This window comes from Eutrigla gurnardus (assembly GCF_963514095.1).
Source record: "Eutrigla gurnardus genome assembly, chromosome: 12".
NCBI lineage: Eukaryota > Metazoa > Chordata > Actinopteri > Perciformes > Triglidae > Eutrigla > Eutrigla gurnardus.
In genome coordinates this window covers 26,288,541-26,357,095 of record NC_139926.1, presented here as the reverse complement: position 1 = coordinate 26,357,095, position 68,555 = coordinate 26,288,541, and the positions used below count along the sequence as shown (strand labels likewise).

At 44.2% G+C, this 68,555-nt stretch overlaps 9 protein-coding genes and 1 long non-coding RNA gene across 18 annotated transcripts in view; all 10 read right to left on the bottom strand.

The window, feature by feature from the left end:
- LOC311022014 (cyclic AMP receptor 1) overlaps positions 1–2,282 on the bottom strand; it is a gene marked incomplete at its 3' end in the record, with an annotated part of 26,262 nt that extends 23,980 nt beyond the window's left edge. For both annotated transcript variants that reach the window (XM_084023003.1, XM_084023004.1), the window contains exon 1: positions 2,118–2,282. In XM_084023003.1, the coding sequence (XP_083879129.1) occupies positions 2,118–2,192 (75 nt within the window). In that variant the 5' untranslated portion in view covers positions 2,193–2,282. The remainder of the gene's footprint in view (positions 1–2,117) is intronic.
- A 2,657-nt stretch (positions 2,283–4,939) lies between these two features.
- On the bottom strand, positions 4,940–6,947 carry LOC311022016 (mid1-interacting protein 1A-like). Its single transcript, XM_084023007.1, has 2 exons — positions 6,812–6,947; positions 4,940–6,642 (listed from the first exon to the last, which is right to left on the bottom strand). Exon 2 carries the CDS (start codon positions 6,307–6,309, stop codon positions 5,791–5,793), a length of 519 nt encoding a protein of 172 aa, XP_083879133.1. The 5' UTR covers positions 6,310–6,642; positions 6,812–6,947; the 3' UTR covers positions 4,940–5,790.
- A 7,006-nt stretch (positions 6,948–13,953) lies between these two features.
- On the bottom strand, positions 13,954–14,953 carry LOC311022020. The gene is made up of 2 exons (XR_014598083.1): positions 14,320–14,953; positions 13,954–14,203 (listed from the first exon to the last, which is right to left on the bottom strand). It is a non-coding gene; the product is annotated as an uncharacterized lncRNA (long non-coding RNA).
- A 342-nt stretch (positions 14,954–15,295) lies between these two features.
- Positions 15,296–25,388, bottom strand: tspan7 (tetraspanin 7). Its single transcript, XM_084023002.1, has 8 exons — positions 25,217–25,388; positions 19,993–20,181; positions 19,594–19,668; positions 18,535–18,630; positions 17,486–17,641; positions 17,257–17,340; positions 16,685–16,770; positions 15,296–16,537 (listed from the first exon to the last, which is right to left on the bottom strand). The coding sequence occupies exons 1-7, from the start codon at positions 25,280–25,282 to the stop codon at positions 16,702–16,704; spliced, it is 735 nt and encodes a 244-aa protein (XP_083879128.1). The 5' UTR covers positions 25,283–25,388; the 3' UTR covers positions 15,296–16,537; positions 16,685–16,701.
- A 767-nt stretch (positions 25,389–26,155) lies between these two features.
- Positions 26,156–32,963, bottom strand: katnal1 (katanin p60 subunit A-like 1). 2 transcript variants are annotated; one of them, XM_084022974.1, is made up of 11 exons: positions 32,912–32,963; positions 32,298–32,498; positions 31,357–31,520; positions 30,654–30,828; positions 30,458–30,576; positions 29,466–29,571; positions 29,070–29,228; positions 28,873–28,999; positions 28,557–28,691; positions 28,241–28,367; positions 26,156–28,151 (listed from the first exon to the last, which is right to left on the bottom strand). In XM_084022974.1, exons 2-11 carry the CDS (start codon positions 32,457–32,459, stop codon positions 27,953–27,955), a joined length of 1,473 nt encoding a protein of 490 aa, XP_083879100.1. In that variant the 5' UTR covers positions 32,460–32,498; positions 32,912–32,963; the 3' UTR covers positions 26,156–27,952. The 2 variants fall into 2 exon arrangements, with proteins under 2 accessions (XP_083879100.1, XP_083879099.1); XM_084022973.1 differs by having other exon boundaries at positions 32,298–32,957.
- A 649-nt stretch (positions 32,964–33,612) lies between these two features.
- Positions 33,613–36,945, bottom strand: LOC311022015 (ras-related protein Rab-33B). Of its 2 annotated transcripts, none has more exons than XM_084023006.1 (2): positions 36,638–36,945; positions 33,613–34,803 (listed from the first exon to the last, which is right to left on the bottom strand). In XM_084023006.1, exons 1-2 carry the CDS (start codon positions 36,893–36,895, stop codon positions 34,363–34,365), a joined length of 699 nt encoding a protein of 232 aa, XP_083879132.1. In that variant the 5' UTR covers positions 36,896–36,945; the 3' UTR covers positions 33,613–34,362. The 2 variants fall into 2 exon arrangements, with proteins under 2 accessions (XP_083879132.1, XP_083879131.1); XM_084023005.1 differs by having other exon boundaries at positions 33,613–34,809; positions 36,638–36,942.
- Positions 36,946–37,060: 115 nt separating this feature from the next.
- On the bottom strand, positions 37,061–40,912 carry kbtbd7 (kelch repeat and BTB (POZ) domain containing 7). The gene has a single exon (XM_084022971.1). The coding sequence runs from the start codon at positions 40,637–40,639 to the stop codon at positions 38,765–38,767; it is 1,875 nt and encodes a 624-aa protein (XP_083879097.1). The 5' UTR covers positions 40,640–40,912; the 3' UTR covers positions 37,061–38,764.
- Positions 40,913–41,458: 546 nt separating this feature from the next.
- Positions 41,459–43,092, bottom strand: LOC311022017 (uncharacterized protein). Its single transcript, XM_084023008.1, has 4 exons — positions 42,905–43,092; positions 42,730–42,801; positions 42,474–42,637; positions 41,459–41,796 (listed from the first exon to the last, which is right to left on the bottom strand). The coding sequence occupies exons 2-4, from the start codon at positions 42,748–42,750 to the stop codon at positions 41,562–41,564; spliced, it is 420 nt and encodes a 139-aa protein (XP_083879134.1). The 5' UTR covers positions 42,751–42,801; positions 42,905–43,092; the 3' UTR covers positions 41,459–41,561.
- A 347-nt stretch (positions 43,093–43,439) lies between these two features.
- slain1a (SLAIN motif family, member 1a) lies at positions 43,440–54,451 on the bottom strand. Its single transcript, XM_084022962.1, has 9 exons — positions 53,854–54,451; positions 51,836–51,972; positions 48,109–48,228; positions 47,305–47,391; positions 46,872–47,021; positions 46,368–46,706; positions 45,642–45,839; positions 44,842–45,175; positions 43,440–44,315 (listed from the first exon to the last, which is right to left on the bottom strand). The coding sequence occupies exons 1-9, from the start codon at positions 54,342–54,344 to the stop codon at positions 44,240–44,242; spliced, it is 1,932 nt and encodes a 643-aa protein (XP_083879088.1). The 5' UTR covers positions 54,345–54,451; the 3' UTR covers positions 43,440–44,239.
- Positions 54,452–55,274: 823 nt separating this feature from the next.
- On the bottom strand, positions 55,275–65,501 carry scel (sciellin). 6 transcript variants are annotated; one of them, XM_084022982.1, is made up of 26 exons: positions 65,333–65,501; positions 64,444–64,476; positions 63,833–63,902; positions 63,696–63,752; positions 63,536–63,607; positions 63,262–63,294; positions 62,874–62,912; positions 62,770–62,796; positions 62,634–62,672; positions 62,398–62,472; positions 62,241–62,306; positions 61,887–61,961; positions 61,493–61,561; positions 61,365–61,418; positions 60,502–60,573; positions 60,375–60,410; positions 60,222–60,296; positions 60,091–60,141; positions 59,964–60,011; positions 58,357–58,428; positions 58,226–58,270; positions 58,074–58,133; positions 57,923–57,994; positions 56,895–57,003; positions 56,054–56,156; positions 55,275–55,649 (listed from the first exon to the last, which is right to left on the bottom strand). In XM_084022982.1, exons 2-26 carry the CDS (start codon positions 64,460–64,462, stop codon positions 55,633–55,635), a joined length of 1,455 nt encoding a protein of 484 aa, XP_083879108.1. In that variant the 5' UTR covers positions 64,463–64,476; positions 65,333–65,501; the 3' UTR covers positions 55,275–55,632. The 6 variants fall into 6 exon arrangements, with proteins under 6 accessions (XP_083879108.1, XP_083879105.1, XP_083879107.1 ...); XM_084022979.1 differs by having other exon boundaries at positions 60,375–60,413; positions 65,333–65,500; XM_084022981.1 differs by having other exon boundaries at positions 58,357–58,425; positions 60,375–60,413; positions 65,333–65,500.
- Between the last annotated feature and the right edge of the window lie 3,054 nt (positions 65,502–68,555).

Sequence of the window (68,555 nt, the reverse complement as noted above, 5' to 3'; positions counted from 1 at the left end):
CACTGGAACACGACTGACGTGGGCGAGGGTGGAGAATGTGGGACTGTTAGAATGCTGCTGCACGAGCAAACCCCAGCTGTGAGGATGTGGGGGCCGATGGAGGCCTCCGATCCAAAATAACCAACTTCTAGCTCGGTGCTCCAACGTACGCAAACAGAAACTGCTGTCACAACTAGAGACTGGCGAGGTTGCTACGGCGATGGGAGGAGTCAGGACTCGAGACGCTCGGTTACAAGATGAACAGCATGAGCGTAAGCAGCAGGATCCTCATGGAGACGGAGGCCAAGAATATAAATGTACTATAAATGAAAAAAAGACACTATATAAACATACGCAGCCATATATCCATATATACACCGTTATAATAATATACGTGTATACGTGTGTGTGTGTATTTAGATCATTAACTTAAGCTAGCTCAAACTATTCTACTTAAGTAAAGATATGGAAGTATTATCAGAACAATATACTTAAAAGCACCAAAAGTAAACGGCTCCTTTTATATTATGAGGTTATTGGATCATTATTGTTCATGCATTAACATGTTAGCAATACATTAAATATTGTACAAGGCAGGTAATAATATAAAAAAAATTACATTTTCGTCAAATGTGTGATAAACTAAAATAAAACAGCATACAGTAAAGCTGTAAATACTGACTTCAGTAAAAAACATGACCTTTCTAACCCTGATTGTTGTTGTGCTAAACCTGTTCTTGTGTTGCTCTACTTCACATTTCACTAACTCACCCAACTGGTTATTTAAAAGATAATAAACTGTTTATCTTTACTCATGTAATCCACCCTCTGTCCGCCCCGCACGTCCCAATGCTCAAATCTGTTTATTTTATCTTCTGGGTCAGAAAGTTTGGCTCTTAACTCCTTCAACATTTTTCAACATATTTAACCCATTCAAACTGAATATTCATCACAATTGGGAATCGACCGCATTCTTCTAATTGATATGATTCATAATTTCAGAGACATTTGACGTTTTTCTGCATTTTTTTCCTGTTCAAGCAGATTACAATCTCCAAAAATCCTCCAGCAAAATGAGGAAAAAAGAAAAAACATAAAGACAAATCGGCTTTACAGAAATGCTTCTTTCTAATTCTTTTCTACAGGCGATGATGCTATAATCCTAAAACTTTATACATAAACTTTCATCAGTATGACATTATTCTGAAAATAAAGACTAGAATGAAAAAAAAAATCAAATAAAAAGTAAATAAAAAGATGAATTATTTCCGGGGGTTGGGAACAATTTTGGGTAGCTCCAGCCCCCTTAAAATAGGCCTAACAACGTCACTGTCTATGTATAGGCGCAATACACCCGCTCCAGTCATTTCGATGGCGTGGGTTCGAATCCCACCGCTGCCACCAATGTAACCGACCAATGCAACTATAATAAAATAAAGAATATACGGAGAAACTCCAATCACTGAACTTCACTTCATTCACACGATCCAGCTCCTTGAACAACCTAGAACACATTCAAACCACACACACACTTCCGTTCTGTCCCTTCAACATAAAAGTCCTCGACAGGAAACTGCCTTACACCTACTATTATTTCACAGTTTTTATATATATTCATATATTCTGGTCATTATTCAACGTTTTCAAAATGCTTTCAATCCGCATTTGGCTTCAGCTTGTCAACAGGGAGCATTCACAACCGTAAGTGCTCTTCAGAAGTCTGTAGTTTCTTTAAGTAAAGGCTAAAAGACACGAAGCTAGTATGTGGAGTTAGCTTAAGTTAGCCTGTCAGACACAACAGAGTCGTGTTAGCTCTCTATTTACAGCAGGTGAGCCAGTGAAGCTAGGCTAGCAGGCTAGTTTAATTAGCTGCGTTATCGCGTTGTTAGTCAACAGGCTAATTATGCAGCTAGTTAGCATGCTAGTTGACAGCTGTACCGTTAACAGTGGAGCATTTAGATCAGGTGTCAGGCGTTCATACGACAACTAATCAATCAATACATCAATCATGTCGAGCAAATAAGTATCGTTGACCGCGCGTATTACGCTAACAGACACGTTGTGTCGCTAACTGACGCTAGCTAATTAGCTAACAAACATTAAAACAAGCTAAATTGACAGTTACATCAGATACTTACGCATTCATAGTCTTCTGAGTCTGTGTTAAAGAATACGCAGCGTGAATCGTTACTCTTTGGGTTTTGAATGTCCATGTTTTTGAGACACGGTTATTGTGTTTTAATGTATAATATCGCTTCAACTTGTTTATATTTTTAGCTGCTGCTTGTTCTACTACTTCCTGTTTCTACGGTGCGCGCGAAGGGACAAAAAGGAGCTCTACTGACCGTTCTGCGTGTCCTCGAAGGGCCGAAGTTCTTTGAGTGTCAGAGGTTTATCAAGACTTTGGTTTGTGTGTTAAAAATTCAGCCTTATTATTATTTTTATTTTATTTTCACATTTTTACTTATATTTATTTTTTTTAAATAAAAGAAAATGTTGTATCTGTGTTGTGCTGTATAATGTACTCCAATTTCGATTTAAATAAACATTTGAATGAAAAAAAAGCAAAAATGAGGTCTAAAAAACATAAAATAAAAAGATGTTACTATTGAAAATTAATAAATAAATAAAAAACTCAGCCTTGTAACGTGTTTTATTTGTTTTAAATCACGATGCGTATCTGTTCACCTTCACTTCAATAAAAACAAGTTACTTAAAGTTGTTGGGAAATCCCTTCTCAGATTTGTTCTGTGTTTTTATGGGGCTTTCAACAGTCAGTAGTGAAAGTAAATACACTTACTGAAGCCTGCTGTGCCTTTTTTATTACTTTTTTTGAGTAATTCCATTCCATTTTTAACACTTCTACTCCTCTGCATCTCAGAGAGATGAATATCTTGTTTTTACATAAAAACTGCAAAAATCCCTCCAACTTAACTAGGTTCTCATGATGAGAAACAACAACAGAAGTTTTCCGTGTCCTCCTCGCATCACTGCTCTTCAGAGATTAACATCAGGCATTCAGGTTGAGGTTAATGATAAGCTTGTTTTCTTGCATACTTAGAAACCAACAATGGCATTCAGTCAATGGTGCACCACGTTACCTTTGTCCAGAATGTGGACGGCAGCGGCTGCATTTAAGAAGAAAGAATGTTCACAGGTGTGTCTCTTTAAAAGACGGATTACTTACAGAGATACACAGTACCATTTTAAAATACATTAATTATATTTTAGATTTTTTTTGGGGGGGGGGGGGGGGGGTTGACTGAAAGAATTCAGGGAAAAAAACTAGATTTTCAGCACATAGCAGGTATTTGAAGAAGTCGTAACAATACAGTTCTAGCCCACAAATATTGGAATGTTGGAGTTTAAAATCTAATGTTTAATATTAAAGTTAGTTTTTTAGTTCCTCTGTGACTGTCTTTCCACTCAACAGAGGCAATTGTTGAGAAGACATACTTGCATATGCTTACTGTGTGTGTGTGTGTGTGTGTGTGTGTGTGTGTGTGTGTGTGTGTGTGTGAGGCGAGTGGGTGATGTTACACCCTATTGACCTGTTGTGACACTGAAACTCCAGCCGCCTCCAAAGGTCGTCACTGCAACAACAACAATAAGAGAGCTCCTGTTTGTGTCTCCTGAGTATCACACTTATCTTCAAAATATATAAAACATTTGTAAAGTCTAAAGCAAATTTAACTGATTCCAGTGCATATATTCATGTTTTTACTGTTCTATTCCACAATGCAGCTACCGCACATGCATTCTGGGAAATATTCACTGAACAAAACCAAATAAAAAAAAAAAGAAGCTTTTGGATGCATTCATTGGATGTTGCTTCATTGAACAAACCGCCGCCGTTCCTCGGGAGCTTTTATTTGAGGGTTCAGGTGGTTCAAGGTGTCGCCACTCGAAGTCTGAGTGACGGACGACGTCGCTCCGTCTGCAGCTGATCGTGAACCCCGTTTCTTACTGATGTGGTTATTGTTCATCAGGGTGATGCTACACAAAAAACTGCAGTGTCATCATTGATAATCAGGTTCCTTGTTTTAGATGCTGTAATTAGACGTCAAAATTAAACAAAAAAAAGTCAGACTCACTGCCAACATACATGTGCACTATTTGATAATCACCTGTTTGCTAAGCTGAGAGAAGCGAAGACACTCCCCAAAGAGGAGTTTCTGTCCCCATTCTTTTAAGTTTTCCGTGTTTAGTTTAAATTGTATAATTCATAAGTCCATTCAAATTTCTGAATTCAGCAATTAAAGTAGAATGTCCTTGGTCCTGCAGAAAGAAAAAATCATTTTGTATTTTCTGTGCTTTATATTCTATTCAGATGTTTTTTTATTTCATACAAAGATGTATAAAATGTGTCCTTTGACACAACACTGACCTGTGACAGGCTGCTCAATGAGGGACCCTGATGGTCTACGTCGGCTTGGAGACTATTTATCAGAAGGTCTGAATGGGACAAATTCGTTTTTTTGTGCTGTGACATTTTTTTAACTGCATTAATGGAGCATGGCTCTTATATGTATTATGTTGTCTGTAGCACCTCAGTCTGAGAAACTCTGTCTATGCAGGCGGACACACTGCTGGAGCTTCATTTCTAAGACCTTGCTCTGGTTTTCCTTCTTAGCTGTGTAACGATAATGTTGTGAGCTTCTACTGTCCCGCGTGTTCGCACTGAGAAAAAGGGGGTTTTAAATACGCTGCACCCTTTGACTGGATCTCCCGCCAGAAGGACTTAAAACTGCCAGACTTGATCCCCAAAATGACTTTGAAGGACATTTTTCATGTGTATTTGATCTCTTGTCTTGCTGTTTGCATGTTTTTGACTGGTTCTGACTTGTGCTGTTGCCTTCTTGGCCAGGTCACCCTTGTTGGAAGAGATCCTCAATCTCAATGGGCTTTTTTTAAACCTGGTTAAATAAAGGTTAAATCAAATGAAACCAAAACACAAGAATTGAAGTTTGAATTTCATTCATATAAAAGTTTTATTTTCTAGAAACAAATACTATCAGTACAAAAAAAATGGTGCAGAAGGTAAACTTTGCTTATTCTGACAGATGGACACGTCCAATAACAAAAAAAGGACAACAACGACCTTCATTGTTCTCTGTTTTTTTGCAGAAGCGTTATCAGTTGTGGTTCAGTGGCCATGTAGGGCACGTCGGGAGATCACAGGCAAGCTTCCACGGCAGCATCTGCCTCCTTCCACGCCGGCTCAGTTCAAAGACACACACACACCGATGTGAACTCATCACACACACACGGGACACGAATCGGTCTGGACACACCGACATCATCAGCAACACGAGCAGGAAGCCAAATCTTTTGTCAGTATCCCTCCTCCCCTTTAGAAGAGGTGGTGGTCCAGACCACGAGGTCCCCGCGGTTCATTCAGTCCACTAACTTAACGTCTCACACTCTCACTTAAACAGCCGTGAGGTAATAAATTACAGGTTTAAATAAACAGGTTTTAAATATGTTTCATCTGGTTTCTCACGTGAGGCCGGGAAGGCGTGGACGCGTACAAGAACACTTTTTTTGGAGTGCAAAACATGAGTTTGGTGTTTTGTACACGCACGCTTCCCCCCCATCGGGATCAACACATCCACAGTCAATAATACCACAAAGGAGCATAAAAAAGAGAGAAAGAAGCTGCCCCCCCTTTTTTCTCTGCCATTCAAATGTCCATTTCAGATTTCAGCAGCAGCAGCAAACGGGGCCCCATGAGAGAAGTCAGTTCAGGCAGTCCAGTTAAAAAGAAAATGCTGGACTTTCAGTTTCTGTGGAGGGAGGGGGAGGGGGGGCTCACTGGCCCCATCCCCCGATGCCCACCTCCTGCTTGTAGCGCTTGGTCAGGGAGATGGCCTGCACCGTGAGCTTGGACAGAACCCCTTGGAGCCCGGTCAGGTGGTACTGGACCTGCTTCTGCAAATCCTCGTCCTCTTCCTCGTCCTCCTCGGAGGACATGGACGCGGAGGAGGAGAAGGAGGATGAGGAGGATGATGAGGAGGAGGAGGCTGAGGAGTTCATGCGGCTGAACTTCATGCTCTCCTTGCGCCTCTCGTCCGCGGCTGCGCACTTGACCCCCCACTCGATGTCCCTGCGGATGGACTTGAGCAGCTGGTAGTAGCTGTACATGTCGCCCTCCTCCTCGTCCGACTTCAGGGAGCTCATCTCCCGGTCCTCCTCCAGCGGGACGTCCCGCAGCATGCTGGGCACCATGACGGTCTGGTCCATGTTGTTGACGGCGCCGATGAAGCGGTCCATGGCGTTGAACAGGGAGTTTTTCTGGGAGCGGGGTTCTGTGAGCTGCATCATCATCATGGTGACGAGGTTGTTTGGGTTTTCTTCTCCTCGGACAGAAATGAAAAGCTCCGGGTTTCTTGTGCGTTTCTCCTCTGCGGAGCGTCCTGCTTTAATTCCGGGTTGATCGGATTAGAGGAGCGGCTGCTGGTCTGCGGAGGGGATTGGCTGTCCTGGATCAGGCGACTTCCCCCTTTGATGTGTGTGTTTGAGTCCTTAGTTTCTAGTGAGCGTGGAGAAGAGTGCGCGTTTATATAGGGCGAGGCGCGCAGGTGTTTGTGTGCTCCAGAGGCGGACCCTCCACAAACCTGTTCGTCGAGTCCGTCCACTGAGAGGTAACCAGACCCGGATGACCTGGAATAGCACACAAGCACAGGGGTTTGGCACAGTTTCACTCCCAAGAGGAGTGGCTTCAAAGTGTCATCCAACTCTACAGATTAAAAGAATGACAAAAAGACGCTCTTTCGCGCGTAATTACGCACGACAGCCGTCGTTTATCCAACAACACGTCCCTCTAACTTACCGTGCGGAGTGTCTCTGGTCCTGCGTGACTGTGTGCCGTGGTGTGTGTCTTCCGGTTGAAAGAGGTAGTGAGTTACATCACCACACAACCCACATTCTGGAGCGATGACACGCAGGGTGAGGCCCGGCCGAGCCGAGCCGCGACACCGCGCATCGGAATATTCATCAGCCGAGCCATCGGCCCACCGCTCGGGCCTCCGCCACAGCCAATCACGTGGCCGCGTCGAGTGTCCCGGGAGGCGGGACAAGCCGGTCTCGGACCAATGACGAGCTCACAACTGAGTCATTTGAATATAGAAAACAGAGGCAACACGTGGTCGAGCATGAAGAAGGCTTCGGAATAATTATTGGTTTCGTTCAACAGAGGGACGTTGAAGTGTGTCAGCAACACAATACTCCACAGCAAGTACAACTAGTACAAGTACACAAAAAGTATCAGCAACAAATACATACACAAAGTTTCAAAAGTCAGAGAAAATAGTCCCTGATATAGATCAAGTGTCAGATAAGGGCACAATAATGACATATAATATTATTTATACAAGTCATATTCTTGCTTCAGTGCGTCTGCTCTGTTTGTTGAAAATAAATAATTAAATAAAAGGCAAACTATTGGGGGGGGGGGTAGCTCCAGCCCCCTACAATCATAGGCCTAACAATGTCACAGACTTGCATTATTGAATAATATATTATTAGACTGTTGATGAATCCGTTTTTCAGCAGCATGTTTACTGGCGGAGCCGGTTCAGGTGGAAATAAACCTGGAAAACTTTTGTTCTCTCTAAGCTGCACCTGTAAGCAGCGATGGCAGTTTGGGCGGGGGAAACATATCACAACCATATATCCATATTATCTGAGATTGACGATATCGTAATCTTCCATAAGTGTTGAAAAATGCCTTCTCTGAGACATTGTTCACCTATTTAACAATAAAAATATAGATCTAAAAAAAATATGCATTTTTTTCTTCCTGGAAAACAAATATCCATTCTTACATAACACCAACCAATAAAACACATATATCTTAATTAATAATCTCATAATCATCCTTCTGTCAGTTGATCTGCATTCATTACAGGGAAGTTATGTGATTTTCTGGACTTTTCTGAACTATTATTTCAATTATTTCCCTTTAACCACTTAGTCATTAAATGCTGATGACTGTCCTCATCATGTCAACAGTCAACTATGTCGTCTCAATGTCATTATCCAGGTATTTTACCACTTCCTGTGGTGCACCATGGGAAAATATTAACTTAAGTCAACAACGAGAGACAAAATCTTCTTTTTTAATCCCGCTTGAATTGCGACATAAATTATGTTTGTTTAGGTTAGAATATAAATAAGTCGCACTTCTGCGGTCTAACTGTGAAAGAGACGATAGTTAGAGTGGCTTTCTGTGTGTGTGTGTGTGTGTGTGTGTGTGTGTGTGTGTGTGTGTGTGTGTGTGTGTGTGTGTGTGTGTGTTTCGGTACCAGGATGTTAAAACACATCAACTATAACGTTCGTGTTGGCGACGTAGCTAGCTAACTAGCAAGACGAGCTAAAGATATTCATTTGTGACTTATTTACATAAATATTCTGAAACCAGCACCCATGGGGGCCACAGGAAGGGGCGGGCCTTCACCTGTGAAAAGGCTCATCCCCATTATGAACCATCATTCACCGATAGAAGGCGTTCATTTAAATAAGTTGTTCTACGTTAATACTTAACGTAAACGTAGAACTTATTATTAGTTATTTTGCACTAAATCTGGTTTATTTCCTCAGTCATGGGACTGATCCGCTGATATTCAACACAAAGACTGGAAGAAAAAAAATAGCAAGACTACGATGCTAAAAATAGAAGCGACACACTTGAAGCAAATTGGAGCCTGATCAACGGACACGCCCCCCAAAATCACAACCTTGTTGCAATTGTCCAATTATAAGACAATTACAGCGGAAAGGTGGGAATGCTGCGTGGAGGTGTACAGACATCACCGAGGACCACATCCAGCAGTCCTTACAGGGATATTACAGGCCTGGTTATCTGGCCTCAGGGTGGGGGGGGGGCTTCAGTCTGAGCCAGTTACAGTTCTGACAAGCTTTTCAGATTACACCCAAAAACCAAACTGTTGCAGCAGCCGGTTTCCAGCAGCGACGGAGGACGGCTCATTTCCCTCCATCCTCTTAACTGCTGGTAAACAGAGAGGAGGGGGAGGGGGGCATCCTTTGAGAACAGCTAGGGTAAACAGGGGGGGGGGGGGGGCATCCTCTTAGAACAGCTAGGGTAAACAGGGGGGGGCATCCTCTTAGAACAGCTAGGGTAAACAGGGGGGGTTCTCCCACAAAGCCCCTGCACCAGAAATAGCCGAGCGTCAGGCCTTCATACAGTACGCACACTGAAACCGGAGCATTGGTCAACACAGACCGGATCTGTACAACAACATGTTTTCTGTGCTGTAAATAAATCCACCTGCTCCGGTTGTCACGTCTGACCGATGAAGAGAAACCAGATTAAAATAGATGTGCGGGACTCTGAGGGAGAGGCTCACAGGAATGATGCTGAGGAGGGAGGAGGAGGAGGTGGAAGACCCGGTTGGTGCTCCGTGAGATCAGGCACAGATTGTTCCAGATCTCCCCGAGAGTCTCAGCAAATGAATCAGTCGTTGCTCAGCAGGAATGGAGAGAATGTGAAACACGAATGGTTGAAACTGGCCGAGTGAGTTTGTGTTTCCACCCTCCTTTTTCTTTTATTCTCCCGCAGGCCAGCAGGGGAAGAAACATTCATGTCATTCAGTCAAACTAGTCAAACCACAAAGTGAGAAGGCTTGGGACGTTACGAAGGAGTGAAAACACGAAAGAATCTGTCAAATACACCAAGTCCAGTAAAAAACCTCCTTCTGTACACGTAGCAGGGTTAAAGTGTAAAGTAGCATCACATTTAAATGCTCCAGAGGGGTAGAAGTACCTCAGAATTCTATATAAGTGCAGTACTTACATGTACTTAGTTACAGTGGTGGAAGAAGTATTCAAATAATTTACTTAAGTTGTTAAAAATGTGTTAAAATACAACAACTTTAAGTCAGTCTTTAAGTACAAGTAATACAGATACTCAAGTAGAAGTAGTACAGATATTCAAGAAGATGTACAGATACTCAAGTAGAAGTAGTACAGATATTCAAGAAGAAGTACAGATACTCAAGTAGAAGTAGTACAGATATTCAAGGAGAAGTACAGATACTCAAGTAGAAGTAGTACAGATACTCAAGTAGAAGTAAAGGTAGTCAAGAATACAGTCGTCAAATAAACCTTAATGTTTTACGTATAAATACTCAGGTAAGGTACTAGTACCTTGGAGTTGGTACATAAATACCACAGGAGCAAGAATGTAATTATGAAATCCACCCACATTCCCCCCCCCCCCGAAGATAAACTGATCCCAGATCCAGTTCAAGAGAGAGAGAGAGAGAGAGAGAGAGAGAGAGAGAGAGAGAGAGAGAGAGAGAGAGAGAGAGAGAGAGAGAGAAAGCATGTCACCAGAGCAAACATGCAGCTGCTGATCAGATAGGAGCTGGGCTGTCAATCAAAGAAGCCCCGCCTCGGCGACTCCTCTTCCTCTCTCTCTCTCCCGTGAACGGCCACCTGTCAGAGGAACGCGTTGCACCTGAACGCAGCATAACAAAGAGACCCTGGATCAGTTTGGGAGGAAAAAAGGCCCTTCTATCCATTCGTGTGCCACGTCACAAGCTGAGCATCCAGCGATTACGGCGGGTGTCATCATCATCATCATCATCACCACCATCATCATCATCATCATCCCACAAGGCTTCAAAGGGAGGAAGTGGAGGAGGGAGGGAGGGAGGGAGGGGGGGAGGGGTGCACTATGGGAAAAGGCAGCTTGAGTGGGAACTCTACGTGTCATCATGTCTGCATGTTACCGGAACGTGTGAAGCTGCAACTGTTATTATAGCAACAGGTTAGCTCTCACACAGACGGGTGGAGCAGGACGACGGGCTCCACAACAGTAATAACACATACAGAGGTCATTAACGTGTAATTACACATACAGAGGCTATAACTGTGGATTACAAGTTCTGTGTGAGAAAGACTAAGGTCAGCACGAGGTTTATTTTGCTGGTCCAGGAGACAACCTCCGGTTCTGAAAGGTGAAGCGACTCCTCTCTGGTTGTATAGAAGTCTATGAGAAAATGGTCCTACTTCTCTCTGCTGGCCACCAGGGGGCGACTCCTCTCTGGTTGTATAGAAGTCTATGAGAAAATGGTCCTACTTCTCTCTGCTGGCCACCAGGGGGCGACTCCTCTCTGGTTGTATAGAAGTCTATGAGAAAATGGTCCTACTTCTCTCTGCTGGCCACCAGGGGGCGACTCCTCTCTGGTTGTATAGAAGTCTATGAGAAAATGGTCCTACTTCTCTCTGCTGGCCACCAGGGGGCGACTCCTCTCTGGTTGTATAGAAGTCTATGAGAAAATGGTCCTACTTCTCTCTGCTGGCCACCAGGGGGCGACTCCTCTCTGGTTGTATAGAAGTCTATGAGAAAATGGTCCTACTTCTCTCTGCTGGCCACCAGGGGGCACCTCCAACAGACCAGAAAGCAGGGGATGGTTAGGGGGCGGGGCTTACCTGCTGAGTGACAGGTCGCTACCACGCTACCAATGCTAGTTAGCTACTAAGATGACTTTAATACTTAGCTGTAGAGTTGACCTTGAATTATGAAGCTAACTTTGTTAGCAGCTTCACCACCAGAGTCCAGATGGATCCAGATCCAGTAAGGGTGCCGCTCGGGTTCGCCAGATCCACCCGTTCCACCCGTTGTTCCTCCACAGTCCAAATATGGTCACTTCCTTCTACTGGTTGCAAAAGAATATCCAATATGGTGACAGACAAAATTCAGAACTGGAGGCTTCAAAAGTGGAGTCCACAAGCCAACGAGTGACGTCACCATGACGACGTCCACTTCTTATACTCAGTGTCGTCCTGATAGCGTTCTCTCTGACGTCTCCTGTTTGGCATCTTAGATATTTATATTTATACACTTTATAGATTTATAGTCTAGACTGTCAGCGGTCAAGTTGCATCATGGGTAATGTAGGCGCCGGGTTTTGACAAGGAAGAGGATTGTGTGAAATTAAAGAGTTTGATCCTGTTCTTGTTGTTTCTAACCATCGATTGTGACATTATTAATTCATCTGGAGTTATTTTTAAATGAGTGAGATACAGAAATGACACTTTTAGCTTTCAGCCTACAGAAGTTTGACTTTTAACTACGAGTTTAACAAGAAGACGTGAAAAGGCAAAACAACCTTGAGTTGTAATTGGATTTCTAGATATTTATACCTTTTTACAGTGAAGATCATTAATCGCAGACCTCGACGCCGGGAATCAAATTCTAAAAAATAACATTGTGGAAGTAAAAATATATTAAACATGAGAAATAATAAAAATGTTTCCTATCAGAGTAAAAAGTCTTTTTTTATTCACATTTGAGTTTTTCTTTTTAGGCATTTTGCTTCAAAAACACAGAGATTCAGTTACATTTAGTATTTTTCCTTTTTAACACCGTGTGTTGGTTCATTGTGAGGCCGGCTCGTGCGCTCCGGGTCCGGGTTTGTGTGTCTGTGTGAGTAATAGCGCTTCCCCGGTGGATGCCTCCCTCTAGCCTATAACCCATTAATAAGAGGGGGGAGGGGGAGTCGGGGGGGGCGGAAGCCAGCGGCACGCACGCTCCATTAGCGGACCCACCGCCGCGCCGCTCCGCCGGTAATTTGCGTAACAAGCCTGGTTAGCGCGCGGTCTCCCCGAGTAACAGCCTCTCTTCGCCCGCCTTCCCGCCGCCGTTGTCTCGGCTGCAGCCCCGCAGCGGGAGCAGGACGGAGGGTGCGTGGTGAAGGTGCCCGCTCTACCCCCCCCCACCTCTCCCAACAGCTCCCGTTTTCTGATGATACCCACGCGCCATCATGTGGACGAGCACGGTATAGCGCGCGCAGTGATGTCATCCTAAACCAAGCCGGGATGTTCGCATTTTATTTTCCTGCTTAAATTATAATTATTATATCATAATGAAAAGAAAATAACTCTTACAAACAAATAATTTAAAATAAATAAATAGACATGCCCAATGTAATAAAAATCACAGAAGACAAAAGAATATGATAATAATAATAATAATAATAATAATAATTTGACATTTTCTCATAGCAATGAAGCCCCTCTGCTTCTAATGCAAAGGCAGTTTATTCCCAAATAAATAGATTAATAAACTGTGTTACATTTTCTGGATTTTGTATCTTTTTGATTGGTTATAAATAAGAACTTGAATAAGTTCTGCAGTGTGAGGACGGGTCTGTCGTTGGCAGGACTGACGGTCAGTTGTTTTGTCTCAGGTTTCTTAGGTTTCTCACGGTGACCAAGATAATCTACCGCAGCATATTGTCCATCCTGGAGGAGGGACTCCACCCTCCAGGGTTTTTTTACTGTTTACTGCAGCGTCCATTGTTTGTTACTGTTGACTTTGTGAACGCTCGTCCCTCACCAGGTTGTTTATTCAGTTTAACTGACTTGTGTAATTGTAGTTTGGTAAAAGGAGATAATCTTCAACGTCTGCAGTTCGACTTTTCAGTCTAATTAAAGGAGGACAACTACGGCAACAACTCAAGGTCAAATCGGATGACTTGTTTTAAAAAGTGAATCTCCGGCTACTCGTTTATTTTCGCTGAGCTGAAGGAAACAGCTTCACGTTGACGAGTCGTGTGCGTGGGAACAGTTAGCAAGTCATTCCTTGATCTACGAGTCCACACCCGACTGATAAATACGCTATTTATAAGATTCAAGCTGTGCAACACTGCTCTCCATCTCCTTCTCTGTCTATTTTTATTATTTATAAACTGTGTGTGTGTGTGTCGTTGCACACTATGCAATGACAATAAAGGTATTCTATTCAATTACCTCACCCACCAACACACCCATTTATCTGTACAACTTAGCCGGCTCTCAACATCTTCCTGCAGCTAAACAGCATTTTTCATGATCAATAATATATATTTATAATCTCCAAACAAAGAAAAAGAGGCTAACAAATCAGTAAAATATAACAGACTAACACACCAGTACAGTGTTGGTGAAGCAAAACCAACACAACACTGTTATTCAGTATATTTATTGATAATAAGACCACTGATGGTGACTTAGTCAATAGTAGACTGCATGGTGCGTTTCTTTTGAGTGTCTGGCGACCCCTTGTGTAAGCAGGATGGTATTACAATTTAGTATTTACAAGACAATATCAGTTTTTGGGAGAGGGGGAATAAAACATACATTCACCCGATAGATTTACAGCTTTAGAAGCAATAATAAACCAAAATACTGAGCAAAATCAATTACAGCAGAAAATCTACTCTCTCTCACACACACAGACACACACACACAGACACACACACACACACACACACACACACACACACACACACACACACACTCACACACACACACACACACACACTCACACACACACACACACACACACACACACACACACACACACACACACACACACACACACACACACACACACAGAAAGTGAGTTATAAAATCACTTGGTGAGATTAAGTTGAAACACCATGTTGCACTAATTACTGTCAACAAAACATCGGCCACGATTATTTTTTCCAGTGCGAGTTCCTACAAACTATCAGTCAAATACGGATTAGCGGCAAAAAATCAAAACTGTGACACGACATTTACACCGATTAGCATATTAGAATGAGAAACATTACATCATATAAATTACATTTCCCATAAATATCTACAGGTGATGATGGCGATGGCGGCGGCGTGTTGATGCACTACGAAGGACACTGTGAATACTAGATGAGCGCTGCTGGAGCCCCGCCTACTTTTAAAGTCGACGTCACCGCTCCGGCTGGCGTTTCAGTCCGCCAGGAGATAAAACCCTCGATGTGAGAACGTTAACCAAAAAGATTTTCTGCTGGTGTTATGTTGCTCCTTAAAGCTAAATCTCGTCGTGTTTTTTTAACGTTAGATAAATCAGGTAAACATTAGTGACGTGTCAGTCGAACGAAGGGAACGGATTGGCCAAATTTAGGCTACGTTTACACGACAACGGTTTTAACAATGCGTTTTAAAAAAAAGTCCCGCGTTCAGATGACGTTGTTTTGAAAACGATCCAAAAAAAAAAAAAAACTAAAACGCTGTAGTACGCATGCCGGGCCAGTAGGTGGCGGTGAAACATCCTAATAGAGAGTGCTTCCGATGCATTCTGGTGAAAACCCGACAAAAGGTGTCCGCCCCCTGGTGGCCATCATTTTCTCAGCGCAATGACGTCATGGCAAGTATGCAAAATACACCAATCATTTTGTTTGGACGGGTTAGCGCTGTAATCCGTCGTTGTTAACGCCACCTTCTTAATCTCGCACGGCCATGACATCACTGTTTCCACGGAGACCAGGATTTTGCTAGTTTCCACGGAGACCAAGTTTATGCTAGTTTTTTAGGGGACAAGGATTTTGCTAGCAAAACTCTGTTGTCATGTAAATGAACGTCCAGAACATACAAATAAAGTTGCGTGTCATGTTGAAAACGTTGTTGTGTAAACGGCCACTTAACCGTCTCTCTCTCTCTCAACAAACGGGCCAAAACAACGAACGCCTTTCGAGAAGAGAAAGTCGTCCCCGTTCGTATCATTCAAGATTTCAAGTGTGGCTGATCAAAGCAGCTACAAACCATCGTTAGCTTTGGGCGATGCCTCGTACGAAATAAATCGTTGGAAGCGTAACAGACCTTCGAGATAATCGAGGCCTGGGTTTTATTTAGAGTCTGAAATTGGGTCGGTAACACCAGCGTATCATCTGCAAACTGTCGAATCAGAACTTTGCTGAGCTTTGTAGAGAACCGTCATCTGGACGGCTGCGACCTTTAGAGACGGATTTGACCTTTTGATAAACTGGTATCGGCCCCGTTAGCATCACAGATACTGGAACTTCAATTGTTGGTGTTTGGTTTTTCTCAAGGAACGGTGAATGTCGGAGAATTAGAGCAAAGAGCTTTATTACTTTAAGTGCTAACGGAGAGTTAAGCTTCCGGTTTGGATTCTGTCTTCTTGTGTATTTAATCTCAGACTGAAGCTTTAGTTGATACAGAATCACAATCTCATCATGTAATTTACCTCATAATCTGCTTTTAGGTTAAATGATCAGGTCAAACAAGAAAAAAAGATTGTATATTATATATATATATATATATATATATATATATATATACGACGGCGAAGCAATCGCAGAAAAGGTCAGATGCAAAACTCAAACCCATCTAATAAAAGAGTTACTTTCAAGCTTCAGTGATGTCATTCTGTACAAAAGTGGCGGCGGACGGCGGTCGCATGCTGCAGCCAACTGGGAGGCCGAGGTTCACCTGGTCGCCTGTCTGAGGCCGCCGCCCCCGCCGCCGGCTCGGACCGCCCAGGTCTCCCTGCTGGTCGTACCGGGCCGAGGATGTGTTGCTATTAGCGAGCGGCGTCTACATCAAGCAGCGGTGGGATGTGTGGCACGGAGCGCGGTGAAGGAATGGTGCTTTACAGTGAGATACATTGAGATATTACATTACGCAGGCAGAGAGACGGAGGAGGCTAATTCCTGGAAGGATGCGTGGTTGTGTTTCAGGGAATCTCCTCTCGTGTGTCGAGGCTCTTTGTTTCTTCTTCTCTTCATCTCTAAAACATCACAGAGACGGAACCAGCGTTCATTGAGGGGAATAAAAACCTCACGATGCTATCATGACACATATATATGACATATATATTGTGATTTGGCACCTTTGTGTGTGTGTGTGTGTGTGTACACCTTTAAATGCCTCTCACCTGCCACGTGACATCAGCTAAACCATCTCATACTGATTGGCTGTGATGATCCTGGACAGACAGCAGGCCAGCAACATCCCAATCAGCTGAAAGACACAGAAAGGGTTCGGGATGATTTCACGTTTAGTAATTAAATCACGTGTAAACGTCACTTCCTGTGAAACCGCTTCATTCCGGCTGTGAGAGCGACTCGTATATCTCGCAGGTTTTTACGGATTAATGATGTCACAGAAAGCCATGACTTTATTAAAGCAGCAGACTATTGATTAGAGAAATTGATTAAAAATCTGCATAATTAGACTCCTCCCAGGATGAGTCCCGGGAGTCTGGCTGTGGTTTCTGGTGCATGGAGGTCCAGACCGATGCTACCTGATGATGGAAGCACCGTGTCGTGTGCTGAGATAACGTTTGTTGTGATTATGACACTGTAAATAAAATGTTATTGAATTGAATAGAAGCTAAATGGAATTCAGCCATCATCTGTTTTATTATCTTTAGTCATTTCTACTTTAACTCTACTGAGTTAATGTCTGCTATAATAATAATTAAATAATATTAATAATCATCGTTACCTGTGAGAAGGCGATCCCGAACGTCACTCCTGCGATGATGGCCATGTTGGTCTCCATGAAGGAGGTGACGAGCTCATAGCAGCCCTGAAACACAGCGGGGAGGTTCGTTATTATTATTATTACTATTATTATTATTATTATTACTATTATTATTATTATTATTATTATTATTATTATTATTATTATTATTATTCTAAGTGATGTCTGGGTGTCTGGGGAGGGATCCGACCTGGTGGAAGACCTTGTTGGGGGCCAGCGTTGCGTTGCGGAGGTCGTCTGGGTTGCAGTCGGAGGCGTTGAAGCAGCAGCTGGCCGGGATGCCGTTGGACGGGTAATACACACTCCCGAACCAGCTGGTGTAGTTATACACTCCACAGCAGCGCAGCTACACACACACACACACACACACACACACACACACACACACACATTAAAGACACATTAAAGACTTATTCTATATTTATTTCTTTGTCTAAAAAAGAAAATCCCATGCAGAGTCCAAATCAAACGAGGCATTTAAAGAACTTCACAGAACAATGACAGACTAGAGTAAAGGTAGAATAACTTACAATGAAAGTGTAATAGAAATACACACATGAAATACAAAATATACCAAATACAAATGGTAAGAAAATATGAACGGATAAATAACACATTAAAAATATCTTAAAAAGCTCCGTCGGATAGAAAAGAGCAGATTTTAAAAACATGAAAAGCTTCCTCTGTTTGGTTCTGACCTTCAGGGATCAGAAAGCAGACCAGAACCTGGACCCTGAGGGGGTCTGGTGGGTTTGTGAGGCTGAAGGAGATCCGTTAACTGATTTATAAACAACGCAACAGAATTTTAAACTCAATTCTGCGAGCCACGAGAAGCCGACGCAGCGGTTTCCGAGCCGTAAAGATGCTGTTACAGCAGTCGAGTCTGCTAAAAATAAAAGCATGCACGAGTTTCTGGAGACCTGAATTATTCTTGCGATATATAGTTTAATTAAAAAAAAGAAAAAAAGTCTAAATAATTTCCTAAAAGAGCTGAGCGTTGTAGTTTTTACAAATGTTTATCAACCAGGAGTAAATAATAATAAATTAAATACATAATAAACACATTAATTGGGAACTTTTCTCAGCTGTGGTTAATTACATGTTTGTAGACTAATTGTTTCATGTATTTTTGTGATTTCTTGGGATTTGAAAGTTAATATTACGAGGTGGTATCCTTTAGAGAACTGTAATAAAGCAGTAATAAAGGGTTGTGTGCCGTGATGCACATCTATGACTCACCTTGTGCTGCAGGTTGTCGACGGCGCGGCTCGCCTCGTCCTCGGCGTTGTAGTTCAGGACGGCGTCGGTGTACGTCCGGTGGAAGGTTCCCTTAATCTGCAACACACAGGAGATAATGGGTGAGAGGGGGGGAGAGAGGGACAGGGGGAGATAGAAAGGGGGAGAGAGATAGGGTGGAGAGTGGGGGGGAGAGAGGGGGGAGAAGGGGGGAGAGAGATAGAGACAGAGAGAGAGAAAGAGAAAGAGAGGGGGGAGGGTGGGAGGAGGGGGGGAGAGAGAAATAGAAAGGTGGGAGAGAGAGGGGGGAGAGAGCGAGCGTGTCATGTGGCCTCATGAAGGCGTTACGTGGCGTGTGACGTGTGACGTGCTGGGTGTGGCGTGTGGCGTGTGGCGTGTGACGTGCTGGGTGTGGCGTGTGGCGTGTGGCGTGTGGCGCGTGGCGTGCGGCGTGTGGCATTTGGGGTGTGGCGTGTGACGTGTGACGTGTGGCGTGTGGCATTTGGGGTGTGGCGTGTGACGTGTGGCGTGTGGCGTGCGGCGTGTGGCATTTGGGGTGTGGCGTGTGACGTGTGGTGTGTGACGTGTGACGTGTGGCGTGTTACGTGTGGCGTGTTACGTGTGACGTGTGGCGTGTGGCGTGTTACGTGTGACGTGTGGCGTTTGGGGTGTGGCGTGTGGCGCGTGGCGTGTGGCGTGTGACGTGCAGCGTGTGGCGTTTGGGGTGTGACGTGTGACGTGCGGCGTTTGGGGTGTGGCGTGTGGTGTGTGACGTGTGACGTGTGGTGTGTGGTGTGTGACGTGTGACGTGTGGTGTGTGACGTGTGACGTGTGGCGTGTGACGTGCGGCGTTTGGGGTGTGGCGTGTGATGTGTGGTGTGTGACGTGTGGTGTGTGGCGTGTGACGTGTGGTGTGTGACGTGTGACGTGTGACGTGTGACGTGTGACGTGTGACGTGTGGTGTGTGACGTGTGACGTGTGGCGTGTGACGTGCGGCGTTTGGGGTGTGACGTGTGGCGTGTGACGCGCGGCGTGTGGTGCGTGGCGTGTGGGGCGGCTGACCTCGTGGCGGAACACGAATCCAGAGATCCCGGCGACCAACTCAGCGAGGAAGACGAGGGACAGGAACATGGCGTACTACGGAGAGGAGGAGAGAGTTAGTTTGCATGAAAACGCTTTGCGTAGATGTAGCATTTGCCTACACACACACACACACACACACACACACACACACACACACACACACACACACACACACACACACACACACACACACACACACACACACACACACACACTTGACCACCATTAACTGAACAAAGTGCCCTGCAGCTTCTATTGGATTTCTGATCCCTCTCCACAGGGAGGGAGGTCAAACATTATTCCCTTTATCATGTGACCTGAGGCTAATTACCCAGCATCCTCCCCTCCCTCCCCTCCCTACCCCCCTCCCCCCCTCACCAGCTTCAGCATCCATGGACTCCCCCTGCAGGTGGCGAAGCAGCCAAACAGGCCGAAGACGATGATGACGGTGCCGGTGCCGATGAGCACGTACGGGGCGTTGGTGGAGTTGTCGGCTATCAGAGAGATGTACGGGCCCAGCATCAACTTCCCCCATACTCCCACCGCCAGCAGGATGGCTCCTGTTATCTGGAGGGGGGGGGGGGGGGGGGGGAGGGAGGGAGAGGGGGAGGGAGAGGGGGAGGGGGGAGCACAGGAGACAGAATGAAAGCAAGGAACGGGCCTTTATCTCGGCACTTCTGTGAGATTACAATAGCTGTGTTTTAGCAGCCGTGTCGGCGAGAGGGGGGAGGAGGGGGGAGAGAGAGCGAGAGAGAGAGCGAGAGCGAGAGCGAGAGCGAGAGCGAGAGAGAGAGAGAGAGAGAGAGAGGATCAAGGTGGAACAAAAAAGCAGAGCAATTAGAGTACGGAGGAGGAGACGGCAGACAGAAGACACTAATTTATCTGCTGTTCGGGATGGCAATCACCTGCTTTATGAATATGCCTGCACACACACACACACACACACACACACACACACAGAGAGAGAGAGAGAGAGAGAGAGAGAGAGAGAGAGAGAGAAGAAGAGAGAGAGAGAGAGAGAGGGCGACATATCAAAGGAGCTCTTTGATCCGAGGCGAGACGCTTCCTCCTGTTGCGCCTCTCTTAGCATTTCAAATGAAGGCTGCGGAGGATAAAAGAGTGTGTGTGTGTGTGTGTGTGTGTGTGTGTGTGTGTCAGCCTGGTGCGTCTTGCCCGGCCGTCGGAGCGTGGTGTGGAACAGCTGCCGGCGGTCAGGCATCCCTCGCCCTCCTGCTGCCAGGCGAGAGAGAGAGAGAGAGAGAGAGAGGGAGAGAGAGAGAGCTCCACTTCCTCATATCCTGTCCCCAATACCAGACGGTATAATATATATATATATATATATATATATATATATATATATATATATATATATATATATATAATGTATAGAATATCTTCCTTCCTGTGTAAATAAACAGAATTTAACTTTTTTAGTGAAAACATGTTTGATCACTTTGTGCTTCTTGGGATCCCGTTGGAAGGTTTCCCTTTATTTGTTGATTTTCTTTGTTTGTAGCAGAGAAATCCTCGGTGGCACATTTCGATGGATCCGGACCACAAGTAGATTTTTCTATTTGAAGTCGTCTGTTTAGAGTTCTGTTGAACCTCGTTATCTGAATGCTCATCCCGCGTTCCTGGATGTTTCCTGCTCTTGATTTCCTGCGGGACGTGATTCCCTCCACGTATTGATCTTCATTCAGACGTGTTTCATGCAAATCGTTCCCGTTCATAATCATCAAACGCTCCCCGGCTGTCTGGAGAGCACTGGCAGAGAACGAGCGATCGCCGGCTGATGCAACGTAAAGAGCATAAAGAGCATAAAGAGGTTGATTTATGTGTAAAATGCTTCTGTGGTTTGGTTTGTTAGTTCAGTGTGAAGTCGTAGCTTTAAGTGATCGAAAACGCCCACTTAAGCTACAACATTCAACATTTACTGAAAATGTTTTTCTTGATAAATACCACTGGATTGTGATCCCGACAGGTCTGTATATTATATATCTGTTTATCCGTTTAGTCTGTTTGTTTGCAGCTGTGCAAACAAAGTAATATCACGTACGATGCGATGCCTCCGGGTTATCGGCCGATAACGAGCACTGATCTGAAACCTGTGTTTAATGATTCATTAACTCAAACAGTGCTTTTCTTAACTCCAACCAAATGCAACAAATTAAAAATACATATATATAAATACTGAGTTGTCGCTGATACCCGACTATGTAAGTCTCCTCTTTTAGCTCCGTTTTGGTCTCAACGCCATTTATTTATAATCTACTGACTATTTCCTCAATTATTGTCGAAAAAGTAAAATTACATATTTTATATATTGGACATTTGATTTTTTATCACGGCCGCTGTAGGAAAGAAAATGGAGTCGAGAGAGGGGGGGCAATATTCTGAGAAAAACAAGTCACAAATTTGCGAGTTAATAAATATATATAGCCGATTTAAATACGTTTGCTGTTGCTATGACAACAAGTGAAAGCTACCGCTAGCATCTTAGCCCAACCGCCCTGATCAATAAACAGCCATAAGATGACAGTTTGTCCTCATATGAATAAAAGCAACAATAAGCATCAACATCATCACCACCTTAACGAGGCGTTGGAACATGTTGGGATGATTCATTACAAACAGAAACGTACATTCATGGGACGTTAGCTAGCATAGATGCCGGTTGTTAGCATCGGAATGAACTCGCAAATTTGAAAAATATTCTCTGAATATTTGACCCCGTCCCTCAGCTGTAGATTTTCAACGAGCCAAATATGTTCAATTTACGATCCGGTACAAAAAAAACAAGAGGAAAGCAAAACATTCAGATAAAACGAGTAAATAGTAGCTGATTAACCGACGAGTCGCTGCAGCTCTGATGTCAAAGAATCCCTGCCGACTCGTGATCTGGTCGAGGAGCGAACGTCTTCCGTTTCCATGACGACCAGTGAAGACGTACTCGCTCAAGAAGTTCGTCTTCATTCTAAAGCACAACAGGGGAACGGAGTCCGAGGAGCCGGAGCGACTCATCTGGACCTCATGCTGAATCCCAAACACCTCCTCTCTTCTCTCCCTCTTCTCTCCCCCTCCCTCCCTCTTCTCTCCCCCTCCCTCCCCCTCCCTCCCCCTCCCTCCCTCTTCTCCCCCTCCCTCCCTCTTCTCTCCCCTTCTCTCCCCCTCCCTCCCTCCCTCTTCTCTCCCTCCCTCCCTCTTCTCTCCTCGCTGCATGTTTTGTTTGAAATTCAATGCCGGCCGGCCACCCTGGTTACAGCACAGAGTTTAAAACAGGTCACCCCCGCTCCTCCCCTTCCTCCCCCTCCTCTTCCTCCTCAGGCCCAATAAAGCAACAGAAGGTCTGATAACAAAATATGCTGGCGAGGACGGAGCACAGACCAACCACCTGCTCCCGTGTGTGTGCGTGTGTGTGTGTGTGTGTGTGTGTGTGTGTGTGAAATACGGCGACAAAGCTATTCACACCCAAAGGCATGATTCGCCACGATGAGCTGACGAGAGCGAGGCCCCCCAGACCCCAGACCCCTAGACCCTGATCGCTTCAAGCCCTTCAGGGGTGGCGACCGCCTCGGAGCAGCGAGACTCTTCTGCCTGAAACCGGACGCCGTGGACGCCGCGGTGACGCTCCGGCTGCCGACTAAATATAAAAAGGCGGTATCGGTGACAGCAGCGTGTCACAGCCCGGACCGTGAAAAAGCCTCGCCAACGCAGAGCTGGAGGACGATACATCTCCTTCATTAGATCATCCTTCAATGAGGGTTCTCACTGAAGGCCTGAGGTTCTACTGAGAACCATGTCCTTCTGGAGATCCTTGTCCCAGATCATCCACTACTAAAGTCATGGATGTTGTAGTGAGTTCGCCATGTTGGACTCAAATTATCCCACAATGCATTGTGGGCGACAAAGGTCCTTCCAGTTCTATATACCATCACACGGCTGAGACAAGCCATGAAAAATAACTCTTTGCGTTTATTAAGTTGCTTTAGCAACGGCAGCTAACGCCTCCGTTTCTGATCTTACCTTTCAAAATAAAAGCCTGAGACAAATCGCTGCATCGCTGCTCACCAGAGGAACTCACACCTCGGAGCGTTTTCTTAAGAGGCGACTCAGCAAAACAAAACAAAAGCTTGCAATATGTATTTATCACAAAAATGCACGGATGGTTGTGAGCAGAGAGTGTATATGAGTGGACGTCGTCGTCATGGCGACGCCAGCCGTTGGGTTGTGGACTCACGAGGAACGCTGAGTGAGTTCTGGAAGAAACCTTTGGGAGTAAAAAGGGCTTCTGGGTAGAATCCCCGGGTGGGTTCATGTCGGCGTCCTGAGCAGGTGGAATGTTCCGGGTAGAACCTCCAGAGAGGGTTCTGGGTGGAACCGGTACACTGTAGAAGGGTTCTACGTAGAATGGAAATAATGGATCCGCATCCGCCGGGTTTTAATCACATTACATGGTTCCAGTGCAGCGGGGGAAGTACACTCAAGTATTGTGTTTAAGTATAATTTGGAGGTACTTGCAGTATTTACATTCTATGCTACTTTATATACTTTCATGACATTTAACTGCAATTATTAGCTGCTAGTTACTAAAGTGCAGAGGTTTGAAGTAAAGAAGAACAAATACTTTGTTGCGGTACTTATTTGTACTTTTCCTCTGTACTTTATATTATCTGTACTTTCTACTCATATTTTCAAAACAGGCTTGTTACTTTTTTAACACATTTAATGCATTTGAGGGGAATTATGGATTATTTAATTTGTAGTATTAATATGACGCCAGATTCAGTTAGACTTGTAAAAGCCAGTAGAAACATCCTTCATAGGGATACTTTTACTTAATACTCTCTTATACAGTACTTTTTTACTTTTACTTGAGTAAATAAGTAGAATCAGTACTTCTACGTTTACTAGAGTCTCAAGTATGTGTACTTCTACTTGGTGATCACATCTGTACTTGAATGTAGTACTTTTACAACGTGGTATTTCTACTCTTGACAAAAATAAAATAAATTTTTACATCTTAACGCCTCGGTCAAGATCTTCAAATATAATTAGTACTCACATCAAGCTGCAAATCAGTATTTATACATTACACACTGCTGATTATAATACTTCTAGTGTATTTAAATCCATCATCATCATTTGCATCTTTCTTTATGTCGTGTTATTATATTCTAATGAAGGAAAGATCTCCAGTGATCCTATAGAATCAGGAGGATTCCTGGTTGTCTGCATGAACACACAGTAACGATCCCTCTGAGGATCCAAACCAGCGACACCCACCAACGTGCACTTCTGTGTGGATAGAAGGGGATTTCAACGGGGCCTCATCAGAGGGGACGAGGCCCTGAACGTCGCACCGTTATATCATGATGCGTTTACATCCTCGACACAAACAACGCGGCGCTTCTGCGCCAAAAGAAAAGCCATCCTGCGTGGAAAAGCTGAGCACGACGCAACATTTCGGGTTTCATTCGGCGTTGAATCGACGATCCCGTCGATGATGATGATGATGACGAAGATGCTGCTGCTGTTCAACCCTTCTTCATCATCACGCACATCATAAAAACCGCCGCGGTGCGCGAGAATAAACGCTACGTACCCAGAAGACGAAGGAGTAGACGATGAGGAGCGTCTTCAGGCAGGTGATGACCGGTTTAGTCTCCATTCTGGTCCGCTAGACCCCACGGTGTTGGTAACGGAGGAGGAGGAGGAGGAGGAGGAGGAGGAGGAGGAAAACACGTCTCTGGCGCGTTGCAACTGTGCGCGCCGATGATGCGGCCGCGCGGCGTCAGCGGAGACGCGCAGCACGTTACGTTACCGGCGATTTAGCTCGTTCACGTCGTGCGCTCGATTATCGGGAGATTCATCGATAATGTGATCGGAACGTCACTTCACGGAACCCCGAGGAGGATTCGGCAACGTTTATGTGAGTGGAAAGTACACTGAAAGGTACTTTCACTTTGAGTACTCCTAGTATTACATTCTACTTCTACTACATTACATTTCTCAGAGAAGTATTACTTGTATGAGACGGGTATTGTTTTTCACATCGAGTGTTTTTCTCCCACAACTATAATACTTGAGTCAATGTACTGTAATAGTATTGTATTTGAACAATACACTTAAATGTTTAGTTAGTACCTTAAAGTATTTGTATTTACAACCATTCCATGGTTGAAGTGCAGTGGTGAAATTACATGTATTCAAGTACACTTTTAAAGTACTTGAGTATGATGTGCTACTTTTATAAGTGTATTGAGATTTTCATTTTTCTACCACAACAAATATGATACTTGAGTTGATGCTCAAAGGCTTCAGCGTTAATTAATTTCTCCTCCAGCATCGCTTTCCTGTAATCCAGTCTTTAATTCACCGGACGCCCCTTTGACCACCAATAAAAGCCCATTAGGATATTTTTAATTAATGATTTATTAAGTATTGAGATTAGAGACACATTTCCTTCCTTCTGCTTCAAGTTGATTGCATGTTTTTATAAGAGAAGCCCTTTAATTACTATAATTATTAAACACTCATGAAACACTATGAAGACATCAACCTGCCAGAAGAACACAGACCTGGTTCTCGTGAGTGCTGAGGGGTCTGATTCAGGTCTCTCTGGTCCTGAAGGGGGGCAAGTCTTCCTCCGCTGGAATCACATGTTAAAAAAAACACATCACTCATCAAAAACCACCACAGCGGACTCAAACCCTGAATCCAGGTCTCACCGAGTCCTTCTCTGCCATGTGGATCCTGGAGAACCTGGAAAACCTGGAGAACCTTCGTCTTCACGTTCCACGCTCAAATATATCACCAACATGGCTTCCAGGGGGATTTCTGGGAAAATAAAACTGTATATCGCTAAAGCCCAGTGTTTTCAAACCCACATCAGAGTGGAGAGCTATCCCAGATCACTCTGATCCAGATGGAACAAGGTCTGGATCACATAATCTGGTTTTGAGATTTAATCCTGCAGACAGAGCAAACTTGTTATTTCTAACAATGAAACTCTCGTCCTGACTTATAAAGGAATCAGGATACAGAACCAGAGATTTCCCTGCAGTGAAACTCGTTTAGATCATCAAAGAACAGTCAAGAGGGTTAAACATGAGAACATTAGTAATCAAATAACAAGCAGGAGGAGACGTTTCAAATGTTAAACACACTTCTGTTGAGCTCAGAAAAAAGACAAGTAGAAGAAACGAAGAACAATAAAGAAACTGAAGCAGAGCGTCTTCACGGTGAAGACTCTGACATCACAGGACGCCGCGGCGGCGAGCACGTCGTCAGGATGTTTCCATCTTCCACTAAATACAGATGAATCTACACGTCCTTCTAAGTCACTTCTTAATGTTCCTGCAGCTGTTACAAATGTAAACACACGAGTCAAACATTCAAAATACTGTCAGGTTTCTGTTTTTTAATACGATAAAACAATATTTCATCTAAAGGTCCATTTACAATCTTTTTGTTCCTGAGCTGTTGACCGCTCACATGGGCCTCAGGGAGTCTGCTCCGTTGTCATGGAGATGCAGCGGTGACGTGATGTCATCCGCTGCATCTTCAAATATTCCCGGGTTCCACGACAGCGGAGCAAACCTCGCCGATGAAGGCAGTGAAGCGGCTGAAAGCTCCAGAGAGTGAACCTTGAGTCGGTAAGAACTACAGGAACCGTTTCCAAGAAGAAGTCTGAACAGCTTCAGCATCGAGGAACAATATTTAATACGAAACACGGACCTGATTCAATCATTTCAAGTAGCCGAGGATGTTAGTTTGTCTCAACAGAACAAAAATAAAATATAAAACCAACACAAACAAAATGGCTACATACAACGGGAGCCGCTGTGGTTCAGTCAGTAGTACGAACGCGTTCCCGAGGAAACACGTTAAAGTGCTCGTTAAGACGAAGGGCCTCGTGGAAGAATCAGCAGAACCAACAAGAACATGTAATATATACACTTAATATTACACTGCATTTATAAAATATATCTATAAAACATAAGCAGTTTGCCTTCTGCAGTACCAATACATTGGACAAATAATAAAGAGCTTCACAGAAACAGTGGGAGGGGGTTCGGGACGAGGGTATGAAAGTGTTCTTGCACGTTCATCAGTCCCGGTCTCCCGGTGTGCTCGGCTACCGTTTAATATTAAAGGTTTCCCTTTGTATCGGGCGGTCAGCAGCTGGAGGACCGATCGCTCTCATCACGCTCCCTCAGTCTTCTGATGTGAACTCAAGCCCCTGAACAATCCTGATACCTGTTCTATCAAGAGTCTCCAAGGCTTTCATCATCCCCAAAGTCCTGGTTTCACAGTCCTGGTCCCCGGTTCTGGTTCCCTACACTGACCCGAACTCAGCCATCCAGCCTTCGTACTTCTCCAGGTCGGCGGCGGAGACGGACTTGGAGATCTTCTTGAGGGTGAGGGTGAAGTCCTCCATGGTCACGGGCATCTGCAGGTCGTCCTTGGACAGCGCTCGGATCTCCTCGGGGCTCAGGCCTTGGATCCGACGCCGCATGGCCATCATGGAGGCATCCCTGACCAACGTGCAGAGATGTTTAACAAATCAATAACAGATAATAAAGGCATACATGTGACGATGGTCCGTTTCTATATTTGGACGAACCTGCAGACGTTGGTGATGTCGGCTCCGGAGTAGCCCTCGATCTTCTCACTGATGAGGTCCAGGTCCACGTCAGCAGTCACCTCCACCTCCCTCAGGTTGATCTTTAGGAGCTCAACACGACCCACAGCTACACACACACACACACACACACACACACACAGTATTAGTCAGAACTGAGGCCTCTGTGAGACTGCGACAGCGACCATCGCTCTAGAGTCCTCTTTGTCAGAGACAGAGTGGTTGATTCTGAGACTAGATGGAGACCTCCAGAACCAGGTCTCAGGACCGGTCTAGGTGCGATGGGGGGTGAGGTCACCTGTGGGCAGGGGGATGTAGATCCGCTTCTCCAGCCGGCGTCGTAACGCCTCGTCGATGTCCCAGGGGAAGTTGGTGGCAGCGAGGACCATCACCATCTTAGAGGGGTCGCTGTTATCCAGAGCTCCGCCCACGCCTACACACACACACACACACACACACACACACACACACACACACACACACACACACACACACACACACACACACACACACACACACACACACACACACACACACACACACACACACCGGCCGGTGAATGAAGTCCACAAGGATCCGGTCAGAAACCCCCTCTGGGCTTCACCATCACTCACCGTCCATCTGAACCAGGAGTTCTGATTTGACCCTCCGGCTGGCTTCGTGTTCGTCCGACGTTCCTCTTCGGCCGCAGATCGAGTCGATCTCATCTATGAAGATGGTTGTCGGAGCGTAAAACTGGGCCTGAGAAGAGAAATAAAACGGTTAAAGAGGCCTCTTCTCCTCTGGTATTGTGAGACTTTTGCTCGCTCACCATTTCGAACAGCAGACGGACGAGTTTCTCCGACTCGCCCCTGTACTTGGAGGTGAGCGTGGAGGACGACACGTTGAAGAACGTCGTCCCACATTCTGTGGCCACGGCTTTGGCCAGCAGGGTCTTCCCCGTCCCTGGAGGGCCCACCATCAACACGCCCTGAAACAACACACACCGTTAACACACACCAACCTCCATCGCTGCCGCTCTGTTCCTGCGTCTGGTTTGTGTCTGTTGCTATGGAGACCACATGGACCAGAGGAGGACCAGTGACACAGTCCAGAACAGTTTATACAATTATATTCCTGCAGAGCAGAGCAGAGCTCCATACTGAAGGTCACACACCAACCCAAACGGAATAAACACAGTTCAGAGTACGTTTGTGTGTACTTGTACCTTCCAGGGGCGACGGATGCCCTTGAAGAAGTCGGGCATCCACATGGGCAACACCACCGCCTCCCTCAGCAGCTTCTTAGCGTCCTCCAGGTCAGCGATGTCGTTCCTGCAGTCCAGAGAACTCAGTCAGCGCCGCTGGATGATACCAGTATGTTACCAGTATGTTACCAGTATGTTACCATACCTGTATGTTACCAGTATGTTACCATACCAGTATACTACCATACCAGTATGTTACCATACCTGTATGTTACCAGTATGTTACCATACCTGTATGTTACCAGTATTTTACCATACCAGTATGTTACCAGTATGTTACCATACCAGTATACTACCATACCAGTATGTTACCATACCAGTATACTACCATACCAGTATGCTACCATACCAGTATGCTACCATACCAGTATGTTACCAGTATGTTACCATACCAGTATGCTACATACCAGTATGTTACCAGTATACTACCAGTATACTACCATACCAGTATACTACCATACCAGGCAGTATGTTACCATACCAGGCAGTATGTTACCATACCAGTATGTTACCATACCAGTATGCTACCATACCAGTATGTTACCAGTATACTACCATACCAGTATGCTACATACCAGTATGCTACCATACCAGTATGTTACCAGTATACTACCAGTATGCTACATACCAGTATGCTACCATACCAGCATGCTACCAGTATGCTACATACCAGTATGCTACATACCAGCATGCTACCAGTATGCTACCATACCAGTATGTTACCAGTATACTACCAGTATGCTACATACCAGTATGCTACCATTATGCTACCATACCAGCATGCTACCAGTATGCTACATACCAGTATGCTACATACCAGTATGCTACCATTATGCTACCATACCAGCATGCTACCAGTATGCTACCATACCAGTATGCTACATACCAGTATGCTACATACCGGTATGCTACCAGTATGCTACATACCAGTATGCTACCAGTATGCTACATACCAGCGTACGTTGGGGTTCCGGGACATGATGTCTCTCTCCAGAGACTCCACCAGGTTGCCGTCGTATCCGGTGCCGTCAAACTTCCTGTGGTCGGCGTCCCCCGGTGTCTCTCTCTTCCCCTGAGGACCGTTAGAGGACGATCAAAGATCCATAACAACAGCTTTCTCCTTCACTCAGTCATCTCTTCAGGGCTGACCTTATCCTCTTTGGCCTTCGTGCCTCTGGACGCCGGCCGGTCGGGTTTAGGGTTTGCCTGACCTCGGCCTGGTCCTGGTCCTGGTCCTGGTCCGGCCCCTCTATGCTGCAGACCAGGGCAGTCCTTCCTCTGCTGCTTCGCCGCGCTGTTGGGACGCTTCACTGGAACCGGATTCCTAGAGAGACACAGGAATAAACATATATATATAAATATATAGATACACAGATACTGCTCTATCCATCCACTCTCATCATATCTATATATATATATATATATATAAATATATAGATACACAGATACTGCTCTATCCATCCACTCTCATCATATCTACCTCCGTCTGTCTGTCAGTAATAATTATGACTTATTATCACAATAATCATCAAAATATGCCTAAAACTCTAACTAAAATAGCACTAAAACATCCTGAATCACTTTACATTTATATTATTTATCTGATTTGTTAATAATATAAAGAACAGATCTTTTCTTGTTTTTTTCTAATGAACATCCATTTTAGTGAAAAACAAATTTAAATAAAGGTGATAAATTATTTAAAAAAAATGTAAACATGAAACTTCCTCTATTATTTAAAGACACACACACACACACACACACACACACACACACACACACACACACACACACACACACACACACACACACACACACACACACACACACACACACACACACACACACACACCTGTGTTGTGCAGGGGTGGGGAGTGACCACACTGCCGGATCAGGATCAGGTCTATCCTCGGATTCGGGGGCAGGAACGTCAACTGGCCTCTCCGACTTGAAGCTCTCCAGCGTTCCCATGATGCCTTTCACCTGCTCGTACTCCTCAGTCAGCTCCTGGCTGACCTGGTCACACACCGGAGGAGCAATGACATCATCAGCAGAACATGGTACTGAAGTATACAGTAGAAGTAAAAGTACACCTGGGTTAGAGTCCAGAGCTCGAATGTCCAGCAGAGACCAAACTGAGCTCCTAAAAAGTGTCTACAATCTGAACTCATGAGAGGGAACTCTGTCTGACTCCAGGTGGGAGGGAGACATAATCTGTGATCCTGCATCCATGCAGTAAAGTCTCAAATCGATTAGTAACTTTTCTGTTTTTATCATTATGGGGGAAATCTTTCCACATTGTATAAAAGTAATGCAGCACATCAAGTGTAATAACCAAAATAGAGATGCATCCCACCACGACGTCTGACTAAAGTAACGCAGTTTGTCATTTCCTAAATCCTGTTTAGACAATAAAGATCTGTTCATCCATCATCCACAATGTGCTGGAGGTGTAATAACTGCTGTATGTGTGTGTGTGGTCAGGTGTGTGTATGGTCAGGTGTGTGTGTGGTCAGGTGTGTGTGTGGTCAGGTGTGTGTGTGGTCAGGTGTGTGTGGAGACTTATGAATCTGAACTTTATTTAGGTGCCATTTTCCAGCTGGTCATGCCCAAAATGCACCAGAATACAGGAATCTACCAAACCCCCCCCCCCCCCCCCCCCCCCCCCCCCCTCCATTTGCACCCACTTTTGGACAAATAGGGTGGGGAGTGTGGGGTCTTTATGCATCTGTGCCCAGGAGGACAGTACTTCATGACAGGTGACAGGATGGTGAGAGGGGGTGATAGACTCACCTGTTGCCACCTGACCTTCTGCGCGGGGTCTCGGAGGGTCTGGCAGTGCTTGTGGATCTGCTGCAGGACTCCCTGGTAGTAAACGGACGACGTGTCGTAGTTCCCGAGAAGCGCGTACACGCGACCCTTCTTGGCGTTGTCGCATATGTCCGGCAGGTTCATGGTGGTGGAGGGATGGAGGGATGGAGGGGTGAATGGCGGCTAGGAAGGAAGGAGGGAGGGAGGGAGCTACGTCACAGTGAGCCGGCTGTTTTTAAAGCAGGTCAAAGACGCGTCATAAACGCCACCGTTACTTATTTACAGGCTGGCGCTGCTCTGAGGTCAGTTAGCCGAGCTCCGTGTCACGACACTGACGTCTAAAACCGATATGTGTTCATCTAAACACGTCACGTTACGTTTTAATCAAGCCCACTCTTCAAACACAGCTGCTCTTGTTCTACGCTTTTTGCGTTAGCCCCTGTTTTAGCTTAGCTTGTTGCTAGGCCACACAGACAGACAACTGAATGAATGGGGCGCCAACGAGTGACGTAAACGCGTTAAAAACGCGCGTAAATCAAACAGAATCTAGATTATAATCTTTAAGTACACGTAGAAAGTGAAGATTGTTCTCGTACCTTCTTTGTGTCGCTTCTTTTTGTGAATCAGAGCCCCGGTGTTGAGGAGAGCGTTACCATGGCCGCGGGGGGCGATTACTGTGCTGCATTTAGGGAAACTGGGAATTATCATACACGCGCTGCTCAGGGGATCCGCGATCGAGGTTGACGTCACATTAGCAAAGCCTCGCTATCAAATATGTGATCTTTAAATATTTGTGCACATTGCGTTACTATTCACACACCGTACATGTCATCAGTTAGCGACGTATACGTTGAAATAGATCGCGTTGGCTAGTTTACATGATGTTAGCGAACGCACCAGCAGAGCGATACACGTTGTCGACCACTAGGCGTCGCTAAAGACCAATCCAGTCAAATATTGCAAACTGGGATGAAGCTGAGGGAACAATCTGGTGCATTTAATGGCTCTTCCGGAGCTTTCAGTCATATCACACGATCTTCATCATTGGGTGGAGTTAACCAGGTTTTATGGAGTTGAAGATGTTCAAAATTCCACGTTTTTTTTTATTCATTCTTGTCCATGTTAGCAGAAGGATGTTTTCCCATCATTTTAAAATAATGTGTATTAATTTAACCCTTATTATGTGCAAGTATTTGAGAGTAAATTATGATTTGAAGAGCCTGAGATGACTGCTGTCATCATCACACCAAAAGAAAAACAAACACACACCAGAAACCTCATTTTGATTCATACCGACCAAACCACTTTTATTGATTTGCAGCATAACATCGTCAAAAGCCTCCGATACAGTTGGAAAGTATCGTAACACACAGCAAAACCTTTTTCTTGTGATTTCATACTTTAAATCAAATCATTGTTTTAAGACAGCTGAGTGTGTCCACTCGTGCTTTTCAAGTTTTGCATTTTTCTCGGCTCCACCAGAGAAACTGTGTCGCGTTATGAGGCGACACAAAGCTGCTTGTGTTCAAACTTATATTTGAAGAATTACACATTCAGCAACAGCACCAAACCTCCTGCTGCATATATTCATTTCTTTTATCGCTTTAAAACATAAATTAAAAATAAAATAAAACAACGATTGCACGGTTTTGATCACAGTTTAAATGGACCTCGCCGGTCGCTTGATTCACGGTCTGCATTCAATACTGTGGCTACGTTGAAACGCTACTAGTCAGCTGATTGCATATCATTAGTATACATATTAAAGTGCATTCTGCATTGACTTCAACGTGATCTGTATGTGCAGTTTGAGTTTGGCATTCCTCCATATTCTTTCATGCATTTCACTGAAATGTTTAATTAATGTGCAAACTGATCGTCTCTCTGTCTCAGCGGTTCCTTTTCCATCAGGCAGGAAAACATGAAAACCGCAGTACGTTTGCATCCTTTTTCCACCTCGTGATTATAAATCAGCCTTTCTGGATTCAGTCTCAGTCGTTTCGAGAGATACCATTATGACCTCTTTGACAGGACGCCACGGTTGACCTCAGCACTGACACGCCGCCGCTTCCTGCCCTCTCTGGCTCCACAGCTGCGTGCCGCCGCTCTCGCTCGGCTGCTTCAGCCTCAGCGGCTTGTGGCTCTTCAGTCTGTAAGCCAAAGTCAGGAAGATGGCGTCGACGTGCTCCTTCTCGGCGGGCTCCTTGGCCGAGGTCTCAAACAGAGGGAAGTTGTAGCTGTCGGCGAGACACTGTGCCGCCGTGGTGGGGACCTCCCGGCGGTCCCTCAGGTCACACTTGTTGCCCACCATGATGCGGGGCACCAGGGGTCCCACGCAGTGCCGGCTGCACTCCTCGATCCACTCGGGGATGCTCTCGAAGGAGGAGAGGCTGGTGACGTCGTACACGAAGACGACGGCGTGGACGCTGCGGTAGTAGTGCTCCACCATGCTCTTCCTGAAACGCTCCTGACCGGCCGTGTCCCAGATCTGCAGCTGGCAGCACAAACACACGTTTACTGACTAATACTCATATAGATAATATCGTTCATCAGTATGAATCAAACTCAGTCGTGCTCTGAAACAGCAGGTAACGTAGTTCTGAGCAGATGTGACAGAAACAGCAGGAAATGATGCATTTGATGGGCGTGGGACTGTTTTCAGAAACAGATTAATACAAATACGGCGCCTTGTTGAGTATGATGTACAAATAAAGTACTACTCCAGTGGTAGATACTTGTGTTCAGAAATACTATATAATTATAATTAGGAGTATTGATTCAACTTCTTTACTCAAGAAGAAAGAAAAAGTATCCATATGAAGGACTTTTTTTTTTTTTTTTTAATGGGATTCTTTGACAATATCACCTGCTTTTTAAATATGATTTGTTTATCATTTATTTATTTCATGGGATTTGTTGACAATATCACCTGTTTTTTATGGGATTTAAAAACAATATCACCTGTTTTTTATGGGATTAAATGACAATATCACCTGTTTTTATGGGATTAAATGACAATATCACCTGTTTTTATGGGATTTAATGACAATATCACCTGTTTTTATGGGATTAAATGACAATATCACCTGTTTTTATGGGATTTAATGACAATATCACCATTATTTATGGGATTTAATGACAATATCACCTGTTTTTTTATGGGATTTAATGACAATATCACCATTATTTATGGGATTTAATGACAATATCACCTGTTTTTTTATGGGATTTAATGACAATATCACCATTATTTATGGGATTTAATGACAATATCACCTGTTTTTAATGGGATTAAATGACAATATCACCTGTTTTTATGGGATTTAATGACAATATCACCTGTTTTTTATGGGATTAAATGACAATATCACCTGTTTTTATGGGATTTAATGACAATATCACCTGTTTTTATGGGATTAAATGACAATATCACCTGTTTTTATGGGATTTAATGACAATATCACCTGTTTTTATGGGATTAAATGACAATATCACCTGTTTTTATGGGATTTAATGACAATATCACCTGTTTTTATGGGATTAAATGACAATATCACCTGTTTTTATGGGATTAAATGACAATATCACCTGTTTTTTATGGGATTAAATGACAATATCACCTGTTTTTATGGGATTAAATGACAATATCACCTGTTTTTATGGGATTTAATGACAATATCACCTGTTTTTATGGGATTAAATGACAATATCACCTGTTTTTATGGGATTTAATGACAATATCACCATTATTTATGGGATTTAATGACAATATCACCTGTTTTTTTATGGGATTTAATGACAATATCACCATTATTTATGGGATTTAATGACAATATCACCTGTTTTTAATGGGATTAAATGACAATATCACCTGTTTTTATGGGATTTAATGACAATATCACCTGTTTTTTATGGGATTAAATGACAATATCACCTGTTATATAGAATTAAATGAAGAATGATCTCCTCCATCATTGTTAACGTGGGGAAACTATGTTTCTGACCATCAGAATAAAGGGTTGAATTGTATTTGTTGACTTTACTGAACGTAATTTCATAAAAGCTTCATAACGGCTCCCATAGACTGTTGTTTGTTTTAAAGGGGCTCATGTTGGGCCTGTTTTGTTTATGGGTCCATCCGGGTCCTTGTGAGGAAAAACCGCAGCTCAGGTCCATGGCTCCTGGTGTGTGTGTGTGTGTGTGTGTGTGACATTAACGTGTAGTAGGTATATGTGTGTGTGTGTGTGTGTGTGTGTGTGTGTGTGTGACATTAACGTGTAGTAGGTATATGTGTGTGTGTGTGTGTGTGTGTGTGTGTGTACCTTGATGCTCTCCCCGTCCAGCTCCAGCGTCCTCTCCCTGAAATCGACCCCGATCGTCGCCTCGGGGTTCTTCAGGAAGGCGCCTCCGCAGAACCGGTACGTGAGGCAGGTCTTCCCCACGTTCGAGTCCCCGATCACGATGATCTTGAAGATCCGGGCCTGTACCGGGTCGTAGTCGCGGTGCAGAGGCAGCTCCGCGGACTCGCTTTCACCGAACACCGTGTGGAACACGTCCCCGGGCTTGTTCTCCGTTTCCATAGCTCATCTTCTCTCGCTGGCTGGACGCGAACTGCGCCGAGACATCGCGAGATCAACGTCATCCACAGCTCACGCCAAGTCTCGTGCTGCCTTCACGTGCTAGTCGGAAGATTCTGGTTATTTGCATTTTTGTTTAAATCATTTTTATTTAACAATTGGGCAATGATTAAAAAGTACAATTATATATTAATATACAAAATACAGGTTTCAAATAAAACAGGATTTTAAAACAAATAGTTCTGATGGCTTTCTGGTTTGTAAATCCTTGCAAATTAGATTAGTTTATGTTCACAAAATAAGAAAAAATAAAATAAAAAAGTACACAAATTCTCTTCTCCAACAGACACGGTGTTTATTTGACAAACACACACAAAACACACACACAAACCTAAAATAGCACCACTTCAGTTACCCATCAAACAGGGACGACACTCAGGCCCGTTTATTAGTCAGATTAAAGCAGCCTGGTCCACAGCAGTGACTCCAACCGTCATGGAGGTCCTAATGAGTCTGAACCGTTGGTGATTGAGGCTGAAGTTCACAAAGACGAGGTTCTAATGTTGGGTCTGGAGAACCAGAGTCGACACATTAGAAACCCTTCTGTGTTTAAATGCTGCTAATAAAGCGGGAACCGAGTGTTTAACGGTTTCACTACATGCACAAACAAATCTTCCAATCAAAACAAATATTGCAAGTATTAATTCAAAATCATAGATTAGAGCAAACAGAAATATAATCCATAAAATTGTTATAAAGTCATAAAATATATCATTTGTCACCAAAACATTGTTTTACTACATAAAAAAAAAAGTCAATCATGGCATACAGGCTTTCTCTGAAGCCCAATCCTGAGTGAGCGTAGAGCCGTTGGCTTCTATATTCATACAGCGGTTAGCAGTGTGTGTGTGTGTGTGTGTGTGTGTGTGTGTGATGTCTTGACAGCATCAGCAACATAAAATTAAAAAAAATGCTAATTCTTAACGGGAGGCAGCCGTCAGGATTTTTCTCGTAAGTTTAAACTTCCCCTCGAGTGTTTAAAGGAAGCCGTTGATTTCAAAGTAAATGAGGAAAGTTTGTTTGATTGAGGCCAGAATGATCAATTAATTGGTGAAGACCGAGCAGGTCTGATAGGTGGATCCAGCCCCTGAAGGCCTCTTGTCAAGTTTTTTTTGCCTTCAAAGAACCTGAACATGAAATGACACAAAGCTCTCCTGCTGCATCGACCAGATAGACGACACGTCTGTTAAACTTTATTTAAACGTCTCTTTGTGTGCTACGTTGAGTCGTTGACGGCGGATATTTGTGGCCTGAAGAGCAAAAGGTGGGAAAGCAATGACATTAACGACATTCCAGCATTTAATTGATGACTATAAATGCAGCGTTTCTGCTACAATGCTACAGGCATGGTGGTGAACCATTCCAACCAGGCCCACGAGACCCAGAGAACATTAATATACACTCGGAAATCAGGAGCCTCTGGTCTTCTGCATCTACCTGCTCAAGCAATGCATTATGGGAAGTCTAGAAAGACCTCAAAAAAGCATCTGCTGCTTCGATTTCGCACGGATCTCTGTGAATGTGTCCCTCGCCAGCTCTTCGTGTTTTATGGAAGTGTTAACGCGACGTCTCTGGAGTAAACTTCCTATTAATGCACTAAATGATGACTCTGGAGGGAAACGTATTGCTGAAGAGTTTATGTCACATGTTTGTCTTGAGTTATGGTGCAAACAAGACTAACAGACTGTCCTTCACGCCGGCACCACCTGATCCAAAAAGTCTCTCTGGAAAACCAGCTCTGCTTCGTTTCACCTGTAAATAAAATCCACTGGATCATAAATAAGCGTTCTTTGACACAGCGACACGTTCTCACTACCAGTTCTCGTCCGAGAACGAGCTGGAGCTGCCCGAGTCCGAGTCGGCGTCCGTCAGCCCCTCCAGGTCCCAGTCGGCGCTGGAGCCGCTGTCGTCGTCCTCCTCCGTGGCGAAGCTGTGGGCGGAGCCGAGGCAGGCCGGGTAGACGCGCGTGGACACGCACACGGGCCCCAGCGTGGACACGTACACCGCCATGATGTTCTTCCAGGCGTCCCGGCCCCGGTCGTACTCGTGGATCAGCACCCGGTTCTTGTTGTGCTGCAGCAGCGTCTGCGTGAGCAGCAGCAGCTTGTTGTTGTGCTGGATCACCTGGTAGTTGAGGGCGCGGCTGTCGATGGGGATGTCGCCCAGCCTCTTCCACTCGCCGCGGGCCGGCCGGTACGCCTTCACCACGGGGATGTCGCACACGCAGATGATCTGGCCCTGGTACACGCACGCCTTGTGCAGCTTGTCCCGCCTCAGGGAGCCGCAGTGGCGCCAGCGGTCCCTCTTGGGGTCGTAGCACAGCATGCGGCGTTTGTTCACCACGTACAGGTGGTCCTTCAGCGCCACCACCTGCATCTTCCCCAGCGAGTGAGGCAGCGGAGCCACGAAGGTCCACTGGTTCCTCTGGACGCTGTAGCACTCCACCTCCTTCAGCCTGGCGTCCGTCACCGGGTTCCTCCCCCCCAGCAGGTACACGTGGCCGTTGAGGTAGCCCATCCCAGAATGCATCCTGCCCAGCGGCCTCTCCGCCAACTCCTGCCAGCTGTTGTGCACCGGGTCGTACAGCCAGAAGTGCTTGGAGAGGTGGGAGGCCAGGTACAGGTTGTTCTGGGGGGAGGAGCAGGCGATCAGGGACTCCATGGTGGAGCGCTTGTAGTTCTGACTGCTGAGGTCCTCCAAAGGGGGGGCCATGAAGTACAGGTCCTTGGAGTAGGGGTCGCAGCACATGATCTTGTCGTTGGGCAGGCCGAAGAACAGGATCATCTCTTTGGCGCTCACGCCGATCCGGTGTTTGGGAGCATCCCCGGCCGCCGCAGACGTCCCCTCCTCCGCGGGGGACCGGTTGAAGAAGGGCGCCAGGTAGTTCTCAGTGAGGGGCCTCGCCGTGAGGCCCTCCAGGTAACACCTGTCCTTCTCCGTGAACAGGTCCCAGCGCACGCACCTGAGCGCCTGCAGCGCGTCCTCGCGCTTGTGCGGCGCGTTGGCCTCGATCCACTGCAGCGCCGCGGAGCACACCTTCCGCTCCGAGTCCACGTCCAGGGTGTCCAGGGACAGCATCTCCCGCAGCTGCGGCAGGTCCAGCTCGCACAGCTCGCCGCCGCCGCACACCTGGCTGAAGTTGCGCGCGATGAAGGCGCGCGCGTTCTCCTTGAGCGCGGCGTTGTCGTAGGTGTCCGCGAACTTCAGCACGCCCACGCAGTTCGCGAGGTCCAGCCGCCGCGTCATGAAGCTCGCGCACGCCTTCCGGATGTACTCGAGCTGGAGCATGTTGGCGGCCGCGTACAGCCGCTGGACGTTGCCCTCCGTGATGGTGGCGCGGCCCGTGTAGCAGTAGTCCACGATGACCGACATGGACTCGCGGTCCACGCCGCGGATCACCACCTTCTCCCGCGCGCTCTCGTTCAAGCCGCCGGTGAACATGCTTTTGAAGTACGGGCTGGCGGCGGCGAGCACGTTGCGGCTGCACAGGAAGAGTTGTCCGGCGTCGCCGCCCCCGGCCCCGGGCTCCAGCTCCTCCTCGTCATCGTCGTCACACTCGACCCCGATGGTCACGTCCCCGAGCAGCCGGCACTCGTACAGCGACTTCAGCTCGTCCATGAGGCTCCGAGCGTGGTTCACGTCCTCCAGCACCTCCGGGCCGCCGAAGCAGCTCATCGCCGAAGCCATCCCCCCCTTTTAAACGTCAAATAGCGCGCGGACGAGCAGTTGACATACTCGCTCACGCGACAGGGTCCGCGCGCTGACAATGACACACAGAAAGAGAATCAAACGTACGCGGTGAGACACATTTACCGGCTGTGTGTGTGAAAGCCGACGGTTCCCGGCTTCCGGTTGGTCATACCGTCGCGTGCACCGCGGAGATAATCCCCGGAGTTCAGCGGCCGTGTCCGGTTCTTTTTGATTTCTTTCCTCGTGAATGCTGATTTCTGTTTGAGTGTAGGAGACGGGAGGGGGGCGAGGGGGTGGGACGTCATGTTCCGGGACAAGTTACCAAAATAAAAGCCCGTTTCATATATCTGTTAGGTGTTTCTTTCTATTTTTGAACCATTAATATCCAATCTAATAAATCATCCAATGGTTTTAATACTAGAGGTGATTAAAACCACTTTACACTTGTTCATTTAGTCTTTTTTAACTAAAAATGAACAAATGTATCTCTTATTTTGAAGGAAGTATCGCCTGGCTCGTTGCTCTCTCACACAACCTTGCTTACAACGGCTTCGCCTCTGATTGGTTGAACCCACTGGGTCGATTATGGTTTGGTTGGTCGGGATGATTCAAAATAATGAAAGAAGCTCCATGAATGTCTTCATTAAATATATATAAATATTTGATCAAAACAGTTGCATTTCTGATATGAAAATCAATATTTTTATATTTCTTTAATAGCAGGAATGACAAAGCACTAAGTATTTATTTATAGTATTTATTATTTAAGAGATAATATAAATACCACTATATATTTGTGTGTATGTGATATATGTATATATATAAAATCAACAATAATTTTGAAAATGTATACATTTTCTGATATCTGTCCTGTATCATGCAAACACTTCCTGACTGCAGCTTCTCAGATTTGAGAAGATTATGTGTTCCTGCGGTTGAGCTGGTTGATCCTGCGGAGTGCGTCCTGGTTGCGGATGGTCTTGTGGACCGTGATGAGGAAGGGGAAGGCGGAGGGCAGCTCCACCCTCTGGCTGAGCTTCTGGTGGCCCCAGTGGAGGCAGCGCAGCCTCTCAGCCAGGTCCCGTCTGCCCGCTCGCTCCAGGCCGTCCTGCAGCAGCTTGGTCTTATTGGGCTTTTCCCACGACTTCTCATACCTGGGAGCGAAGATGGAGACACCTGAGACACAAACGTGTGATATCGGACAGAATCGGCAGCTCGGAAGTCAGTGGAGATTCAAAAGGTCAAATAAAATACTGTTTGTCAGCCTCCAAATGTGTGTTTGTATATTAAAGTGAATATCTTTGGCATTTGGACCAACAAAACAAGACATTTAAAGACTTCCACCTAGAAGTTTGACATACTGGGATGGACATTTTCCCTTATTTTCTGACAGTTTATAGACCAAACAAATAACAAAAGATGAAAATAATAGTTTGTTAGGGTTAGGGTCCCCAACACCCAAGGACATTTTGAGACCAAGAACAGGAACAGACGACAGTCAAGGATATATGTTTGTGCTGATGAGGCAGCGTGTAGAAAGCTCAAATCAAAGCCCACAGGAAGACACAAATCATTTAGAATAAAATATGAGCACCTATTTCACCCGTGGAGAATTCTAAAAAGGTCAGATTTAAGAACAGACATCACACTGAATATCCTCCTAGTGAGGATGAAATATAACGTGGCATTTTAATATACTACTATACTATACTACTATGCACACAGCTGACAGTCACTAAATCCTACCACATCATCAAGCTACACACACACACACACACACACACACACACACACACACACACACACACACACACACACACACACACTGTACCAGCTTTCCAACATGGTCCGAGCCTGGACGCTCTTCTCTGCAGATTTGATGCCAAACCGCCTGATCTCGCTCCTGCTGAAGCCGAGCTCAGACGCCAAAAACGTCCACTCAAAAGCAAGCTGGCTGGAAATGTCCTGCAGCGTCTTCAGGTTAATTACAGCATCCTAAAAAACAACAAAATCAACACAAAGCAAAACAAAAAGACGTGCAAAAATCACCAAAAAGAAAGAGATTAAAACAAAAGGAACACACGTACCTCTTGGGTTTTGTTGGGCATTGTTTCAAATTCCAAAAAGATCCAAAACACCTAGTTACCGTCTTCATGAACCTAATTTCCCAGTGATATCGTGGAACACATATCAGTGATATATATATATATATTAAAAACATAAATTTGCCGTCCCAAAATCACACAGATTTGACTCCCTCACCTTACAGCGAGTGTATGAGCTGGTTACTGAGGAGATCCTCATCAACACTGTACTCTGTTAAACATTAGTCGCTGCAGGTTGTTGTTGTTCAGCTTTAGGCTCAACAGTTCTACAGCCTCGGCCGATTACAGTGGAAGTCTGGAGCATTTTAATTTAGTGTTCGGCACTAAAAAAGGTGTTTAATCGAACATCTTGCCTCATTAATTGTTTACAGTAAAAAAGTTTCTGCAAATTTATAACAACCCATTATTGATTTTTCAACATCAATTGTTCCTTCTAAATAGTCAAATGAATCACTAACTTATTGGGAATATATATATATATATTATATATATATAAACATACTTTTTCATTTTTTCATTGTTCCTTTTAAATAAGCAAATAAATAGTCAAATTAATAACTCACTTATTAAAAATATTAAACACTGTATATAAACAAATATTTTTAATATCTATATATATTAAAAAATCCCTTTGAGAAATACATTTTCATTCAAGAAAGACTAGAAAAATAAAATCTCTCTATATATTTTTTGAAAAGGCTTTTATTCACTTGAAAAATCCACCTCCTCTTTAAAAGTCTTGTCATCCATTAAAAAGCTTGGGGGCTCTTTGTGTAATAATATCAGTGATTATGTTTATCAGAGAACATTAAAAATCTCAGCTCTTATTTAAAGGATAAGAAAGAAGAAGAAGATGAAGTAACAGACCTCATACTTAAGAAGCAAAAAGCAGGTAGTTTACTTGAATGTGTTAATTGTAATTGTGATGGGAAAGTGCTGCGAGGTCCAATAATAATAATAAATAAGAACATGAATTACACTACAGGCACAGGATGGAACGGAATCATTCAATTCAATATCGGACAAGAAATCAATGAGAGTGAAGTTATTGGAAGCTTGTACAAAAGCGTGAGTTTTTCATGAGCTTCCAACTGGAGAGAAACGTTCCCCACACACACACACACACACACACACTGCTCTGAAGAGGCAGACCGGGTGCCTGGACCACAGGACTGTTGGTGGACCCGTGTCAGAAGGGAGGGAGGGGGGAGGGGAGGGTGGATGTCCTCGTCACCCGGCTGTAAACTCTCCACACAAACATTCAACATGATTATCAGGGGTCGTTTCCTCGATGCGTTTCAGCAGGAAGTAATGTAACGATCCAGCCTGCTGGACCCGTTACGGCTCTCAGTCCTCCAGAGACCAGTACAAAAACGTTTAACAGTCACTCTCGCTTGGGGTCGCGGCCCAAGACCGGGGGACGGGGGCTCCTGACAGCAGGGTGTGACTTCAGTCCCGTGCAGCGATGCCACCCTGTAGACCGGCTTTGGGTTCAGTAGCAGCCGTCTTTCCAGCTGGCGTCCCTCAGGGCAGAAAGGGCAGCCAGGCTCTTTGGAGGAGGCAGCAAACTAGACGGGAGGAAACAGGAAATAATCAAGTTTGACCTTTTAACTCTGGGGGCTGATCCAAAATAATATATATATTCTTAATGATATGCAGTTCAAATAAAACATCAGCATATTAGTCAAATATACCTGAATGTTCATATAAATATTTAAGTAATAATTATCTTCTAAAACATCAGTGGTTGAATAATAATAATCAGAGTTTAATCGTCTTTAATCATTTGGTCCAACAAAGAAAAAACACCCAAAATATGACATTTCCTCCAAATAGGGACTTTGTATTGGAACTATGTTAAACTGTATCTTCTCTATTTAAATACAACTCTATGCGATTCTCTATTCTATCACTTCAAACCGGGAAGAACAGATTGCCGATGAGTTTTCTGTCGATCAATGAAAATGGACTGATAATCGAGAGTGTAAAACACATTCATCTTTGTAGTGAACTGTGAACACATTGAACCCTTTTATTCAAACAGGCAACGATACAATGTTGCGATGTGTGACATCATCATTCCTCCAGTCTTACCTGCGTGCCGGTTGGCCGATCTTGCTGGCCCGTGGGACGCCGCTCGTCCCCACGAAGGAGGCGGGGCGAGGGAGGGAGCTGCGGGTGATGGCCGGCTGGTTGCCGCCGGCTTTGATGAGGGGCTGCGGCACCAAACCGCTGCCTGGCTTGAGGGGCTGAGGCAGCGCGGCGGTGTTGATGGAGTGCAGACTGACGGAGGAGGACAGGGAGGTGGAGGAGGGGCCCTGCTGCACCGTGGGGCTCACGTAGGCGGTGGCTTTCAGCGGGTGGCGGGCCGTGGTGGGGAAGTTGCCCACGCTCTGCACCCGCTGGGTGAGCTGGCCCGGGGAGGGGACTGGAGCAAGAAGGGAATCAAACTCACGTTCATCCAGTCGTTCTCAGTATATCAAGCACATTTAGTTCACATCGTTCTGTCAGGTTGTTCAGGAAACCATTTTGCTGTTTGTCTTCCTAGGAAGGCAGTCCTTCTTGGTTCAGCCCACAGAGGTGGCACTTTAATGGAGAGTGGACCGAACCATTATCTGCCCGAGCTTTAATGATTAAAAGTGGCTGATGTGCTTTCATGTAGAAGAGAGCAATATAAGGTGGAAGCATCATCACTAATATAAATCTGAAAACATGTTTGATGACCACTGAATTATTTGTCAAAGCTTAACAATGATTTTAAGATGAGTGGAAGAATTTCTATCTTCCACCTGAAAGACTCGGGTTTGATCCCCAACAGAAGCAAAAATATAATCTGGCTTCATCCATTCATGCATCACTGAAGTGTGTTTTTCACTCATAGACTAGAGACTTACTGGAGGACTGGAGGCGTGCGAGCCCACTGGACGAGTCGAAGCTGTGGCTGCTCCGGAGGGAGGAGATGGTTGGCAGGGACGAGGGGCCGTGGGAGGGAGGGGTGAGGGGGGAGGCCAGGCACGGGATGCTGGGAACACTGGGCATGCTGGGCATGCTGGGAGCTCGCAGCAGGTTGGGCATGCTTCTCCGGAGCTTGTCTGTGCAACCAGAGCAGATGACGTCGTTGCTTTTTACTCAAATTCCAACATTAAAAGGGCAAATCATAAAGTTCTGTAAAACCACAATCTGAGCTAGATAGATAGATAGATAGATAGATAGATAGATAGATAGATAGATAGATAGATAGATAGATAGATAGATAGATTGATTGATTGATTGATTTAGGTTTCCTTTGCCCAGAACCAGAACTCGCTGTTTCCCTCAGTTTCAAGTCATTATGCTAAGCTAAGCTAACTGGCTCATATTCACCATAAAGACATGACTGATATAAATCTTCTCATCTCAACACCAAATGTCCAAGTCTTCCTCTTATTCCTTCTGCCTTAATTAAACTCTGTATGACCTTTAAACCCTGTAACCAAGAGCACTCTCTGAACGTCTTGAATGTGGGTCAAGATCCTCTCAGTCCAAATGTGGACTGAGAGGTGATGTCACTGAGAGGAAAGCCTTGAATCCGGCTGATTCTTTAGGATATTTGTGTGTGGAGGAGCTGGTTGAGGACTCACCTGTGCTGCTCCTGTACGCTGCGTGGGTCTCCGAGGTCAGACCCGAGGGTCCGGAGTACTGGGAGAGTCCGCTGAGAGAAAACTGAGGTGTGATGGAGCTGCGTCTGCAGTCCCGGATGCTGGAGAAGGTGTGGGAGTGGGGCAGGCCGCCCCTCTGCATGGACCCGGTCCGGAACAGCCGGGGCTGGGGAGGAGGCAGCTGGTCGTAGCCCTCCTCCTCGTCCTCGTCCTCCTCCTCCAGGTCCATCTCGCCGCGGCGGAGGGAGTGCAGGGAGAAGCTGGAGCTGCGGCGGCCGGCCGTGGCGGTGTGTGAGGTAGAGGCGTAGTCCTGTCGGAGACCTGCGGGGGCGACAGCAGCGCTTTAATGCAGTAATTACTAATTTCTAGTTTTATTTCTGATGTTTATCAAGGAGGGAACCTCACAGGAGAATAGGCTTCATTTATTTTCTACACGTCTTACTGCTCCATCGTGTTTATTTATTACATATTACAGTTTGAACTCACTCTCCTCCTGAAGTCTGGCCATGACCTCCACGTCCGTCATGTCCTGCAGCTTGTAGCTCATGGAGATGGGGTCGTCCTCCAGCTCGGACACGCCCACCTCGCTGTCCACGGAAGACTGGGGGCTGATGGCGGCGTGGCGGCGGGCCGAGGCTGAAACACAGACGTCGATATGTCACCACTTCTTTTAAGGACATGCAGGAACACACAAGAGAAGACGTTTCCATAGTGATATGGGACATTTAGATATATTTGTAGTCTTCTGGGGCAATTTGGGGGTCAGTCTTGCCCAAAGTCACTTCGGTATGCAGACTGGAGGGGAATCGAACCCCCACAAGCAGTCGTACTATTCCAGCTCTCTATGCATGCTTGCTTCCTCTCATCCCTCCAGTTCTTATTCATCTGGTGGGATTCGAGCCATTCAAGGTGAACTCACTGTGGAGAGCAGAGCTGGACAGGAAGGTGGGCGCCCGGTCACTGAGGCTGCAGCTCGTCCTCAACGGCTGCAGGAACGACGGAGCCGCTTGGAAGAAAAATCAATCAGATCAAAGCTCATTATGTGACATTTGTGTTGATATAATTAAATATGCATACATGGTCACGGTCAGAATGTGGAGGAGGTTTTTTTGGGAGCTCGTGCTCGTCTCCATCTGTCTCCGGCGGGTTTGACCTGATAATCCCCCCCCCCCTGGAATCTGCTGTAATCTGATTGTAAACTGCAGAGTAACAGGTTGTTCAAGAGTCCGGCTTACAACGAGCTCCAGGAGAAACTTTTGGAAGCAACAAATGCTTTTGGCTCCGAGTTCTTATTACTTTGGAACCGGAGATGAAGATCGTCGTCATCGGACTTTAGATATCATTCTGTTATTTTGTTGGATTTGGAAACGAGGTCAGCGGGTTTGAGACTCAAAGAAAATAAACAAGCTTCGGATTCAACAGGCGGCTACATGCATACGGCAGCTGTTTACGGGGGACCCTGGTCCCCGAACAGTCTGATGACCTCTGACCTCATCCACTTGTGCACGTATGAAATATATCTATGTAATGATTTCTTTTGTAATGAACTGCAAATAAATAACTCATTGGCTTCATAAATGACTTAAATGCTTGTAATGATGTGAGGTTTCATGGTGAGCAGCAGCAGGATGATGATGATGATGATGATGATGATGAGGATGATGATGATGATGATGATGATGATGATGATGAGGATGATGATGATGATGATGATGATGATTACCTGGAGCCTCGGACAGTGCAGCAGCAGGTTTGGTGTAAGGCAGGATGGGGCAGCTGAGAGAGGACAGACCTTCTACACAGCTGTAGGGACGGACCGGGGACACGCCTCGCCACCGCTTAGCTGGACACACACACACACACACACACACACACACACACACACACACACACACACACACACACACACACACACACACACACACACACAGAACACATTGATTATGTTGTGGGCCAAATGTTAATCTGCTTTCTAGCGGATCAGTATTGATGTTTAAACGATCGGGTCACGGCTCGGACGTACGGAGGCTGATACAGTAAGACGTGACTCAGCTTACGGCTGCAGATTATTGAGCTAAACTGCAGATTTTGGGTGTTTTTTTTTGAGGGGAAGGATCTTAGGATAAGCAGGGATTGTGCATGTTGGCTACAACACGTTCCCGAAAATCATAATGAGATCGACCGTGGTCTACTTCTGGGCTGCAGGGGGTTTAACATTCATACGTCATCACATAAAACTTTATTAAAACTCTCCACAGACACTGAAGATCCATCCTCCATGTTTGACCCTCTTCATTATTACTTTTTATTTTGTTCTTATGAGTTAATTGGTTTTATCCGACGTGTAACATCTTGGATTTGACCATTTTGATTTGTTTTTATTATTTTGGTTTGGTTGGTTGCTGATTGATTTTAATAATTTTAAAGGTTTTAATTCACATGCATCATTAACTTGTCAGGTTCATTCTTCCACCTGGATAATAACAGTTAAAAACACAATTAATTAGGTTTATAGATCCGTAATAAACCACATTGATTTTGGTCTGCCAGGCTTTTTCTGTCAAATATTGTCCTTATGAATGACTCAATGATAAATAACCTTTTGATAAATGACAATTAGTCCCAAGACCTCATTAGAAACTGCTTGCTCTTCTTTTATACTGGCTGTTCAAAGTGTAAACACTGAGTTCTCCGTTTGGTAGTCCACACCTGACGGAGTGGAGCGTTTTGGCATTCCCGACACAATTAGTCTCAACCGCTGCCGGATAAAACTCTCATTCACGGCGAGTTAACGGAACAACAAGCATGCATTCATGACCCGGAGGAGGGGAGCCAACCGCCGCTGAATACAGCTTTCAGAGAGCCGGGAGGGCCTTGAACTCAACACACATACGGATACACAATGTGGTGTCAGGAAGAGTCTTTAAAGATAAAACACACACTCACACACACACACATATATATGTATTCATGCAGTAACAACAGTCTCTTGTCTTGTACTGGCTGCTTCAGCTGCGACCGCTGAGCAAAATCAGTCTCAAAAACCTCTGCTTAATGTAAGCATGGTTTCCACGGCAACCATATCCCTGTGCATGAGTGGAGAAACTGTAAAGCAACGAAACTGTGTCAAGCAGCGGATGTAATTTAGTATCGCGTGCTGGTTATCCTGCTGGAGAAGGGTTTCTGAAGGATTCTAGCTAGAGAAACGCTATATATATATATATATATATATATATATATATATATATATATATATATATATATATGTGTGTGTGGTGGTGGTGTATGTGGTGGTGTATGTAGTGGTGTATGTGGTGGTGTATTCCTGTGGTGGTGTATTCCTGTGGTGGTGTATGTAGTGGTGTATTCCTGCAGTGGTGTAAGTAGTGGTGTAAGTAGTGGTGTATGTGGTGGTGTATTCCTGTAGTGGTGTATGTAGTGGTGTATGTGGTGGTGTATTCCTGTAGTGGTGTATTCCTGTAGTGGTGTATGTGGTGGTGTATTCCTGTGGTGGTGTATTCCTGTAGTGGTGTATGTAGTGGTGTATGTGGTGGTGTATTCCTGTAGTGGTGTATTCCTGTAGTGGTGTATGTGGTGGTGGTGTATTCCTGTGGTGGTGTATTCCTGTGGTGGTGTATCGGTGTATTCCTGTGGTGGTGTATTCCTGTAGTGGTGTATTCCTGTAGTGGTGTATGTGGTGGTGTATTCCTGTGGTGGTGTATCGGTGTATTCCTGTGGTGGTGTATTCCTGTAGTGGTGTATGTGGTGGTGTATGTGGTGGTGTATTCCTGTAGTGGTGTATGTGGTGGTGGTGTATGTGGTGGTGTATTCCTGTAGTGGTGTATGTGGTGGTGTATGTGGTGGTGTATTCCTGTAGTGGTGTATGTGGTAGTGTATGTGGTGGTGTATTCCTGTAGTGGTGTATGTGGTGGTGTATGTGGTGGTGTATTCCTGTAGTGGTGTATGTGGTGGTGTATGTGGTGGTGTATTCCTGTAGTGGTGTATGTGGTGGAGTATTCCTGTGGTGGTGTATGTGGTGGTGTATTCCTGTGGTGGTGTATGTGGTGGTGTATTCCTGTGGTGGTGTATTCCTGTGGTGGTGTATGTGGTGGTGTATTCCTGTAGTGGTGTATTCCTGTAGTGGTGTATTCCTGTGGTGGTGTATTCCTGTGGTGGTGTATCGGTGTATTCCTGTGGTGGTGTATTCCTGTAGTGGTGTATATCTGTAGTGGTGTATGTGGTGGTGTATTCTTGTAGTGGTGTATAGGTGTATTCCTGTAGTGGTGTATCGGTGTATTCCTGTGGTGCTGTATCGGTGTATTCCTGTAGTGGTGTATCAGTGTATTCCTGTAGTGGTGCATCGGTGTATTCCTGTGGTGGTGTATGTGGTGGTGTATTCCTGTGGTGGTGTATGTGGTGGTGGTGTATTCCTGTGGTGGTGTATGTGGTGGTGTATTCCTGTAGTGGTGTATCGGTGTATTCCTGTGGTGGTGTATCGGTGTATTCCTGTAGTGGTGTATCGGTGTATTCCTGTAGTGGTGTATGTGGTGGTGGTGTATTCCTGTGGTGGTGTATGTGGTGGTTTATTCCTGTAGTGGTGTATCGGTGTATTCCTGTGGTGGTGTATCGGTGTATTCCTGTAGTGGTGTATCGGTGTATTCCTGTAGTGGTGTATCGGTGTATTCCTGTGGTGGTGTATTCCTGTAGTGGTGTATATCTGTAGTGGTGTATGTGGTGGTGTATTCCTGTAGTGGTGTATCGGTGTATTCCTGTAGTGGTGTATGTGGTGGTGTATTCCTGTAGTGGTGTATCGGTGTATTCCTGTAGTGGTGTATCGGTGTATTCCTGTAGTGGTGTATCTGTGTATTCCCGTGGTGGTGTATCGTGTATTCCTGTAGTGGTGTATCGGTGTATTCCTGTAGTGGTGTATCGGTGTATTCCTGTGGTGGTGTATCGGTGTATTCCTGTAGTGGTGTATCGGTGTATTCCTGTGGTGGTGTATCGGTGTATTCCTGTGGTGGTGTATCGGTGTATTCCTGTAGTGGTGTATCGGTGTATTCCTGTGGTGGTATACCGGCGACCACAGCTTCTAAATGATTTCTATCGACACACCAGCGGAGCGATTAATGAATTAGTAATGGTTCTGTCGATGCTGATGTGTGTAAACAGGAATCCTTCCAACCACCACAGTGAATAATAGTCACTCCGTGGGAAGTTGGCCGAGCTACTTAGAAACCCCTAAATCACCAGAGAGAGTTCAAAGGTCGGAGGACGGCTCAGAGCGAGTGAAGAGAAAACCTTCCTGCTGGAAATCCTCGCTGCACGTGGAGACGTTTACTGTGTCACGGCTTATGATCACATGTCAGGAGAGACAGACAGAGAGAGAGACAGGGACAGAGAGAGACAGATGTCCAGATGTGGAGGCCTGTAATCTGATTGGTCAGCGGTACCTTGGTCCAGTCTGTGACAGAGGGTCATCCTGGCCAGCTCCACCTCGGGTCCCGGGTGGTCCAGCACCCGCCGGCACCACTGGAGAGGGCTGAGGACCCGGGGACCCTGCAGCCGGGCTCTGGGGCTCACATACAGCCTGCAAACACACAATACAGACCCACAAGAGACCGGAGCTCAGAGACCAGCGTCAAACGGGAAAGACGTTTTACTGGCTGTGAAACAAGCGTACATCATAATAAAGAGAGAGGATCGTTTCCCATCGGGGTTGTAGATCAATAGAGCATTAATCCAAGACATTATTCATTTCATCAATTATTCATTTTTAAGCCAAAGAAAAGCGTGAGGTTTCTGGTTAAAAAACATGAATTGGCATTATAGTGACAACACACAAGAAATGATGAATCAAAGAATAGAGAAAATCATGAAAAAGAGGAGTGACAATAATAATGGTTGCAGCATTAGATACTTGTAACTCAGCCAGACTGAATCCAAAAGGATTCAAAGCTATCTCACTCTGAATTCATCTCGACAAATTATAAACTAAATCAATAAACTAAATCGATTGGTGTGTGTGACGATGACACCCTAAAATGACAGATTCCTAAAAACAGGGCATGAAATCATAATGTGATGAAATCGGATATCCATATCGTTAAGCTGATTATAACAAACCAGCTCAAGACTCTCAGAGAACATGATAATAATACTTCTTGATATTTGTGCACCCAGTGAAGGAAGTGACCATATTTAGACTGTGGAGGAGCGACGGATGGATCTGAGGAACACAAACAGCACCCTTACTGGATCTGGATCCATGTGAATTCTGGTGTTGAAGTTGCTCACAAAGTTAGCTTCATGATTCAAGGTCAACTTTACAGCTAAATGTTAAAGTCATCTAAGTAGCTAACTAGCATTGGTAGCGACCTGTCAATCAGCAGGTAAGCCCCGCCCCCTAAAGCATCCCCTGCTTTCTGGTCTGGTGGACTCTAAATGGACCATAATGTACTAAATGAACATCATGCTGGATTGAAGAAGACTTGAAACTAGAGATTGAGACGATAAACTCATGTTTACAATGTTTACTGAGATAATACATCAAGAGAGAAGTAGGACCATTTTCTCATAGACTTCTATACAACCAGAGAGGAGTCGCCCCCTGGTGGCCAGCAGAGAGAAGTAGGACCATTTTCTCATAGACTTCTATACAACCAGAGAGGAGTCGCCCCCTGGTGGCCAGCAGAGAGAAGTAGGACCATTTTCTCATAGACTTCTATACAACAAGAGAGGAGTCGCCCCCTGGTGGCCAGCAGAGAGAAGTAGGACCATTTTCTCATAGACTTCTATACAACCAGAGAGGAGTTGCCCCCTGGTTTTTTAAGGCACTTCGGCATAGGCTTCACCTCTCAGAACCGGAGGTTGCTGCCGGAGTGAATCAGCAGAAAACATGCGATAGATGGTGATACCTGTCGTTATATTGATATATGATATGATCCATATTATGATAAATGGCCGTGTCACAGCTCTCCCTAAAGAAGAACTAAACTGGGTTGTAAAAAAAGGGATGCGTCATCTACACACACCGGACACAACTACACAACTACACAACTAGGCCACGCTACTCCAGGGTCAACCGTGTTAAATGGAGTGAGGAGACAAACTGGTGCTACATTCAGCTGCGTGCTACATTTCCCACATCATCACATCAGCAGTCAGTGTGTGTGTGTGTGTGTGTGTGTGTGTGTGTGTGTCCACAAAGCCCAGCTGTTTGATCACTGAAGGCATTGTTTCTAATTTTACATCCCTATATAGCTGCATGCAAGGTGCATTCTGGGATACCCACACTCTGTTTTTGTTCTCTTTCCTCCTGTTTAAATAGAATAATAATAATAAAGGAGGCTGCAGGTCTGATCCACCAGGAGAGGATCGATATAGATGATCGATGAGGCAGAGACATGAAATCATCTGTTTTTACCCCTCATTCACATACATGTGGATCCCCGAAACACACAATAGTTACCAGGTCTCGGGCTCTCCGAGGGGGAGCACGGAGTCCACGTCCAGAACCTCGACCTCATCCAGAACGGTGCCCTCCTCCCCCTCCTCCACCACCTCCTCCTCCGCCGCCGAGCTCGGCTGAAAATAGGCGAACGGCTCCTCCGCGGTACCCCGGGGCGGTCCGGAGCCACACGGGCTCGAGGTGCCGTATTTGCCGGAGAAAGCGTCCCCCCCGGGACCAGGACCGGGACCCGGCGCGCTCCCGCGCAGACAGGACAACGCGGTCTGGAGACGAGGCCCCGCGGACGCGCAGTTGTTTACCGCGCACGCTCGCGTCCGCAATTGTTCGTTCTGGCGCTCCAGCTTCCGCACCAGCTCCTGCAGCTTCAGCACCTCCAGCTCCGCGCCGCTGATCTGGATGTTGCCGCCGCCGTCGTCGTCGTCGTTGTTGTTGCCGTTGACGTCCGCCATCATCATCATCATCATCGCGGGGTTCAACACCTCTGCTTCCATCTGGGGCGAAGCGGCACATGGAGACGCGCGGCCCGCCTGGCTGCCTGCAGAGGGTCCTGTTCAATCCAGAGAGGGTGTCCAGATCCCCCTCCCCCTGTTTAAAGCGCCTACACACACACACACACACACACACACACACACACACTGATGCTGCTGCTGGGATGATTGCACAGCCTCCTTCTCATTGGTCAGCAGCTCGGAGTTTAACTCCCATCACACCACCTCCGAGGAAGTCTTTATTCTGGACAACGTTTACAGATTTCACTCAACTTGAATTTATTTAGTCATCTATTCCGTTCCTACACGTTTGGAATCACAGCGGATGTAATCAGTATTTTTTGTTTTACAATTAAAAAATAAAAATTAAATAAAAAATTATTCATAAAAATAATATTTTGAAAAGCCACATATTTTTTTTAAATATTGGAATTTTTAATACAAAAAAATAAATCCCACAAACATTATCCACTACAACAAAGATTTATTTTTTAAATTAATTTATAATAATAATAATAACTTATTTATAGAGTGCCTTTCAAGGAACCCAGCTTTGTGCTTTACACACAATGAGATGAAAATAATTATAGTACCATCTCAATTGTCTGCCTTATGGAGGACTATCAACTAAATTATTAATTTATTCAAGTAGCCAAAAGATAATTAAACTTAGATACATATTAAGAACGGGGCAAATAAATACCAAAAGAGCCGACACATTGTTAGTTAAAGATATGTTGATTTATTGAATACAGAAAAAATGTTCCTAAATATAACAATGTCAATATTAATTTTTCAATTAATTGCATTTAAAAATGCCCCCCCCCCCCCCCTAAATGAAACATCTAAATGATCTGTGTTATCGAGGACTATGGAATAATTAATTAATGCATTTAATTGGCCAACTTGGACACATACATTTTGTCGACTTGGCAACTAAACAGCAGAAGAATAGATAAAGATATGTTATTGCACACAGAAAAAGCCCCCGGCCCTAAATATAACAATATCTCCTTTCTTTTCACACAAGAATCCCCCGAAAGGATAGAAGATCAGAAGTCTCAAGTTTGTGTGAGAAACAGAGACAACGTGACGTCAACAACACAGCTACAGCTGCAGTAGTGTTGTTGGTTTGAAAAAGAAATCATAATGTACCTCATTGTTTAATCACCCGGATAAAGTTTGTCAGCTTGTTAAAGAAGTACAGGAGAATCCACGGCACCTAAAGAAATGGATTGATAACAGCAATCCATTTTTTAGATTCAATCACATGCTTCATCTCCAGGGAAACTCAGCGCCGCCATTTTTCTGTGAAATAAAAAAAATAATAATATTACCCATTTAATTTGAGGTGTTTTCATCATAAATGTACACGTTTTGAATAAAGAAATATGATAAAATAATATTATTTTGAAAAACATTTTGAAAAGCACATATTATTTTTTTAAATAAATACAATTTGTAATATTTAATTAAAAGTATTAATTATGGACAAAAAATTTGATATTTTACTTTACTTTTATCTATTTATTCACATATTTGTAGACATTTTGAATCACAGTGGACATAGTTTTACAATAATAACAAATAATTGTTTGAAAAACTATGTTTTGAAAAATATTGTATAAAGAAAAACAAGAGCCAAACCAACACACAAAATACAAACAACAATTAAATGAAGTCTTTTTTTGTGTTTTTTGTTGTTTTTTTACCTCTGGTGACGTCAAAGCAGTTCTCGCAGTGCACCATGCGTTTGTAGATCCACATGCTGTCCCCGGCTTTCATGTGACCCAGAGTGCTGTTGCACACCTCACACTGCCAAAACACACACAAACGCACACAAACGCACACATCAGGAAGGAGACGCCACGCCGAGCCGTCGGCTGCACGGCGGCAGATAACAACCTGCTGGAAATGTCACGTTTACTCAGGCATTTTTGCAGATTTTATAATTCCACTTCCACTAAAGAGGGTCGGAGCGTTGTACCTTTTTACTACACTCATCTGACCACCATGCTTTCTCGCTACTTTGCAAACGAAGCGGTTTCTAACCGCCACATGGGTGTTTCCAATACGGCTAATTAGGCTGCTGGTCAGGAGTAAATAGGTGGAACTATGCAGGGATTAGTAGGTAGTAAGAACTTCACAGATGTTTTGCCAGATTAATGACAGTCTAAGGCCACGTTTACACATAGCAGGGTATTTAGAGAAACTAATATTTCCCCCCCTCCATTTTCGAGAGTTGTCATTTCCATCAAACTGCAAAAATCCGCCGTCGAGCGCCATTATAAACCTATGGGTGGCAGTGTAGGGAGAAGGATAAAGCCATGCAAGCCAATCAGAATCCTCAGAATCAACAACAACCAATAACACAAATCTAAAACCCAGTTTCTCCAAGTTGACACGACAACACATAACCAGCATTATAAGAAATGTCCACTTTGGCCGGAGTTTTTTAGAAATAATGGTTTTCTGTGATAAAAAAAGGGTTTTTCGTCCAAACCACTGCTCGTTTGTGGATTTGGCGGACTGAGAGACGGAGACGTTGCTCACCTTGAAGCAGGACGCGTGGCAGTTGATCTTCAGGTCGTCCAGGACCATCTTGGCGTCGCTGGTGAACGGCTTACGGCAGTAGGAGCACAGGTCTTTCTCATGCACCGTCCTGCACGGGAGGACAGAGGAGGGTTTTAACACTAAAAGGAGCATCATCACATATTCATCAATGACATAATGACCTCGGAAACATCAATCAAAACCTGGATTTAAATTCAAGGAAAAGGCCCTTTTCCTCTAAAGTACCAGCAGTCAAATAGTCAAATATCGTGACAATCATTGGGCGTCTTGGCACTAAATTTGGTACAAACATTCATGGTTCCTAGAAGAGGAACCCTTAAAGACTTGGTGATCCCTGGACTTTTCCTGTAGCGCCACCATGAGGTTGATGTTTGACACAAAATATGGATGAATCACAATAACTGGTGATCATTTAATGCACCAATTTTTCCAGACGTAATAGCAACGTTGTGATTGACAGCTCAGGGGGGGTGGAACCAAAGTATAAAGAAGGTCAATGATTGGCTGATAGTTAGACCTTGGGCTTCTGTACTCATATGACTCAACAGTCCCCTTCTCCCAGTACGTCTTCCTCATATTCATACTGGGAGAGTTGGGAAGGTGTTCTCTGACCAGGATCTTCTTCTCTACGTTGAATTGTGGATCGTTAACCAACGTTAAGCCGTATCTCATATAAGCTTGTTTATCCTGGTTACACCATCCAATCAGAGCCAGACAGAGAACTTTGGACCAATAGGATGCAGGCGAGGGAACATGTGATTTTCACAAGGTTGAGTTCCCTCTCATACAAGCTTGTTTATCCTGGCTTCAACATCCAATCAGAGCTAGAGAACTGTTGGCCAATGGGATGCAGCCGAGGGATCATGTGTTCCTTGTGCAGGAAGTAAGAAGGTTTCCACATGGAGGGTTTTTACACCGTTTCAAAATGGATGAAGGTTAAAACAGGGAGTCTGAGCTCTACTAAAGTAAACACTACCGATGATGTCCTTTAAGTTCATGCTTCCTACCTCTCAGAAGACGAATACACACTCTTCACGGAGGACGAGTAGACCGGATCGATCAGGGAGTCATCGGACCTGCTGTGAGAGTTACACACACATCAGAGTCGGGCTTTCCTCACCCCCCAACACCAGACCTCCATGTTCCACCAGTGAATACCTGCTGCTCCTGTAGGACTTGGTGGAGTAGGTGGGGCTGGTGATGCTGCTGTAGTCGTAACTGCTCAAAGACAAAGGGAACCACACGTGTTACGTAGGATGTTTCTGACGCTAAAGACCAGCATGTAAAGGTGTAGTTGCTCCGCCTCCTACCTGGAGTCCGTTCTGGGGTAAGAGTAGCGTTTGCTGGAGTCCTCACTGTTTTGTGGAAACACACACAGTGAGACGGGGGTTTGGATCTGGGTGTGAAGGCAGGGAGGTGTTCATGATAGGAGGAGGATTACCTGGGCATGGAGCTGATGGTGTAGGAGGTGGTGCGGGTGGAGGGAAGATCATCAGTGTACGAGCTGTAGCTGCTTGTTAAAGAGGCAAAAAATCAGTAGAACGCCACTTTAATTCACAGATTTATTTAGAATGATACAATATATATATCATTATTATATATATATATATATATATATATATATATATATATATATATATATATAAATAATGTTTACCTGATAGTATATATATATAAATATATATATATATAATGTTTTCCTGGTCGTATACATAAATATAAATAAATATAATGTTTTCCTGGTCGTATATATAAATATAAATAAATATAAATAATGTTTACCTGGTCGTATATATAAATATAAATATATATAATGTTTTCCTGGTCGTATATATAAATATAAATAAATATAAATAATGTTTACCTGGTCTTATATATAAATATAAATATATATAGTGTTTTCCTGGTCGTATATATAAATATAAATAATGTTTACCTGGTCGTATATATAAATATAAATAAATATAAATAATGTTTACCTGGTCGTATATATAAATATAAATATATATAATGTTTACCTGGTCTTATATATAAATATAAATATATATAGTGTTTTCCTGGTCGTATATATAAATATAAATAATGTTTACCTGGTCGTATATATAAATATAAATAAATATAAATAATGTTTACCTGGTCGTATATATAAATATAAATATATATAATGTTTACCTGGTCTTATATATAAATATAAATATATATAGTGTTTTCCTGGTCGTATATATAAATATAAATAATGTTTTCCTGGTCGTATATATAAATATAAATAAATATAAATAATGTTTACCTGGTCGTATATATAAATATAAATATATATAATGTTTACCTGGTCGTATATATAAATATAAATATATATAATGTTTTCCTGGTCGTATATATAAATAAATATAAATAATGTTTACCTGGTCGTATATATAAATATAAATATATATAGTGTTTTCCTGGTCGTATATATAAATATAAATATATATAATGTTTTCCTGGTCGTATATACAAATATAAATAATGTTTACCTGGTCGTATATATAAATATAAATATATATAGTGTTTTCCTGGTCGTATATATAAATATAAATATAAATAATGTTTTCTGTTCGTATATATAAATATAAATATAAATAATGTTTACCTGGTCGTATATATAAATATAAATATATATAATGTTTTCCTGGTCGTATATATAAATATAAATATATATAATGTTTACCTGGTCGTATATATAAATATAAATATATATAATGTTTACCTGGTCGTATATATAAATATAAATAATGTTTTCTGTTTGTATATATAAATATAAATATAAATAATGTTTACCTGTTCGTATATATAAATATAAATATAAATAATGTTTACCTGTTCGTATATATAAATATAAATATAAATAATGTTTTCCTGGTCGTATATATAAATAAATATAAATAATGTTTACCTGGTCGTATATATAAATATAAATATAAATAATGTTTTCCTGGTCGTATATATAAATATAAATATAAATAATGTTTTCTGTTCGTATATATAAATATAAATATAAATAATGTTTACCTGGTAGTTCTGATGGAGGATGGGGAGGACAGCGTTGGGCTTTCTCCTCTAAATGACACAAAGACAAGCAGAATAAAGCGGGACCATACATATTAAAGAAGTGTGAGTGATTTAAACCCTCTCTCACCCTCTGCTGCTCTCCACGGTGATGACCTCTCTCCTCGTGAAGCTGCTGCTGCTGCTGCAGAGACCACGACAACGTGTCAGTCAGAAGGAAACAAACAACCACAGGTTCATGTTGAGTGGAGAGTCATTCACCTGACAGGAGGAGACACGTCGGACATGGATGTGATGGATCGAGGCAGCAGGGAGTCGTACAGGTTGTCCTCGGCCCTGCAGCACAACAACATCTTAACATGCAGCATCATGCATTTATTTCAAGAAACAATCACTGGGGAAGGTTTGTCTTACGAGGAGGATGTCGTCGTCGTGGTTGTGGTTTTATAACTTCTGGAAGAAAATATCAACGATTAGTGCTTTCAGAGAATTAACCTTGTTCCAGCGTGTTATTCTGAATCAGGCTGCATGGAAATATCACCTGTCTGTGGAGGAGAAATCATCCTTGGGAGACGAGGGGGTGAGTGTGGAGAAGAGCTCGTCCTCCGCTCGGCTGGGAAACACAGGTTCAACATGTGAATGCATTCAGTAAAGGAGCTTTTTAAAGATTATCTAGTCGATATATCCTGAAATCTGTTCAAAAAGCATCAGTCTCATTTGAAAAATGCAAAAAAAAGGTATATCATTGCTCAGATAATATTAGTAAAATAAAGTAATTGTTGTTTGTTGAATGTAAGGCACAACGACTTGGTCCTCTAATTATAATCTCATAATTATGTCTAGATGACAACACAGAATATAGAGACCAGATATATATTCTTCTTTTTGTCAAAAATCCAGAGTCCCGGTAACATGTCGACGTTGGTGTCGGTGGTAGTGTGAAGTGTTAAATATGAGTTTCTTTTGCTGGTCTTTGACATTTAGATTAACCTTCTGAGTTTATTAAATCCCCCTGGTGGTGGCTCAGACACATTACACGTCATCAAACCTGGACCTTTTACACTAATGATGTTGTGGAAAAAAGGAGCGATAATCCCACAGCCAAAAGGCAGTGTAACATGGGCGTTAGTTCCCACTGAAAATGTGAATAGTCATATGATTCATTTAGTCATTCCCTAATCAGCTGGGACAAACATTACTCAAAGAAGAGTAAATGCTGCTGTTTTGTTGGGGACTACTTTCTGGTGCGGTCTAATACACAATTTGGTGCACAGCTGAATATGTGCAGCGTCAGGGTGTTGGACCTCGTTAAGAGGGTGTTTGTTGGGAGGAAAGCTCAGTAGCAACATTAACGTGATGACATCACGGCGATGTCACGCTGCCTCGTACGCCCTAAACACTCACTCGGTGTCGCCTTTCACCACAGTCACAGTCTCCGTCGTGGAGATGCTCCGTTTGCTAATAAAGAAGGAAACACAACGTGTTACAGGACGTCTCCATACAAATAGTGATGATGAGTGAGATATGATCACCTCTCTGCAGGCAAGACATCGTCCTTGATAGTGGACGGGATGAGCGAGTCGTAGAGCTTGTCCTCGGCGCTGCACGGAAATACATTCAATTAAACCAGAAGGGATGTATGGATTAAAGCTATGGTCTACGATTTGGAATAAAAAAAATCCATTCAGTCCATCAGCCCATTGACCAATGGGAGCCATTGCTCCGGAAGGCTCCCATTGGCTCGTCCCCTCCATCCAATCCCCTCGTCTCCCCTGCTCCTCGTCCAATCGTGGAACACTGAGGGGAGGGGTTTGGTTGGGGGGGCGGGATGCTTTTTTCAAATCTGTCTCCGAGGCTGGTTTTCAGAATGTAGACCGTAGCTTTAAGACGTGTCGTGATTTAATAAGAAGTTTAATAACTTCTTACTTTGTGTTGTCGTCATCGACGGTCGTCTCCGTCACTTTGCTCGTTCTGCTCGGGGAGTAGCTGGAGTACGCCGGCCTGCAGGGAACAGCAAGTACTGCAGTACAATGTTGTGGTACTTGTAGAAGAGATAATGTTCTCTTTCTGCTCCATTACGTTTAGCTGACAGCTACGTTTTTTTATTGTTTTTGTTTTTTTTATCAAGTTTAAGTTTACAATACTTTGTCCCCCAACAGGGCAATTTGTTGTGCAGTAGATAGTATACAAATCCAAGTCACACACAATAAAAAAATTAAAAAAAGCCCACTATACAATCAATAAATAGTATATATATATATATATATATAGTGTATTTACGCTTTGCTGGAGGACTTGACCCGCTCGGTGAACGTCTCCGTCTTGCTCGGGCTCTTCAAAGCCGATCTGAAAGGGAAAAACTCAAAGTTGTCACAATGACTGAGACGGGACTGGACGTGTGGTCACGTGACCACGTCATCGCCGTAACATCCTTTACCTGAGCGTCTGGCTGGTGGTGGTGATGGTGGTCTCCGTGGTTGTGCCGTCCTTGGAGACCGTGGTGGTTCTGGTGCTGAGGGAGGAGCCACAAGAAAACTACATTTACTAAAATGCTCCACCTGGTTGGTTGTCAGGGGCGCCGTGGAGGGGGCGGAGCTAGGCTGGTGGGTGGTTTGGGGTGTAGACTCTGTAGCGGCGCCCCTGTTGGTTGGATGCATGTATTGGTGGTCTCACCTGGACTTGGGGTCCTCGAAGACCGTGGATGTGGTGAGTCTGAGGTGGTAAAAATCACACATTAGATTCACTGTGATTTCTATGTTCATATCCAGTATGCTGATAGAATAAGAGAGCTGATAGAAGCTTCACACACCTGGTGGGAGACCCGGTGGAGTACGAGCTGTAACAAAGGAGAGCATTGAGATGATTTATACAGAAAACGAGGAAGCTGCATGTTGTGTGATTATGAAAATGTACCTTTTGCTGTAGGAGGAAGTCCTGCTGGACGGGAGGCTGCTGAAGAGAGGTGGTAATTACAAATACAAATACTTCCTTACTTCATATTCAGGTATCTGTATTTTTACTTGAGTAAAAATTTCTTTTATTTCCTACATTTTAAAACAAATATCTGTACTTTCTTCTCCTCACGTTTTCAAAACAGGCTCGTTACTTTAGTTTTAATGCATTTGATTTTTTCCTTATTAATATGACGTGAGATTGGGTTAGACTATATGAATACTTTCTACTTTAGAAGTTGAATCAGCACTTCTACTTTTACCAGAGTCTCTGTACTTCTACTTGAGTAGAGAACGTCTGTACTTTTGACCCCTCTAATAATATTAGTAGTAGTAATACTAGTTAATACCTGCCGTTCAGGTCATCCTGACTCGTGCTGAATCTGCAATGACAGAAATCACAATCAAAGGCTTCATCAAGTGTTTGTTTTTTAAATAACAATGCCTTGTTTTAGGATACAAATGTAAATTTACAGATGGCTAATTGAGATGAATAATAGGCATTATAAATGATTGTATGGACCTGGAAATCGTAATGTAAAAGAGAATTTAAAGAACAAATGAATAAATAAATCTTCATACATTTGAGCATCAGTTTATGAAAATAAAGCAGAATGTTGATACCTCTTGGTGAGAGCCTGCACGGATGTCGACTTGCTCGTAGTTATGGTGGTTTTCGTTTCCTCTCCATCCGGACTGAAGAGCAACAGACGATAAACAACCTTCAGGAAAGTGATTGGATGACTTAATGCGAGTAAAACAAACTGTAAAATCGTTGCTGTACCTGTCAGAAGTTTCAGTGCGCCCGCTGAGCACAGATTTGCCAAAGTTTGGGTCCCGGCTGAGAGAAAGAAGATCAGAGATGAAACACCTCACTCCTGTTCTGTGTTTCAGACATGAATCTGCTTTCACACGACTTACTCGATGTCTTCATCCTCGTCGTCGTACTTCTTGATCCAGCTGGAGTCTTTCAGCAGAGAGCCGCTCTTTCCTGCAGAGTTATGTTATTAATATGTATTAAATATTGAACAGATGGCTGCTACAGTGAGCTGAACGCTGTGGGAAATGAACTGACAACTGTTTAGTTTGACTTACAACTTTGATACGTGAACATTTTACTTAAATTACGTGTTTATATTTTTACATTTGTTTTCTCAAATTTATTTGTCCCCTTATGTTAAGCATAATTCTTTATTGTGCACAGCCTCGAGAATATTTTATTTATTATTGTGTTTTATCTATTTTACAAAATAATTTCTTGTTTTTATTGACATTTTTCCATCATCTTTATTTCTCCTATTCATACATCTCAAATGGTTTGACTTTTTTTACATTTCTACTGTGTTATTATCAGACTATTATCACTTTGACGATTGTTCCACCTATTTAAAGATTAAAGTTTAACACATGCAGGCTGGCTGTGAAAATGTGCAATGAATAACTAGAATAACAGGAAAGGTGAGCATCATGTGACAAATGTGGCCTTTCCCTTCTTTTCTGGTATTTCTCCCCTCTGATGTGTCAACACTCACCGCTGGTGTACTTGCTCATCGTTGTGACTTCACCTGTAACAGAGAGATCACTGTATCACATTCAGCCACTAGGTGGTGCTGCGAGCTGAGACTTCCCACTCCAGTCATGATCACTACACACCTGTTCAGTAATCTGTGATTGAATGTGAACACTACGCCGTTTTGTGAAAGTGTGGTTGTCCCTGAAGGTTCTGCTCAACCCTCAGACTCCCTGAAATTAAACCCCACGAACTGGTTCGTCTTGATCCGTGCCCACATGCAGACACACCTTCTTCAAACACACCATTGTCAGCAAAACAGAGGGGCGTACCGGCCACATCCCATTAACTGGTGATGATAAAGATTCTGCCCTTTTGCCTACATGAACACTTCCGTGTCGGGAAGCTTTGAGGCTGAAACTAAACAGCTGAGATGGATGACATCACAGGAAAAGCAACATTTCTGTCATCCAATCCCCCGTCTGCTGTTTACTGTTGGACGTGTCTGATCATTGGCCTGTGTGAAGTTGTTTGATGCAACAGAGTGAAAAACACAACTTTCTGACCTGTCGAGCCCAGAATAATAAAATCCATTAAGTAGAATCTATTATGTCCAATAGAGTGTAATAGTAGATTCTGCTGGAGGACGCAGCAATAATCCAAATGCAACACGCGAGTTCTGAAATCACGTCTTCATGTTAAGCAATGAAAGTTAACAGCAGGCTTAGACATGAAAGTGTGTGTGTGAGATGCTTCAAAGACATGCCTTTCATTCCTCAAAGTAAATTAACAAAAACAACCCACATCATTCCATACATTTACCACATTTATCCTAAAGAATTCACACGTAAAATCTTTAAAACATCACAACACATTAAATATGAGCCTGAATGTGAAGAGAGTGAACGTACCTGCACAGACGCTTCGCCTCAGGTCTTTGACAGCTCGCCTGTTACTCGGTTAGTTCACACCCTTGTCACTCCTTCAGCTTTTAACCTTAAGGGAGGAGATTCCAAGGCCACCCAAGGGTGTGGCTTTCAGAGAATACTCTCTCTGCAGATTATTATTCTCCCTCCCCCGTCACCGTTTACACCTCAACGATTGTTCTGTTGTCTGTTTGTAGGTAAATGGAATTGGGTGGAGTGCAACTTGTCAACTTGTCAAGGAAGCAGAACTGCAATGTGGGTGTGGGAGTTTCTGCTCTTCCTTCACCTTCTTTAGCCTCTGAAATGAATTAATAATCTATGATTCAAATTATGATTTATCAGGAAATAATAATCTAATTTGAAAGATCTGATCCACACAATGCAAGTAGAATTATAACACATATTGATCTTTTTTTTCTTCCAAAGTATTACGTATTAATATAGCTTTTTTTAAATAAGACCTGGCTGACGGTGGACTTTGCACCTTGCTGATAAAAGCGGTGTGGGGAAAAGGTGGTTTCAGTCTCAGGTTGTGGGATTAGTCCTGATAAATTAACACCTTTTACCAAACAACCTTTAACACCTGTGTAGTGACATCACCAAAGGCGAGGCACCTGCAGATTTAAGGTAGAAAGTCCCCAAAACCAACAAGTGACAGAACTTTATGTCACAGCGTCTGAGAGCTTGACTCTATTGGGAGTGGCGTGTTGTGAATGATCAGAAGGAATGAAGGCTGCATAGCATGCAGGGGCGTGAAGGCGTGATGGCGAGGTGAACCCCACCTAGTCACCACGACGGCACGGCAGGAATGCAGATTATCTGCCCGGATACCACTCAGAGGTTTGATAGAAAGACACATCTGCCCGACAGAATCAAATTAAACAAACACAACTAAAGAAACAGCTGGAAAGTCCTTAAAGTGAATTCCTGCTGTCATCAATGATCTCCGTGCGGACGCATAAATCAAACTTCTGACACTGGGTGGCGCTACAGCTGTGATGATGGATGTGACAACACCGGTTGTGCAACTCCATCAACAGATAAACGTAGCAATGTACACTCGGTGGTGAAACGTGTTATCTTAAAGTTATTCTTTGCCTTTTATTGAGAGAGAGAGAGAGAGGGAGAGACGTGATGAATATGAGAACGTAATTTTCACTCCAACATTTCTGAAGTTAAGACGTATTCTGTGATGACATCATCCCATCAACCTATCTGGACTTGTTTTAAATCCCAGCCCAACTTCCTGGATGTGATAATTGAAAAAATGAACTGTATTTGATCTTCTTCAGTGTGACACTCTAATGCAGCATCATCTCGACCCAGATATCCTCCTCCTCCTCCTCCTCCTCCATCAGTCCTGACAGGAGCTGAGATACAAGAGAGGAGGGGGGTTAAAGGAACAGCCTGGGGATGTTGCTGCATCTTCAGTCTGACCTTTATAACCTTCTCACCTGTGAAGAGGTAAACATGGCGTTGCATGGCGGTGTGTGTTTGTGTGTTTGAGTCGGTAGTCGGCTCTGATGCGTTCAGGCACTCGGATACTGCGCATGTGATGATCTCCCGGTGCTTCCTGGGTTGCTATGAGAGGAGACAGCAGACCGAGCCCTCGCTCGCCATTGGGCCGCCGCGACGCCCGGCAGCCAATGAAGCACCAGCAGTGTAAATCTCTCTCTCTCTATTTATCCACCTCCCTCTCTCGCTCTCTCTCTGTCTTTCCCAATAAATGTGCATGCACATCCACAGCATACATACATATTTATACTGACACATTAATAAGAAAAGAAAAAGATGACATTAAATTAAACTTTGACAGTGTATAATAGCGTTTTTGGAAATACACGATAAATCATTCCACACTGTTTTATTTACATAAAGGCCAATAACTCAAAATGTTCCTACAGTTTTATAATCTGCACATAAAAATGACACCCTGGATTCAGATATCATAAAACTTCTAGCCGCGGGGGAACCTCTCACCTCTAACAGAAGATGTCTCACTCTCCGAGGATGGACAGACAGGTCTGTGTGAGGCGTCGTGTTGATCTGTAGAAAAGAAACAGACAGGATGTAAACATGAGTATCATCATAATATATACACGTTCCACTACTGTTGCATAAAGAAACACTCTGAACCACATCAAGCTGCAGGTGAGCTCATGCAGGTTTCAGCCAGGGGTGGGGGATTTAAGATTTAATTGAGATTTAATCAGAGGATGCAATCCTCCTGCAAACGGACGGCCTCGTCTGAGGATCCGGGATGGGATGGTAGTATTTCACAGAGACACGGAGGTCACTGGAGAGCTAACTGGCTTCCTGTGGGTAAAAGGATGGATTTAAAGTCCTGGATCAGGTCTACGAGGCACCGAATGGTCTCAGGTCTAAATGGTCTCAGAGCATTCAGACCAGGACAGGTTTAACTCAGGGTTCAGGATCAGGATTTACCTGTGCAACACCTGCGCTGTTGAAAAACTAATCAGGGCTGAAAAAGACATGATAGTTTATCTATTTGTTGTTAATTGTTCTTAACTTGCACTTTTACTGTATGTATTCTATTTTAATTATTTGAAATGATGTATTTCTCTGTGAATTGCCTCGTGTATGAATGAATGAACAAATGAACTTACCTTATGATGGAACTGATGAAGCAAATTATAAATAGAAATGTTTTTTAAGGTCAAGGGGTCAGTGTTTTTTTTTTGCGGACAACATAGCATTGAATGACTTTTAAAATAAACAGTGTATTTTAGATCCTAACTGGGAGGGGCAGTGGCCTGGACCTCTTGCACATTAAACGTTTTCCCGAACCGTGCATCTTCCAACAAACCACACCGTGCTTCACCTCCAGGACGTTTAAAAACACACAGAGCTACACATTAGAATATGCACATATAAATCTGTTTTTTTAGTTGTGTGAAAAATATCCCGGCATGCTAGTAGCGACGCAACGCTCAGCCAGGGAGGAGGGAGGAGGAGGAGGAGGAGGAGGAGGAGGAGGAGGAGGAGGAGGAGGAGGAGGAGGAGGAGGAGGAGGAGGAGGAGGGATGATGATGATGATGGAGCTAAGATGGCAGCCCAACTGAGGGTGCTGCCTCTCCGGGGTCAAGAAGCTCTCAAGGAACGAATAAACCCGAATGGTGACGAGGCGCTTGTTGGGAATTAAACGTGCGCTCGTATTTTCTTCGCTCTTATACATTTTTTTTTCTTA

What these genes read in the sequence shown, in the direction of transcription:
- LOC311022016 (XM_084023007.1), bottom strand. Translation starts at nt 6,309, where the DNA reads ATGATGATGATGCAGCTCACAGAACCCCGCTCCCAGAAAAACTCCCTG.
- kbtbd7 (XM_084022971.1), bottom strand. Translation starts at nt 40,639, where the DNA reads ATGGCTTCGGCGATGAGCTGCTTCGGCGGCCCGGAGGTGCTGGAGGAC.
- tspan7 (XM_084023002.1), bottom strand. Translation starts at nt 25,282, where the DNA reads ATGGAGACTAAACCGGTCATCACCTGCCTGAAGACGCTCCTCATCGTC. An exon ending in TCTACTCCTTCGTCTTCTGG is followed by an intron (nt 20,182 to 25,216) that starts GTACGTAGCGTT and finishes CCCCCCCTCCAG; the next exon opens with ATAACAGGAGCCATCCTGCT. An exon ending in GATTCGTGTTCCGCCACGAG is followed by an intron (nt 18,631 to 19,593) that starts GTCAGCCGCCCC and finishes TGTGTGTTGCAG; the next exon opens with ATTAAGGGAACCTTCCACCG.
- LOC311022017 (XM_084023008.1), bottom strand. Translation starts at nt 42,750, where the DNA reads ATGCCCAACAAAACCCAAGAG. An exon ending in TGCCCAACAAAACCCAAGAG is followed by an intron (nt 42,638 to 42,729) that starts GTACGTGTGTTC and finishes GTTGTTTTTTAG; the next exon opens with GATGCTGTAATTAACCTGAA. An exon ending in CGGACCATGTTGGAAAGCTG is followed by an intron (nt 41,797 to 42,473) that starts GTACAGTGTGTG and finishes CTTCGCTCCCAG; the next exon opens with GTATGAGAAGTCGTGGGAAA.
- scel (XM_084022977.1), bottom strand. An exon ending in GACGTGTCTCCTCCTGTCAG is followed by an intron (nt 60,145 to 60,221) that starts GTGAATGACTCT and finishes TGGTCTCTGCAG; the next exon opens with CAGCAGCAGCAGCTTCACGA. An exon ending in TCCTCCATCAGAACTACCAG is followed by an intron (nt 58,429 to 59,963) that starts GTAAACATTATT and finishes CTCTTTAACAAG; the next exon opens with CAGCTACAGCTCGTACACTG.
- slain1a (XM_084022962.1), bottom strand. Translation starts at nt 54,344, where the DNA reads ATGGAAGCAGAGGTGTTGAACCCCGCGATGATGATGATGATGATGGCG. An exon ending in GTCCAGCTCTGCTCTCCACA is followed by an intron (nt 47,022 to 47,304) that starts GTGAGTTCACCT and finishes TCTGTGTTTCAG; the next exon opens with CCTCGGCCCGCCGCCACGCC. An exon ending in ATCGGCCAACCGGCACGCAG is followed by an intron (nt 44,316 to 44,841) that starts GTAAGACTGGAG and finishes CCTCCCGTCTAG; the next exon opens with TTTGCTGCCTCCTCCAAAGA.
- LOC311022015 (XM_084023005.1), bottom strand. Translation starts at nt 36,895, where the DNA reads ATGGAAACGGAGAACAAGCCCGGGGACGTGTTCCACACGGTGTTCGGT. An exon ending in TGGACGGGGAGAGCATCAAG is followed by an intron (nt 34,810 to 36,637) that starts GTACACACACAC and finishes TTGTGCTGCCAG; the next exon opens with CTGCAGATCTGGGACACGGC.
- katnal1 (XM_084022974.1), bottom strand. Translation starts at nt 32,459, where the DNA reads ATGAACCTGCCGGACATATGCGACAACGCCAAGAAGGGTCGCGTGTAC. An exon ending in TCCGTCTGCTGTTCGAAATG is followed by an intron (nt 29,000 to 29,069) that starts GTGAGCGAGCAA and finishes TTCTCTTCTCAG; the next exon opens with GCCCAGTTTTACGCTCCGAC. An exon ending in ACTCCTGGTTCAGATGGACG is followed by an intron (nt 28,692 to 28,872) that starts GTGAGTGATGGT and finishes GTGTGTGTGTAG; the next exon opens with GCGTGGGCGGAGCTCTGGAT.